The following is a 69,399-nucleotide window of genomic DNA, read 5'->3' on the forward strand; positions in this document are numbered from 1 at the left end:
TGCAGAGCACAGGGGAAAGGCAGGCAGAGAATTCCCTGCTAGCACCTTCTCTGTGCCTGGGAAGCAGAAGTGTTCACATTGCTTCGCAGAATCGCTTTTGTGCAGAAAACAGTAACACTGGTTCAGAACGAAAGAAAGCACAGAGTCCCAGATTTTATGTTGTCCTGGAGAGCTTGCAGAGCACTGGGGAAAGGCAGGCAGAGAATTCCCTGCTAGCACCTTCTCTGTGCCTGTTCACATTGCTTCGCAGAATCGCTTTTGTGCAGAAAACAGTAAAACTTGTTCAGAACGAAAGAAAGCACAGAGCCCCAGATTTGCTGTTGTCCTGGAGAGCTTGCAGAGCACTGGGGAAAGGCAGGCAGAGAATTCCCTGCTAGCACCTTCTCTGTGCCTGGGAAGCAGAAGTGTTCACATTGCTTCGCAGAATCGCTTTTGTGCAGAAAACAGTAAAACTTGTTCAGAACGAAAGAAAGCACAGAGCCCCAGATTTGCTGTTGTCCTGGAGAGCTTGCAGAGCACTGGGGAAAGGCAGGCAGAGAATTCCCTGCTAGCACCTTCTCTGTGCCTGTTCACATTGCTTCGCAGAATCGCTTTTGTGCAGAAAACAGTAAGACTGGTTCAGAATGAGAGAGAGCACAAAGCCCCAGATTTGCTGTTGTCCTGGAGAGCTTGCAGAGCACTGGGGAAAGGCAGGCAGAGAATTCCCTGCTAGCACCTTCTCTGGGCCTGTTCACATTGCTTCGCAGAATCGCTTGTGTGCAGAAAACATTAACACTGGTTCAGAACGAAAGAAAGCACAGAGCCCCAGATTTTATGTTGTCCTGGAGAGCTTGCAGAGCACTGGGGAAAGGCAGGCAGAGAATTCCCTGCTAGCACCTTCTCTGTGCCTGGGAAGCAGAAGTGTTCACATTGCTTCGCAGAATCGCTTTTGTGCAGAAAACAATAACAGTTGTTTACAACGAAAGAAAGCACAGAGCCCCAGATTTGCTGTTGTCCTGGAGAGCTTGCAGAGCACTGGGGAAAGGCAGGCAGAGAATTCCCTGCTAGCACCTTCTCTGTGCCTGGGAAGCAGAAGTGTTCACATTGCTTCGCAGAATCGCTTTTGTGCAGAAAACAGTAATACTGGTTCAGAACGAAAGAAAGCACAGAGCCCCAGATTTTATGTTGTCCTGGAGAGCTTGCAGAGCACTGGGGAAAGGCAGGCAGAGAATTCCCTGCTAGCACCTTCTCTGTGCCTGGGAAGCAGAAGTGTTCACATTGCTTCGCAGAATCGCTTTTGTGCAGAAAACAGTAAAACTTGTTCAGAACGAAAGAAAGCACAGAGCCCCAGATTTGCTGTTGTCCTGGAGAGCTTGCAGAGCACTGGGGAAAGGCAGGCAGAGAATTCCCTGCTAGCACCTTCTCTGTGCCTGTTCACATTGCTTCGCAGAATCGCTTTTGTGCAGAAAACAGTAAGACTGGTTCAGAATGAGAGAGAGCACAAAGCCCCAGATTTGCTGTTGTCCTGGAGAGCTTGCAGAGCACTGGGGAAAGGCAGGCAGAGAATTCCCTGCTAGCACCTTCTCTGTGCCTGTTCACATTGTTTCGCAGAATCGCTTTTGTGCAGAAAACAGTAATACTGGTTCAGAACGAAAGAAAGCACAGAGCCCCAGATTTTATGTTGTCCTGGAGAGCTTGCAGAGCACTGGGGAAAGGCAGGCAGAGAATTCCCTGCTAGCACCTTCTCTGTGCCTGGGAAGCAGAAGTGTTCACATTGCTTCGCAGAATCGCTTTTGTGCAGAAAACAGTAAAACTTGTTCAGAACGAAAGAAAGCACAGAGCCCCAGATTTGCTGTTGTCCTGGAGAGCTTGCAGAGCACTGGGGAAAGGCAGGCAGAGAATTCCCTGCTAGCACCTTCTCTGTGCCTGTTCACATTGCTTCGCAGAATCGCTTTTGTGCAGAAAACAGTAAGACTGGTTCAGAATGAGAGAGAGCACAAAGCCCCAGATTTGCTGTTGTCCTGGAGAGCTTGCAGAGCACTGGGGAAAGGCAGGCAGAGAATTCCCTGCTAGCACCTTCTCTGTGCCTGGGAAGCAGAAGTGTTCACATTGCTTCACAGAATCGCTTTTGTGCAGAAAACAGTAACACTTGTTCAGAACGAAAGAAAGCACAGAGCCCCAGATTTGCTGTTGTCCTGGAGAGCTTGCAGAGCACTGGGGAAAGGCAGGCAGAGAATTCCCTGCCAGCACCTTCTCTGTGCCTGTTCACATTGCTTCGCAGAATCGCTTTTGTGCAGAAAACATTAACACTGGTTCAGAACGAGAGAAAGCACAGAGCCCCAGATTTGCTGTTGTCCTGGAGAGCTTGCAGAGCACTGGGGAAAGGCAGGCAGAGAATTCCCTGCTAGCACCTTCTCTGGGCCTGTTCACATTGCTTCGCAGAATCGCTTTTGTGCAGAAAACAGTAACACTGGTTCAGAACGAAAGAAAGCACAGAGCCCCAGATTTTATGTTGTCCTGGAGAGCTTGCAGAGCACTGGGGAAAGGCAGGCAGAGAATTCCCTGCTAGCACCTTCTCTGTGCCTGGGAAGCAGAAGTGTTCACATTGCTTCGCAGAATCGCTTTTGTGCAGAAAACAGTAACAGTTGTTTGCAACGAAAGAAAGCACAGAGCCCCAGATTTTATGTTGTCCTGGAGAGCTTGCAGAGCACTGGGGAAAGGCAGGCAGAGAATTCCCTGCTAGCACCTTCTCTGTGCCTGTTCACATTGCTTCGCAGAATCGCTTTTTTGCAGAAAACAGTAAGACTGGTTCAGAACGAGAGAAAGCACAGAGCCCCAGATTTGCTGTTGTCCTGGAGAGCTTGCAGAGCACTGGGGAAAGGCAGGCAGAGAATTCCATGCTAGCACCTCCTCTGTGCCTGGGAAGCAGAAGTGTTCACATTGCTTCGCAGAATCGCTTTTGTGCTGAAAACAGTAATACTGGTTCAGAACGAAAGAAAGCACAGAGCCCCAGATTTTATGTTGTCCTGGAGAGCTTGCAGAGCACTGGGGAAAGGCAGGCAGAGAATTCCCTGCTAGCACCTTCTCTGTGCCTGTTCACATTGGTTCGCAGAATTGCTTTTGTGCAGAAAACAGTAACACTGGCTCAGAACGAAAGAAAGCACAGAGCCCCAGATTTTATGTTGTCCTGGAGAGCTTGCAGAGCACTGGGGAAAGGCAGGCAGAGAATTCCCTGCTAGCACCTTCTCTGTGCCTGTTCACATTGGTTCGCAGAATTGCTTTTGTGCAGAAAACAGTAACACTGGTTCAGAACGAAAGAAAGCACAGAGCCCCAGATTTTATGTTGTCCTGGAGAGCTTGCAGAGCACTGGGGAAAGGCAGGCAGAGAATTCCCTGCTAGCACCTTCTCTGTGCCTGTTCACATTGCTTCGCAGAATCGCTTTTTTGCAAAAAACAGTAAGACTGGTTCAGAACGAGAGAAAGCACAGAGCCCCAGATTTGCTGTTGTCCTGGAGAGCTTGCAGAGCACTGGGGAAAGGCAGGCAGAGAATTCCCTGCTAGCACCTTCTCTGTGCCTGGGAAGCAGAAGTGTTCACATTGCTTCGCAGAATCGCTTTTGTGCAGAAAACAGTAATACTGGTTCAGAACGAAAGAAAGCACAGAGCCCCAGATTTTATGTTGTCCTGGAGAGCTTGCAGAGCACAGGGGAAAGGCAGGCAGAGAATTCCCTGCTAGCACCTTCTCTGTGCCTGTTCACATTGGTTCGCAGAATCGCTTTTGTGCAGAAAACATTAATACTGGTTCGGAACGAAAGAAAGCACAGAGCCCCAGATTTGCTGTTGTCCTGGAGAGCTTGCAGAGCACTGGGGAAAGGCAGGCAGAGAATTCCCTGCTAGCACCTTCTCTGTGCCTGGGAAGCAGAAGTGTTCACATTGCTTCGCAGAATCGCTTTTGTGCAGAAAACAGTAACACTTGTTCAGAACGAAAGAAAGCACAGAGCCCCAGATTTGCTGTTGTCCTGGAGAGCTTGCAGAGCACTGGGGAAAGGCAGGCAGAGAATTCCCTGCTAGCACCTTCTCTGTGCCTGTTCACATTGTTTCGCAGAATCGCTTTTGTGCAGAAAACAGTAATACTGGTTCAGAACGAAAGAAAGCACAGAGCCCCAGATTTTATGTTGTCCTGGAGAGCTTGCAGAGCACAGGGGAAAGGCAGGCAGAGAATTCCCTGCTAGCACCTTCTCTGTGCCTGGGAAGCAGAAGTGTTCACATTGCTTCGCAGAATCGCTTTTGTGCAGAAAACAGTAACACTGGTTCAGAACGAAAGAAAGCACAGAGTCCCAGATTTTATGTTGTCCTGGAGAGCTTGCAGAGCACTGGGGAAAGGCAGGCAGAGAATTCCCTGCTAGCACCTTCTCTGTGCCTGTTCACATTGCTTCGCAGAATCGCTTTTGTGCAGAAAACAGTAAAACTTGTTCAGAACGAAAGAAAGCACAGAGCCCCAGATTTGCTGTTGTCCTGGAGAGCTTGCAGAGCACTGGGGAAAGGCAGGCAGAGAATTCCCTGCTAGCACCTTCTCTGTGCCTGGGAAGCAGAAGTGTTCACATTGCTTCGCAGAATCGCTTTTGTGCAGAAAACAGTAACACTTGTTCAGAACGAAAGAAAGCACAGAGCCCCAGATTTGCTGTTGTCCTGGAGAGCTTGCAGAGCACTGGGGAAAGGCAGGCAGAGAATTCCCTGCTAGCACCTTCTCTGTGCCTGTTCACATTGCTTCGCAGAATCGCTTTTGTGCAGAAAACAGTAAGACTGGTTCAGAATGAGAGAGAGCACAAAGCCCCAGATTTGCTGTTGTCCTGGAGAGCTTGCAGAGCACTGGGGAAAGGCAGGCAGAGAATTCCCTGCTAGCACCTTCTCTGTGCCTGTTCACATTGTTTCGCAGAATCGCTTTTGTGCAGAAAACAGTAATACTGGTTCAGAACGAAAGAAAGCACAGAGCCCCAGATTTTATGTTGTCCTGGAGAGCTTGCAGAGCACTGGGGAAAGGCAGGCAGAGAATTCCCTGCTAGCACCTTCTCTGTGCCTGGGAAGCAGAAGTGTTCACATTGCTTCGCAGAATCGCTTTTGTGCAGAAAACAGTAACACTTGTTCAGAACGAAAGAAAGCACAGAGCCCCAGATTTTATGTTGTCCTGGAGAGCTTGCAGAGCACTGGGGAAAGGCAGGCAGAGAATTCCCTGCTAGCACCTTCTCTGTGCCTGTTCACATTGGTTCGCAGAATCGCTTTTGTGCAGAAAACAGTAACACTGGTTCAGAACGAAAGAAAGCACAGAGCCCCAGATTTGCTGTTGTCCTGGAGAGCTTGCAGAGCACTGGGGAAAGGCAGGCAGAGAATTCCCTGCTAGCACCTTCTCTGTGCCTGGGAAGCAGAAGTGTTCACCTTGCTTCGTAGAATCGCTTTTGTGCAGAAAACAGTAACACTTGTTCAGAACGAAAGAAAGCACAGAGCCCCAGATTTGCTGTTGTCCTGGAGAGCTTGCAGAGCACTGGGGAAAGGCAGGCAGAGAATTCCCTGCTAGCACCTTCTCTGTGCCTGTTCACATTGTTTCGCAGAATCGCTTTTGTGCAGAAAACAGTAATACTGGTTCAGAACGAAAGAAAGCACAGAGCCCCAGATTTTATGTTGTCCTGGAGAGCTTGCAGAGCACAGGGGAAAGGCAGGCAGAGAATTCCCTGCTAGCACCTTCTCTGTGCCTGGGAAGCAGAAGTGTTCACATTGCTTCGCAGAATCACTTTTGTGCAGAAAACAGTAACCCTTGTTCAGAACGAAAGAAAGCACAGAGCCCCAGATTTTATGTTGTCCTGGAGAGCTTGCAGAGCACTGGGGAAAGGCAGGCAGAGAATTCCCTGCTAGCACCTTCTCTGTGCCTGGGAAGCAGAAGTGTTCACCTTGCTTCGCAGAATCGCTTTTGTGCAGAAAACAGTAACACTTGTTCAGAACGAAAGAAAGCACAGAGCCCCAGATTTGCTGTTGTCCTGGAGAGCTTGCAGAGCACTGGGGAAAGGCAGGCAGAGAATTCCCTGCTAGCACCTTCTCTGTGCCTGGGAAGCAGAAGTGTTCACATTGCTTCGCAGAATCGCTTTTGTGCAGAAAACAATAACAGTTGTTTACAACGAAAGAAAGCACAGAGCCCCAGATTTGCTGTTGTCCTGGAGAGCTTGCAGAGCACTGGGGAAAGGCAGGCAGAGAATTCCCTGCTAGCACCTTCTCTGTGCCTGGGAAGCAGAAGTGTTCACATTGCTTCGCAGAATCGCTTTTGTGCAGAAAACAGTAATACTGGTTCAGAACGAAAGAAAGCACAGAGCCCCAGATTTTATGTTGTCCTGGAGAGCTTGCAGAGCACTGGGGAAAGGCAGGCAGAGAATTCCCTGCTAGCACCTTCTCTGTGCCTGGGAAGCAGAAGTGTTCACATTGCTTCGCAGAATCGCTTTTGTGCAGAAAACAGTAAAACTTGTTCAGAACGAAAGAAAGCACAGAGCCCCAGATTTGCTGTTGTCCTGGAGAGCTTGCAGAGCACTGGGGAAAGGCAGGCAGAGAATTCCCTGCTAGCACCTTCTCTGTGCCTGTTCACATTGCTTCGCAGAATCGCTTTTGTGCAGAAAACAGTAAGACTGGTTCAGAATGAGAGAGAGCACAAAGCCCCAGATTTGCTGTTGTCCTGGAGAGCTTGCAGAGCACTGGGGAAAGGCAGGCAGAGAATTCCCTGCTAGCACCTTCTCTGTGCCTGTTCACATTGTTTCGCAGAATCGCTTTTGTGCAGAAAACAGTAATACTGGTTCAGAACGAAAGAAAGCACAGAGCCCCAGATTTTATGTTGTCCTGGAGAGCTTGCAGAGCACTGGGGAAAGGCAGGCAGAGAATTCCCTGCTAGCACCTTCTCTGTGCCTGGGAAGCAGAAGTGTTCACATTGCTTCGCAGAATCGCTTTTGTGCAGAAAACAGTAAAACTTGTTCAGAACGAAAGAAAGCACAGAGCCCCAGATTTGCTGTTGTCCTGGAGAGCTTGCAGAGCACTGGGGAAAGGCAGGCAGAGAATTCCCTGCTAGCACCTTCTCTGTGCCTGTTCACATTGCTTCGCAGAATCGCTTTTGTGCAGAAAACAGTAAGACTGGTTCAGAATGAGAGAGAGCACAAAGCCCCAGATTTGCTGTTGTCCTGGAGAGCTTGCAGAGCACTGGGGAAAGGCAGGCAGAGAATTCCCTGCTAGCACCTTCTCTGTGCCTGGGAAGCAGAAGTGTTCACATTGCTTCACAGAATCGCTTTTGTGCAGAAAACAGTAACACTTGTTCAGAACGAAAGAAAGCACAGAGCCCCAGATTTGCTGTTGTCCTGGAGAGCTTGCAGAGCACTGGGGAAAGGCAGGCAGAGAATTCCCTGCCAGCACCTTCTCTGTGCCTGTTCACATTGCTTCGCAGAATCGCTTTTGTGCAGAAAACATTAACACTGGTTCAGAACGAGAGAAAGCACAGAGCCCCAGATTTGCTGTTGTCCTGGAGAGCTTGCAGAGCACTGGGGAAAGGCAGGCAGAGAATTCCCTGCTAGCACCTTCTCTGGGCCTGTTCACATTGCTTCGCAGAATCGCTTTTGTGCAGAAAACAGTAACACTGGTTCAGAACGAAAGAAAGCACAGAGCCCCAGATTTTATGTTGTCCTGGAGAGCTTGCAGAGCACTGGGGAAAGGCAGGCAGAGAATTCCCTGCTAGCACCTTCTCTGTGCCTGGGAAGCAGAAGTGTTCACATTGCTTCGCAGAATCGCTTTTGTGCAGAAAACAGTAACAGTTGTTTGCAACGAAAGAAAGCACAGAGCCCCAGATTTTATGTTGTCCTGGAGAGCTTGCAGAGCACTGGGGAAAGGCAGGCAGAGAATTCCCTGCTAGCACCTTCTCTGTGCCTGTTCACATTGCTTCGCAGAATCGCTTTTTTGCAGAAAACAGTAAGACTGGTTCAGAACGAGAGAAAGCACAGAGCCCCAGATTTGCTGTTGTCCTGGAGAGCTTGCAGAGCACTGGGGAAAGGCAGGCAGAGAATTCCATGCTAGCACCTCCTCTGTGCCTGGGAAGCAGAAGTGTTCACATTGCTTCGCAGAATCGCTTTTGTGCTGAAAACAGTAATACTGGTTCAGAACGAAAGAAAGCACAGAGCCCCAGATTTTATGTTGTCCTGGAGAGCTTGCAGAGCACTGGGGAAAGGCAGGCAGAGAATTCCCTGCTAGCACCTTCTCTGTGCCTGTTCACATTGGTTCGCAGAATTGCTTTTGTGCAGAAAACAGTAACACTGGCTCAGAACGAAAGAAAGCACAGAGCCCCAGATTTTATGTTGTCCTGGAGAGCTTGCAGAGCACTGGGGAAAGGCAGGCAGAGAATTCCCTGCTAGCACCTTCTCTGTGCCTGTTCACATTGGTTCGCAGAATTGCTTTTGTGCAGAAAACAGTAACACTGGTTCAGAACGAAAGAAAGCACAGAGCCCCAGATTTTATGTTGTCCTGGAGAGCTTGCAGAGCACTGGGGAAAGGCAGGCAGAGAATTCCCTGCTAGCACCTTCTCTGTGCCTGGGAAGCAGAAGTGTTCACATTGCTTCGCAGAATCGCTTTTGTGCAGAAAACAGTAACACTGGTTCAGAACGGAAGAAAGCACAGAGCCCCAGATTTTATGTTGTCCTGGAGAGCTTGCAGAGCACTGGGGAAAGGCAGGCAGAGAATTCCCTGCTAGCACCTTCTCTGTGCCTGTTCACATTGCTTCGCAGAATCGCTTTTGTGCAGAAAACATTAAGACTGGTTCAGAATGAGAGAGAGCACAAAGCCCCAGATTTGCTGTTGTCCTGGAGAGCTTGCAGAGCACTGGGGAAAGGCAGGCAGAGAATTCCCTGCTAGCACCTTCTCTGTGCCTGGGAAGCAGAAGTGTTCACATTGCTTCGCAGAATCGCTTTTGTGCAGAAAACAGTAACACTGGTTCAGAACGAAAGAAAGCACAGAGCCCCAGATTTTATGTTGTCCTGGAGAGCTTGCAGAGCACTGGGGAAAGGCAGGCAGAGAATTCCCTGCTAGCACCTTCTCTGTGCCTGGGAAGCAGAAGTGTTCACATTGCTTCGCAGAATCGCTTTTCTGCAGAAAACAGTAACACTTGTTCAGAACGAAAGAAAGCACAGAGCCCCAGATTTTATGTTGTCCTGGAGAGCTTGCAGAGCACTGGGGAAAGGCAGGCAGAGAATTCCCTGCTAGCACCTTCTCTGTGCCTGGGAAGCAGAAGTGTTCACATTGCTTCGCAGAATCGCTTTTCTGCAGAAAACAGTAACACTTGTTCAGAACGAAAGAAAGCACAGAGCCCCAGATTTTATGTTGTCCTGGAGAGCTTGCAGAGCACTGGGGAAAGGCAGGCAGAGAATTCCCTGCTAGCACCTTCTCTGTGCCTGGGAAGCAGAAGTGTTCACATTGCTTCGCAGAATCGCTTTTGTGCAGAAAACAGTAACCCTTGTTCAGAAAGAAAGAAAGCACAGAGCCCCAGATTTTATGTTGTCCTGGAGAGCTTGCAGAGCACTGGGGAAAGGCAGGCAGAGAATTCCCTGCTAGCACCTTCTCTGTGCCTGGGAAGCAGAAGTGTTCACCTTGCTTCGCAGAATCGCTTTTGTGCAGAAAACAGTAACACTTGTTCAGAACGAAAGAAAGCACAGAGCCCCAGATTTGCTGTTGTCCTGGAGAGCTTGCAGAGCACTGGGGAAAGGCAGGCAGAGAATTCCCTGCTAGCACCTTCTCTGTGCCTGGGAAGCAGAAGTGTTCACATTGCTTCGCAGAATCGCTTTTGTGCAGAAAACAGTAACACTTGTTCAGAACGAAAGAAAGCACAGAGCCCCAGATTTGCTGTTGTCCTGGAGAGCTTGCAGAGCACTGGGGAAAGGCAGGCAGAGAATTCCCTGCTAGCACCTTCTCTGTGCCTGTTCACATTGTTTCGCAGAATCGCTTTTGTGCAGAAAACAGTAATACTGGTTCAGAACGAAAGAAAGCACAGAGCCCCAGATTTTATGTTGTCCTCGAGAGCTTGCAGAGCACAGGGGAAAGGCAGGCAGAGAATTCCCTGCTAGCACCTTCTCTGTGCCTGGGAAGCAGAAGTGTTCACATTGCTTCGCAGAATCGCTTTTGTGCAGAAAACAGTAACACTGGTTCAGAACGAAAGAAAGCACAGAGTCCCAGATTTTATGTTGTCCTGGAGAGCTTGCAGAGCACTGGGGAAAGGCAGGCAGAGAATTCCCTGCTAGCACCTTCTCTGTGCCTGTTCACATTGCTTCGCAGAATCGCTTTTGTGCAGAAAACAGTAAAACTTGTTCAGAACGAAAGAAAGCACAGAGCCCCAGATTTGCTGTTGTCCTGGAGAGCTTGCAGAGCACTGGGGAAAGGCAGGCAGAGAATTCCCTGCTAGCACCTTCTCTGTGCCTGGGAAGCAGAAGTGTTCACATTGCTTCGCAGAATCGCTTTTGTGCTGAAAACAGTAATACTGGTTCAGAACGAAAGAAAGCACAGAGCCCCAGATTTTATGTTGTCCTGGAGAGCTTGCAGAGCACTGGGGAAAGGCAGGCAGAGAATTCCCTGCTAGCACCTTCTCTGTGCCTGGGAAGCAGAAGTGTTCACATTGCTTCGCAGAATCGCTTTTGTGCAGAAAACAGTAAAACTTGTTCAGAACGAAAGAAAGCACAGAGCCCCAGATTTGCTGTTGTCCTGGAGAGCTTGCAGAGCACTGGGGAAAGGCAGGCAGAGAATTCCCTGCTAGCACCTTCTCTGTGCCTGTTCACATTGGTTCGCAGAATCGCTTTTGTGCAGAAAACAGTAAGACTGGTTCAGAATGAGAGAGAGCACAAAGCCCCAGATTTGCTGTTGTCCTGGAGAGCTTGCAGAGCACTGGGGAAAGGCAGGCAGAGAATTCCCTGCTAGCACCTTCTCTGTGCCTGTTCACATTGTTTCGCAGAATCGCTTTTGTGCAGAAAACAGTAATACTGGTTCAGAACGAAAGAAAGCACAGAGCCCCAGATTTTATGTTGTCCTGGAGAGCTTGCAGAGCACTGGGGAAAGGCAGGCAGAGAATTCCCTGCTAGCACCTTCTCTGTGCCTGGGAAGCAGAAGTGTTCACATTGCTTCGCAGAATCGCTTTTGTGCAGAAAACAGTAAAACTTGTTCAGAACGAAAGAAAGCACAGAGCCCCAGATTTGCTGTTGTCCTGGAGAGCTTGCAGAGCACTGGGGAAAGGCAGGCAGAGAATTCCCTGCTAGCACCTTCTCTGTGCCTGTTCACATTGGTTCGCAGAATCGCTTTTGTGCAGAAAACAGTAACACTGGTTCAGAACGAAAGAAAGCACAGAGCCCCAGATTTGCTGTTGTCCTGGAGAGCTTGCAGAGCACTGGGGAAAGGCAGGCAGAGAATTCCCTGCTAGCACCTTCTCTGTGCCTGGGAAGCAGAAGTGTTCACATTGCTTCGCAGAATCGCTTTTGTGCAGAAAACAGTAACACTTGTTCAGAACGAAAGAAAGCACAGAGCCCCAGATTTGCTGTTGTCCTGGAGAGCTTGCAGAGCACTGGGGAAAGGCAGGCAGAGAATTCCCTGCTAGCACCTTCTCTGTGCCTGTTCACATTGTTTCGCAGAATCGCTTTTGTGCAGAAAACAGTAATACTGGTTCAGAACGAAAGAAAGCACAGAGCCCCAGATTTTATGTTGTCCTGGAGAGCTTGCAGAGCACAGGGGAAAGGCAGGCAGAGAATTCCCTGCTAGCACCTTCTCTGTGCCTGGGAAGCAGAAGTGTTCACATTGCTTCGCAGAATCACTTTTGTGCAGAAAACAGTAACCCTTGTTCAGAACGAAAGAAAGCACAGAGCCCCAGATTTTATGTTGTCCTGGAGAGCTTGCAGAGCACTGGGGAAAGGCAGGCAGAGAATTCCCTGCTAGCACCTTCTCTGTGCCTGGGAAGCAGAAGTGTTCACCTTGCTTCGCAGAATCGCTTTTGTGCAGAAAACAGTAACACTTGTTCAGAACGAAAGAAAGCACAGAGCCCCAGATTTGCTGTTGTCCTGGAGAGCTTGCAGAGCACTGGGGAAAGGCAGGCAGAGAATTCCCTGCTAGCACCTTCTCTGTGCCTGGGAAGCAGAAGTGTTCACATTGCTTCGCAGAATCGCTTTTGTGCAGAAAACAATAACAGTTGTTTACAACGAAAGAAAGCACAGAGCCCCAGATTTGCTGTTGTCCTGGAGAGCTTGCAGAGCACTGGGGAAAGGCAGGCAGAGAATTCCCTGCTAGCACCTTCTCTGTGCCTGGGAAGCAGAAGTGTTCACATTGCTTCACAGAATCGCTTTTGTGCAGAAAACAGTAATACTGGTTCAGAACGAAAGAAAGCACAGAGCCCCAGATTTTATGTTGTCCTGGAGAGCTTGCAGAGCACTGGGGAAAGGCAGGCAGAGAATTCCCTGCTAGCACCTTCTCTGTGCCTGGGAAGCAGAAGTGTTCACATTGCTTCGCAGAATCGCTTTTGTGCAGAAAACAGTAAAACTTGTTCAGAACGAAAGAAAGCACAGAGCCCCAGATTTGCTGTTGTCCTGGAGAGCTTGCAGAGCACTGGGGAAAGGCAGGCAGAGAATTCCCTGCTAGCACCTTCTCTGTGCCTGTTCACATTGCTTCGCAGAATCGCTTTTGTGCAGAAAACAGTAAGACTGGTTCAGAATGAGAGAGAGCACAAAGCCCCAGATTTGCTGTTGTCCTGGAGAGCTTGCAGAGCACTGGGGAAAGGCAGGCAGAGAATTCCCTGCTAGCACCTTCTCTGTGCCTGTTCACATTGTTTCGCAGAATCGCTTTTGTGCAGAAAACAGTAATACTGGTTCAGAACGAAAGAAAGCACAGAGCCCCAGATTTTATGTTGTCCTGGAGAGCTTGCAGAGCACTGGGGAAAGGCAGGCAGAGAATTCCCTGCTAGCACCTTCTCTGTGCCTGGGAAGCAGAAGTGTTCACATTGCTTCGCAGAATCGCTTTTGTGCAGAAAACAGTAAAACTTGTTCAGAACGAAAGAAAGCACAGAGCCCCAGATTTGCTGTTGTCCTGGAGAGCTTGCAGAGCACTGGGGAAAGGCAGGCAGAGAATTCCCTGCTAGCACCTTCTCTGTGCCTGTTCACATTGCTTCGCAGAATCGCTTTTGTGCAGAAAACAGTAAGACTGGTTCAGAATGAGAGAGAGCACAAAGCCCCAGATTTGCTGTTGTCCTGGAGAGCTTGCAGAGCACTGGGGAAAGGCAGGCAGAGAATTCCCTGCTAGCACCTTCTCTGTGCCTGGGAAGCAGAAGTGTTCACATTGCTTCACAGAATCGCTTTTGTGCAGAAAACAGTAACACTTGTTCAGAACGAAAGAAAGCACAGAGCCCCAGATTTGCTGTTGTCCTGGAGAGCTTGCAGAGCACTGGGGAAAGGCAGGCAGAGAATTCCCTGCTAGAACCTTCTCTGTGCCTGTTCACATTGGTTCGCAGAATCGCTTTTGTGCAGAAAACAGTAACACTGGTTCAGAACGAAAGAAAGCACAGAGCCCCAGATTTGCTGTTGTCCTGGAGAGCTTGCAGAGCACTGGGGAAAGGCAGGCAGAGAATTCCCTGCTAGCACCTTCTCTGTGCCTGGGAAGCAGAAGTGTTCACATTGCTTCGCAGAATCGCTTTTGTGCAGAAAACAGTAACACTTGTTCAGAACGAAAGAAAGCACAGAGCCCCAGATTTGCTGTTGTCCTGGAGAGCTTGCAGAGCACTGGGGAAAGGCAGGCAGAGAATTCCCTGCTAGCACCTTCTCTGTGCCTGTTCACATTGTTTCGCAGAATCGCTTTTGTGCAGAAAACAGTAATACTGGTTCAGAACGAAAGAAAGCACAGAGCCCCAGATTTTATGTTGTCCTGGAGAGCTTGCAGAGCACTGGGGAAAGGCAGGCAGAGAATTCCCTGCTAGCACCTTCTCTGTGCCTGGGAAGCAGAAGTGTTCACATTGCTTCGCAGAATCACTTTTGTGCAGAAAACAGTAATACTGGTTCAGAACGAAAGAAAGCACAGAGCCCCAGATTTTATGTTGTCCTGGAGAGCTTGCAGAGCACAGGGGAAAGGCAGGCAGAGAATTCCCTGCTAGCACCTTCTCTGTGCCTGGGAAGCAGAAGTGTTCACATTGCTTCGCAGAATCGCTTTTGTGCAGAAAACAGTAACACTGGTTCAGAACGAAAGAAAGCACAGAGTCCCAGATTTTATGTTGTCCTGGAGAGCTTGCAGAGCACTGGGGAAAGGCAGGCAGAGAATTCCCTGCTAGCACCTTCTCTGTGCCTGTTCACATTGCTTCGCAGAATCGCTTTTGTGCAGAAAACAGTAAAACTTGTTCAGAACGAAAGAAAGCACAGAGCCCCAGATTTGCTGTTGTCCTGGAGAGCTTGCAGAGCACTGGGGAAAGGCAGGCAGAGAATTCCCTGCTAGCACCTTCTCTGTGCCTGGGAAGCAGAAGTGTTCACATTGCTTCGCAGAATCGCTTTTGTGCTGAAAACAGTAATACTGGTTCAGAACGAAAGAAAGCACAGAGCCCCAGATTTTATGTTGTCCTGGAGAGCTTGCAGAGCACTGGGGAAAGGCAGGCAGAGAATTCCCTGCTAGCACCTTCTCTGTGCCTGGGAAGCAGAAGTGTTCACATTGCTTCGCAGAATCGCTTTTGTGCAGAAAACAGTAAAACTTGTTCAGAACGAAAGAAAGCACAGAGCCCCAGATTTGCTGTTGTCCTGGAGAGCTTGCAGAGCACTGGGGAAAGGCAGGCAGAGAATTCCCTGCTAGCACCTTCTCTGTGCCTGTTCACATTGGTTCGCAGAATCGCTTTTGTGCAGAAAACAGTAAGACTGGTTCAGAATGAGAGAGAGCACAAAGCCCCAGATTTGCTGTTGTCCTGGAGAGCTTGCAGAGCACTGGGGAAAGGCAGGCAGAGAATTCCCTGCTAGCACCTTCTCTGTGCCTGTTCAAATTGTTTCGCAGAATCGCTTTTGTGCAGAAAACAGTAATACTGGTTCAGAACGAAAGAAAGCACAGAGCCCCAGATTTTATGTTGTCCTGGAGAGCTTGCAGAGCACTGGGGAAAGGCAGGCAGAGAATTCCCTGCTAGCACCTTCTCTGTGCCTGGGAAGCAGAAGTGTTCACATTGCTTCGCAGAATCGCTTTTGTGCAGAAAACAGTAAAACTTGTTCAGAACGAAAGAAAGCACAGAGCCCCAGATTTGCTGTTGTCCTGGAGAGCTTGCAGAGCACTGGGGAAAGGCAGGCAGAGAATTCCCTGCTAGCACCTTCTCTGTGCCTGTTCACATTGGTTCGCAGAATCGCTTTTGTGCAGAAAACAGTAACACTGGTTCAGAACGAAAGAAAGCACAGAGCCCCAGATTTGCTGTTGTCCTGGAGAGCTTGCAGAGCACTGGGGAAAGGCAGGCAGAGAATTCCCTGCTAGCACCTTCTCTGTGCCTGGGAAGCAGAAGTGTTCACATTGCTTCGCAGAATCGCTTTTGTGCAGAAAACAGTAACACTTGTTCAGAACGAAAGAAAGCACAGAGCCCCAGATTTGCTGTTGTCCTGGAGAGCTTGCAGAGCACTGGGGAAAGGCAGGCAGAGAATTCCCTGCTAGCACCTTCTCTGTGCCTGGGAAGCAGAAGTGTTCACCTTGCTTCGCAGAATCGCTTTTGTGCAGAAAACAGTAACACTTGTTCAGAACGAAAGAAAGCACAGAGCCCCAGATTTGCTGTTGTCCTGGAGAGCTTGCAGAGCACTGGGGAAAGGCAGGCAGAGAATTCCCTGCTAGCACCTTCTCTGTGCCTGGGAAGCAGAAGTGTTCACATTGCTTCGCAGAATCGCTTTTGTGCAGAAAACAATAACAGTTGTTTACAACGAAAGAAAGCACAGAGCCCCAGATTTGCTGTTGTCCTGGAGAGCTTGCAGAGCACTGGGGAAAGGCAGGCAGAGAATTCCCTGCTAGCACCTTCTCTGTGCCTGGGAAGCAGAAGTGTTCACATTGCTTCACAGAATCGCTTTTGTGCAGAAAACAGTAATACTGGTTCAGAACGAAAGAAAGCACAGAGCCCCAGATTTTATGTTGTCCTGGAGAGCTTGCAGAGCACTGGGGAAAGGCAGGCAGAGAATTCCCTGCTAGCACCTTCTCTGTGCCTGGGAAGCAGAAGTGTTCACATTGCTTCGCAGAATCGCTTTTGTGCAGAAAACAGTAAAACTTGTTCAGAACGAAAGAAAGCACAGAGCCCCAGATTTGCTGTTGTCCTGGAGAGCTTGCAGAGCACTGGGGAAAGGCAGGCAGAGAATTCCCTGCTAGCACCTTCTCTGTGCCTGTTCACATTGCTTCGCAGAATCGCTTTTGTGCAGAAAACAGTAAGACTGGTTCAGAATGAGAGAGAGCACAAAGCCCCAGATTTGCTGTTGTCCTGGAGAGCTTGCAGAGCACTGGGGAAAGGCAGGCAGAGAATTCCCTGCTAGCACCTTCTCTGTGCCTGTTCACATTGTTTCGCAGAATCGCTTTTGTGCAGAAAACAGTAATACTGGTTCAGAACGAAAGAAAGCACAGAGCCCCAGATTTTATGTTGTCCTGGAGAGCTTGCAGAGCACTGGGGAAAGGCAGGCAGAGAATTCCCTGCTAGCACCTTCTCTGTGCCTGGGAAGCAGAAGTGTTCACATTGCTTCGCAGAATCGCTTTTGTGCAGAAAACAGTAAAACTTGTTCAGAACGAAAGAAAGCACAGAGCCCCAGATTTGCTGTTGTCCTGGAGAGCTTGCAGAGCACTGGGGAAAGGCAGGCAGAGAATTCCCTGCTAGCACCTTCTCTGTGCCTGTTCACATTGCTTCGCAGAATCGCTTTTGTGCAGAAAACAGTAAGACTGGTTCAGAATGAGAGAGAGCACAAAGCCCCAGATTTGCTGTTGTCCTGGAGAGCTTGCAGAGCACTGGGGAAAGGCAGGCAGAGAATTCCCTGCTAGCACCTTCTCTGTGCCTGGGAAGCAGAAGTGTTCACATTGCTTCACAGAATCGCTTTTGTGCAGAAAACAGTAACACTTGTTCAGAACGAAAGAAAGCACAGAGCCCCAGATTTGCTGTTGTCCTGGAGAGCTTGCAGAGCACTGGGGAAAGGCAGGCAGAGAATTCCCTGCTAGAACCTTCTCTGTGCCTGTTCACATTGGTTCGCAGAATCGCTTTTGTGCAGAAAACAGTAACACTGGTTCAGAACGAAAGAAAGCACAGAGCCCCAGATTTGCTGTTGTCCTGGAGAGCTTGCAGAGCACTGGGGAAAGGCAGGCAGAGAATTCCCTGCTAGCACCTTCTCTGTGCCTGGGAAGCAGAAGTGTTCACATTGCTTCGCAGAATCGCTTTTGTGCAGAAAACAGTAACACTTGTTCAGAACGAAAGAAAGCACAGAGCCCCAGATTTGCTGTTGTCCTGGAGAGCTTGCAGAGCACTGGGGAAAGGCAGGCAGAGAATTCCCTGCTAGCACCTTCTCTGTGCCTGTTCACATTGTTTCGCAGAATCGCTTTTGTGCAGAAAACAGTAATACTGGTTCAGAACGAAAGAAAGCACAGAGCCCCAGATTTTATGTTGTCCTGGAGAGCTTGCAGAGCACTGGGGAAAGGCAGGCAGAGAATTCCCTGCTAGCACCTTCTCTGTGCCTGGGAAGCAGAAGTGTTCACATTGCTTCGCAGAATCACTTTTGTGCAGAAAACAGTAACCCTTGTTCAGAACGAAAGAAAGCACAGAGCCCCAGATTTTATGTTGTCCTGGAGAGCTTGCAGAGCACTGGGGAAAGGCAGGCAGAGAATTCCCTGCTAGCACCTTCTCTGTGCCTGGGAAGCAGAAGTGTTCACCTTGCTTCGCAGAATCGCTTTTGTGCAGAAAACAGTAACACTTGTTCAGAATGAAAGAAAGCACAGAGCCCCAGATTTGCTGTTGTCCTGGAGAGCTTGCAGAGCACTGGGGAAAGGCAGGCAGAGAATTCCCTGCTAGCACCTTCTCTGTGCCTGGGAAGCAGAAGTGTTCACATTGCTTCGCAGAATCGCTTTTGTGCAGAAAACAGTAACAGTTGTTTACAACGAAAGAAAGCACAGAGCCCCAGATTTGCTGTTGTCCTGGAGAGCTTGCAGAGCACTGGGGAAAGGCAGGCAGAGAATTCCCTGCTAGCACCTTCTCTGTGCCTGTTCACATTGCTTCGCAGAATCGCTTTTTTGCAGAAAACAGTAAGACTGGTTCAGAACGAGAGAAAGCACAGAGCCCCAGATTTGCTGTTGTCCTGGAGAGCTTGCAGAGCACTGGGGAAAGGCAGGCAGAGAATTCCCTGCTAGCACCTTCTCTGTGCCTGGGAAGCAGAAGTGTTCACATTGCTTCGCAGAATCGCTTTTGTGCAGAAAACAGTAATACTGGTTCAGAACGAAAGAAAGCACAGAGCCCCAGATTTTATGTTGTCCTGGAGAGCTTGCAGAGCACTGGGGAAAGGCAGGCAGAGAATTCCCTGCTAGCACCTTCTCTGTGCCTGGGAAGCAGAAGTGTTCACATTGCTTCGCAGAATCGCTTTTGTGCAGAAAACAGTAAAACTTGTTCAGAACGAAAGAAAGCACAGAGCCCCAGATTTGCTGTTGTCCTGGAGAGCTTGCAGAGCACTGGGGAAAGGCAGGCAGAGAATTCCCTGCTAGCACCTTCTCTGTGCCTGTTCACATTGCTTCGCAGAATCGCTTTTGTGCAGAAAACAGTAAGACTGGTTCAGAATGAGAGAGAGCACAAAGCCCCAGATTTGCTGTTGTCCTGGAGAGCTTGCAGAGCACTGGGGAAAGGCAGGCAGAGAATTCCCTGCTAGCACCTTCTCTGTGCCTGGGAAGCAGAAGTGTTCACATTGCTTCGCAGAATCGCTTTTGTGCAGAAAACAGTAACACTGGTTCAGAACGAAAGAAAGCACAGAGCCCCAGATTTGCTGTTGTCCTGGAGAGCTTGCAGAGCACTGGGGAAAGGCAGGCAGAGAATTCCCTGCTAGCACCTTCTCTGTGCCTGTTCACATTGCTTCGCAGAATCGCTTTTGTGCAGAAAACAGTAAGACTGGTTCAGAATGAGAGAGAGCACAAAGCCCCAGATTTGCTGTTGTCCTGGAGAGCTTGCAGAGCACTGGGGAAAGGCAGGCAGAGAATTCCCTGCTAGCACCTTCTCTGTGCCTGGGAAGCAGAAGTGTTCACATTGCTTCGCAGAATCGCTTTTGTGCAGAAAACAGTAACACTGGTTCAGAACGAAAGAAAGCACAGAGCCCCAGATTTTATGTTGTCCTGGAGAGCTTGCAGAGCACTGGGGAAAGGCAGGCAGAGAATTCCCTGCTAGCACCTTCTCTGTGCCTGGGAAGCAGAAGTGTTCACATTGCTTCGCAGAATCGCTTTTCTGCAGAAAACAGTAACACTTGTTCAGAACGAAAGAAAGCACAGAGCCCCAGATTTTATGTTGTCCTGGAGAGCTTGCAGAGCACTGGGGAAAGGCAGGCAGAGAATTCCCTGCTAGCACCTTCTCTGTGCCTGGGAAGCAGAAGTGTTCACATTGCTTCGCAGAATCGCTTTTGTGCAGAAAACAGTAAAACTTGTTCAGAACGAAAGAAAGCACAGAGCCCCAGATTTGCTGTTGTCCTGGAGAGCTTGCAGAGCACTGGGGAAAGGCAGGCAGAGAATTCCCTGCTAGCACCTTCTCTGTGCCTGGGAAGCAGAAGTGTTCACATTGCTTCGCAGAATCGCTTTTGTGCAGAAAACAGTAACCCTTGTTCAGAAAGAAAGAAAGCACAGAGCCCCAGATTTTATGTTGTCCTGGAGAGCTTGCAGAGCACTGGGGAAAGGCAGGCAGAGAATTCCCTGCTAGCACCTTCTCTGTGCCTGGGAAGCAGAAGTGTTCACCTTGCTTCGCAGAATCGCTTTTGTGCAGAAAACAGTAACACTTGTTCAGAACGAAAGAAAGCACAGAGCCCCAGATTTGCTGTTGTCCTGGAGAGCTTGCAGAGCACTGGGGAAAGGCAGGCAGAGAATTCCCTGCTAGCACCTTCTCTGTGCCTGGGAAGCAGAAGTGTTCACATTGCTTCGCAGAATCGCTTTTGTGCAGAAAACAATAACAGTTGTTTACAACGAAAGAAAGCACAGAGCCCCAGATTTGCTGTTGTCCTGGAGAGCTTGCAGAGCACTGGGGAAAGGCAGGCAGAGAATTCCCTGCTAGCACCTTCTCTGTGCCTGGGAAGCAGAAGTGTTCACATTGCTTCACAGAATCGCTTTTGTGCAGAAAACAGTAATACTGGTTCAGAACGAAAGAAAGCACAGAGCCCCAGATTTTATGTTGTCCTGGAGAGCTTGCAGAGCACTGGGGAAAGGCAGGCAGAGAATTCCCTGCTAGCACCTTCTCTGTGCCTGGGAAGCAGAAGTGTTCACATTGCTTCGCAGAATCGCTTTTGTGCAGAAAACAGTAAAACTTGTTCAGAACGAAAGAAAGCACAGAGCCCCAGATTTGCTGTTGTCCTGGAGAGCTTGCAGAGCACTGGGGAAAGGCAGGCAGAGAATTCCCTGCTAGCACCTTCTCTGTGCCTGTTCACATTGCTTCGCAGAATCGCTTTTGTGCAGAAAACAGTAAGACTGGTTCAGAATGAGAGAGAGCACAAAGCCCCAGATTTGCTGTTGTCCTGGAGAGCTTGCAGAGCACTGGGGAAAGGCAGGCAGAGAATTCCCTGCTAGCACCTTCTCTGTGCCTGTTCACATTGTTTCGCAGAATCGCTTTTGTGCAGAAAACAGTAATACTGGTTCAGAACGAAAGAAAGCACAGAGCCCCAGATTTTATGTTGTCCTGGAGAGCTTGCAGAGCACTGGGGAAAGGCAGGCAGAGAATTCCCTGCTAGCACCTTCTCTGTGCCTGGGAAGCAGAAGTGTTCACATTGCTTCGCAGAATCGCTTTTGTGCAGAAAACAGTAAAACTTGTTCAGAACGAAAGAAAGCACAGAGCCCCAGATTTGCTGTTGTCCTGGAGAGCTTGCAGAGCACTGGGGAAAGGCAGGCAGAGAATTCCCTGCTAGCACCTTCTCTGTGCCTGTTCACATTGCTTCGCAGAATCGCTTTTGTGCAGAAAACAGTAAGACTGGTTCAGAATGAGAGAGAGCACAAAGCCCCAGATTTGCTGTTGTCCTGGAGAGCTTGCAGAGCACTGGGGAAAGGCAGGCAGAGAATTCCCTGCTAGCACCTTCTCTGTGCCTGGGAAGCAGAAGTGTTCACATTGCTTCACAGAATCGCTTTTGTGCAGAAAACAGTAACACTTGTTCAGAACGAAAGAAAGCACAGAGCCCCAGATTTGCTGTTGTCCTGGAGAGCTTGCAGAGCACTGGGGAAAGGCAGGCAGAGAATTCCCTGCTAGAACCTTCTCTGTGCCTGTTCACATTGGTTCGCAGAATCGCTTTTGTGCAGAAAACAGTAACACTGGTTCAGAACGAAAGAAAGCACAGAGCCCCAGATTTGCTGTTGTCCTGGAGAGCTTGCAGAGCACTGGGGAAAGGCAGGCAGAGAATTCCCTGCTAGCACCTTCTCTGTGCCTGGGAAGCAGAAGTGTTCACATTGCTTCGCAGAATCGCTTTTGTGCAGAAAACAGTAACACTTGTTCAGAACGAAAGAAAGCACAGAGCCCCAGATTTGCTGTTGTCCTGGAGAGCTTGCAGAGCACTGGGGAAAGGCAGGCAGAGAATTCCCTGCTAGCACCTTCTCTGTGCCTGTTCACATTGTTTCGCAGAATCGCTTTTGTGCAGAAAACAGTAATACTGGTTCAGAACGAAAGAAAGCACAGAGCCCCAGATTTTATGTTGTCCTGGAGAGCTTGCAGAGCACTGGGGAAAGGCAGGCAGAGAATTCCCTGCTAGCACCTTCTCTGTGCCTGGGAAGCAGAAGTGTTCACATTGCTTCGCAGAATCACTTTTGTGCAGAAAACAGTAACCCTTGTTCAGAACGAAAGAAAGCACAGAGCCCCAGATTTTATGTTGTCCTGGAGAGCTTGCAGAGCACTGGGGAAAGGCAGGCAGAGAATTCCCTGCTAGCACCTTCTCTGTGCCTGGGAAGCAGAAGTGTTCACCTTGCTTCGCAGAATCGCTTTTGTGCAGAAAACAGTAACACTTGTTCAGAATGAAAGAAAGCACAGAGCCCCAGATTTGCTGTTGTCCTGGAGAGCTTGCAGAGCACTGGGGAAAGGCAGGCAGAGAATTCCCTGCTAGCACCTTCTCTGTGCCTGGGAAGCAGAAGTGTTCACATTGCTTCGCAGAATCGCTTTTGTGCAGAAAACAGTAACAGTTGTTTACAACGAAAGAAAGCACAGAGCCCCAGATTTGCTGTTGTCCTGGAGAGCTTGCAGAGCACTGGGGAAAGGCAGGCAGAGAATTCCCTGCTAGCACCTTCTCTGTGCCTGTTCACATTGCTTCGCAGAATCGCTTTTTTGCAGAAAACAGTAAGACTGGTTCAGAACGAGAGAAAGCACAGAGCCCCAGATTTGCTGTTGTCCTGGAGAGCTTGCAGAGCACTGGGGAAAGGCAGGCAGAGAATTCCCTGCTAGCACCTTCTCTGTGCCTGGGAAGCAGAAGTGTTCACATTGCTTCGCAGAATCGCTTTTGTGCAGAAAACAGTAATACTGGTTCAGAACGAAAGAAAGCACAGAGCCCCAGATTTTATGTTGTCCTGGAGAGCTTGCAGAGCACTGGGGAAAGGCAGGCAGAGAATTCCCTGCTAGCACCTTCTCTGTGCCTGGGAAGCAGAAGTGTTCACATTGCTTCGCAGAATCGCTTTTGTGCAGAAAACAGTAAAACTTGTTCAGAACGAAAGAAAGCACAGAGCCCCAGATTTGCTGTTGTCCTGGAGAGCTTGCAGAGCACTGGGGAAAGGCAGGCAGAGAATTCCCTGCTAGCACCTTCTCTGTGCCTGTTCACATTGCTTCGCAGAATCGCTTTTGTGCAGAAAACAGTAAGACTGGTTCAGAATGAGAGAGAGCACAAAGCCCCAGATTTGCTGTTGTCCTGGAGAGCTTGCAGAGCACTGGGGAAAGGCAGGCAGAGAATTCCCTGCTAGCACCTTCTCTGTGCCTGGGAAGCAGAAGTGTTCACATTGCTTCGCAGAATCGCTTTTGTGCAGAAAACAGTAACACTGGTTCAGAACGAAAGAAAGCACAGAGCCCCAGATTTGCTGTTGTCCTGGAGAGCTTGCAGAGCACTGGGGAAAGGCAGGCAGAGAATTCCCTGCTAGCACCTTCTCTGTGCCTGTTCACATTGCTTCGCAGAATCGCTTTTGTGCAGAAAACAGTAAGACTGGTTCAGAATGAGAGAGAGCACAAAGCCCCAGATTTGCTGTTGTCCTGGAGAGCTTGCAGAGCACTGGGGAAAGGCAGGCAGAGAATTCCCTGCTAGCACCTTCTCTGTGCCTGGGAAGCAGAAGTGTTCACATTGCTTCGCAGAATCGCTTTTGTGCAGAAAACAGTAACACTGGTTCAGAACGAAAGAAAGCACAGAGCCCCAGATTTTATGTTGTCCTGGAGAGCTTGCAGAGCACTGGGGAAAGGCAGGCAGAGAATTCCCTGCTAGCACCTTCTCTGTGCCTGGGAAGCAGAAGTGTTCACATTGCTTCGCAGAATCGCTTTTCTGCAGAAAACAGTAACACTTGTTCAGAACGAAAGAAAGCACAGAGCCCCAGATTTTATGTTGTCCTGGAGAGCTTGCAGAGCACTGGGGAAAGGCAGGCAGAGAATTCCCTGCTAGCACCTTCTCTGTGCCTGGGAAGCAGAAGTGTTCACATTGCTTCGCAGAATCGCTTTTGTGCAGAAAACAGTAAAACTTGTTCAGAACGAAAGAAAGCACAGAGCCCCAGATTTGCTGTTGTCCTGGAGAGCTTGCAGAGCACTGGGGAAAGGCAGGCAGAGAATTCCCTGCTAGCACCTTCTCTGTGCCTGGGAAGCAGAAGTGTTCACATTGCTTCGCAGAATCGCTTTTGTGCAGAAAACAGTAACCCTTGTTCAGAAAGAAAGAAAGCACAGAGCCCCAGATTTTATGTTGTCCTGGAGAGCTTGCAGAGCACTGGGGAAAGGCAGGCAGAGAATTCCCTGCTAGCACCTTCTCTGTGCCTGGGAAGCAGAAGTGTTCACCTTGCTTCGCAGAATCGCTTTTGTGCAGAAAACAGTAACACTTGTTCAGAACGAAAGAAAGCACAGAGCCCCAGATTTGCTGTTGTCCTGGAGAGCTTGCAGAGCACTGGGGAAAGGCAGGCAGAGAATTCCCTGCTAGCACCTTCTCTGTGCCTGGGAAGCAGAAGTGTTCACATTGCTTCGCAGAATCGCTTTTGTGCAGAAAACAGTAACAGTTGTTTACAACGAAAGAAAGCACAGAGCCCCAGATTTGCTGTTGTCCTGGAGAGCTTGCAGAGCACTGGGGAAAGGCAGGCAGAGAATTCCCTGCTAGCACCTTCTCTGTGCCTGTTCACATTGCTTCGCAGAATCGCTTTTTTGCAGAAAACAGTAAGACTGGTTCAGAACGAGAGAAAGCACAGAGCCCCAGATTTGCTGTTGTCCTGGAGAGCTTGCAGAGCACTGGGGAAAGGCAGGCAGAGAATTCCCTGCTAGCACCTTCTCTGTGCCTGGGAAGCAGAAGTGTTCACATTGCTTCGCAGAATCGCTTTTGTGCAGAAAACAGTAATACTGGTTCAGAACGAAAGAAAGCACAGAGCCCCAGATTTTATGTTGTCCTGGAGAGCTTGCAGAGCACAGGGGAAAGGCAGGCAGAGAATTCCCTGCTAGCACCTTCTCTGTGCCTGTTCACATTGGTTCGCAGAATCGCTTTTGTGCAGAAAACATTAATACTGGTTCGGAACGAAAGAAAGCACAGAGCCCCAGATTTGCTGTTGTCCTGGAGAGCTTGCAGAGCACTGGGGAAAGGCAGGCAGAGAATTCCCTGCTAGCACCTTCTCTGTGCCTGGGAAGCAGAAGTGTTCACATTGCTTCGCAGAATCGCTTTTGTGCAGAAAACAGTAAAACTTGTTCAGAACGAAAGAAAGCACAGAGCCCCAGATTTGCTGTTGTCCTGGAGAGCTTGCAGAGCACTGGGGAAAGGCAGGCAGAGAATTCCCTGCTAGCACCTTCTCTGTGCCTGTTCACATTGGTTCGCAGAATCGCTTTTGTGCAGAAAACAGTAAGACTGGTTCAGAATGAGAGAGAGCACAAAGCCCCAGATTTGCTGTTGTCCTGGAGAGCTTGCAGAGCACTGGGGAAAGGCAGGCAGAGAATTCCCTGCTAGCACCTTCTCTGTGCCTGTTCACATTGTTTCGCAGAATCGCTTTTGTGCAGAAAACAGTAATACTGGTTCAGAACGAAAGAAAGCACAGAGCCCCAGATTTTATGTTGTCCTGGAGAGCTTGCAGAGCACTGGGGAAAGGCAGGCAGAGAATTCCCTGCTAGCACCTTCTCTGTGCCTGGGAAGCAGAAGTGTTCACATTGCTTCGCAGAATCGCTTTTGTGCAGAAAACAGTAAAACTTGTTCAGAACGAAAGAAAGCACAGAGCCCCAGATTTGCTGTTGTCCTGGAGAGCTTGCAGAGCACTGGGGAAAGGCAGGCAGAGAATTCCCTGCTAGCACCTTCTCTGTGCCTGTTCACATTGCTTCGCAGAATCGCTTTTGTGCAGAAAACAGTAACACTGGTTCAGAACGAAAGAAAGCACAGAGCCCCAGATTTGCTGTTGTCCTGGAGAGCTTGCAGAGCACTGGGGAAAGGCAGGCAGAGAATTCCCTGCTAGCACCTTCTCTGTGCCTGGGAAGCAGAAGTGTTCACATTGCTTCGCAGAATCGCTTTTGTGCAGAAAACAGTAACACTTGTTCAGAACGAAAGAAAGCACAGAGCCCCAGATTTGCTGTTGTCCTGGAGAGCTTGCAGAGCACTGGGGAAAGGCAGGCAGAGAATTCCCTGCTAGCACCTTCTCTGTGCCTGTTCACATTGTTTCGCAGAATCGCTTTTGTGCAGAAAACAGTAATACTGGTTCAGAACGAAAGAAAGCACAGAGCCCCAGATTTTATGTTGTCCTGGAGAGCTTGCAGAGCACAGGGGAAAGGCAGGCAGAGAATTCCCTGCTAGCACCTTCTCTGTGCCTGGGAAGCAGAAGTGTTCACATTGCTTCGCAGAATCACTTTTGTGCAGAAAACAGTAACCCTTGTTCAGAACGAAAGAAAGCACAGAGCCCCAGATTTTATGTTGTCCTGGAGAGCTTGCAGAGCACTGGGGAAAGGCAGGCAGAGAATTCCCTGCTAGCACCTTCTCTGTGCCTGGGAAGCAGAAGTGTTCACCTTGCTTCGCAGAATCGCTTTTGTGCAGAAAACAGTAACACTTGTTCAGAACGAAAGAAAGCACAGAGCCCCAGATTTGCTGTTGTCCTGGAGAGCTTGCAGAGCACTGGGGAAAGGCAGGCAGAGAATTCCCTGCTAGCACCTTCTCTGTGCCTGGGAAGCAGAAGTGTTCACATTGCTTCGCAGAATCGCTTTTGTGCAGAAAACAATAACAGTTGTTTACAACGAAAGAAAGCACAGAGCCCCAGATTTGCTGTTGTCCTGGAGAGCTTGCAGAGCACTGGGGAAAGGCAGGCAGAGAATTCCCTGCTAGCACCTTCTCTGTGCCTGGGAAGCAGAAGTGTTCACATTGCTTCACAGAATCGCTTTTGTGCAGAAAACAGTAATACTGGTTCAGAACGAAAGAAAGCACAGAGCCCCAGATTTTATGTTGTCCTGGAGAGCTTGCAGAGCACTGGGGAAAGGCAGGCAGAGAATTCCCTGCTAGCACCTTCTCTGTGCCTGGGAAGCAGAAGTGTTCACATTGCTTCGCAGAATCGCTTTTGTGCAGAAAACAGTAAAACTTGTTCAGAACGAAAGAAAGCACAGAGCCCCAGATTTGCTGTTGTCCTGGAGAGCTTGCAGAGCACTGGGGAAAGGCAGGCAGAGAATTCCCTGCTAGCACCTTCTCTGTGCCTGTTCACATTGCTTCGCAGAATCGCTTTTGTGCAGAAAACAGTAAGACTGGTTCAGAATGAGAGAGAGCACAAAGCCCCAGATTTGCTGTTGTCCTGGAGAGCTTGCAGAGCACTGGGGAAAGGCAGGCAGAGAATTCCCTGCTAGCACCTTCTCTGTGCCTGTTCACATTGTTTCGCAGAATCGCTTTTGTGCAGAAAACAGTAATACTGGTTCAGAACGAAAGAAAGCACAGAGCCCCAGATTTTATGTTGTCCTGGAGAGCTTGCAGAGCACTGGGGAAAGGCAGGCAGAGAATTCCCTGCTAGCACCTTCTCTGTGCCTGGGAAGCAGAAGTGTTCACATTGCTTCGCAGAATCGCTTTTGTGCAGAAAACAGTAAAACTTGTTCAGAACGAAAGAAAGCACAGAGCCCCAGATTTGCTGTTGTCCTGGAGAGCTTGCAGAGCACTGGGGAAAGGCAGGCAGAGAATTCCCTGCTAGCACCTTCTCTGTGCCTGTTCACATTGCTTCGCAGAATCGCTTTTGTGCAGAAAACAGTAAGACTGGTTCAGAATGAGAGAGAGCACAAAGCCCCAGATTTGCTGTTGTCCTGGAGAGCTTGCAGAGCACTGGGGAAAGGCAGGCAGAGAATTCCCTGCTAGCACCTTCTCTGTGCCTGGGAAGCAGAAGTGTTCACATTGCTTCACAGAATCGCTTTTGTGCAGAAAACAGTAACACTTGTTCAGAACGAAAGAAAGCACAGAGCCCCAGATTTGCTGTTGTCCTGGAGAGCTTGCAGAGCACTGGGGAAAGGCAGGCAGAGAATTCCCTGCTAGAACCTTCTCTGTGCCTGTTCACATTGGTTCGCAGAATCGCTTTTGTGCAGAAAACAGTAACACTGGTTCAGAACGAAAGAAAGCACAGAGCCCCAGATTTGCTGTTGTCCTGGAGAGCTTGCAGAGCACTGGGGAAAGGCAGGCAGAGAATTCCCTGCTAGCACCTTCTCTGTGCCTGGGAAGCAGAAGTGTTCACATTGCTTCGCAGAATCGCTTTTGTGCAGAAAACAGTAACACTTGTTCAGAACGAAAGAAAGCACAGAGCCCCAGATTTGCTGTTGTCCTGGAGAGCTTGCAGAGCACTGGGGAAAGGCAGGCAGAGAATTCCCTGCTAGCACCTTCTCTGTGCCTGTTCACATTGTTTCGCAGAATCGCTTTTGTGCAGAAAACAGTAATACTGGTTCAGAACGAAAGAAAGCACAGAGCCCCAGATTTTATGTTGTCCTGGAGAGCTTGCAGAGCACTGGGGAAAGGCAGGCAGAGAATTCCCTGCTAGCACCTTCTCTGTGCCTGGGAAGCAGAAGTGTTCACATTGCTTCGCAGAATCACTTTTGTGCAGAAAACAGTAACCCTTGTTCAGAACGAAAGAAAGCACAGAGCCCCAGATTTTATGTTGTCCTGGAGAGCTTGCAGAGCACTGGGGAAAGGCAGGCAGAGAATTCCCTGCTAGCACCTTCTCTGTGCCTGGGAAGCAGAAGTGTTCACCTTGCTTCGCAGAATCGCTTTTGTGCAGAAAACAGTAACACTTGTTCAGAATGAAAGAAAGCACAGAGCCCCAGATTTGCTGTTGTCCTGGAGAGCTTGCAGAGCACTGGGGAAAGGCAGGCAGAGAATTCCCTGCTAGCACCTTCTCTGTGCCTGGGAAGCAGAAGTGTTCACATTGCTTCGCAGAATCGCTTTTGTGCAGAAAACAGTAACAGTTGTTTACAACGAAAGAAAGCACAGAGCCCCAGATTTGCTGTTGTCCTGGAGAGCTTGCAGAGCACTGGGGAAAGGCAGGCAGAGAATTCCCTGCTAGCACCTTCTCTGTGCCTGTTCACATTGCTTCGCAGAATCGCTTTTTTGCAGAAAACAGTAAGACTGGTTCAGAACGAGAGAAAGCACAGAGCCCCAGATTTGCTGTTGTCCTGGAGAGCTTGCAGAGCACTGGGGAAAGGCAGGCAGAGAATTCCCTGCTAGCACCTTCTCTGTGCCTGGGAAGCAGAAGTGTTCACATTGCTTCGCAGAATCGCTTTTGTGCAGAAAACAGTAATACTGGTTCAGAACGAAAGAAAGCACAGAGCCCCAGATTTTATGTTGTCCTGGAGAGCTTGCAGAGCACTGGGGAAAGGCAGGCAGAGAATTCCCTGCTAGCACCTTCTCTGTGCCTGGGAAGCAGAAGTGTTCACATTGCTTCGCAGAATCGCTTTTGTGCAGAAAACAGTAAAACTTGTTCAGAACGAAAGAAAGCACAGAGCCCCAGATTTGCTGTTGTCCTGGAGAGCTTGCAGAGCACTGGGGAAAGGCAGGCAGAGAATTCCCTGCTAGCACCTTCTCTGTGCCTGTTCACATTGCTTCGCAGAATCGCTTTTGTGCAGAAAACAGTAAGACTGGTTCAGAATGAGAGAGAGCACAAAGCCCCAGATTTGCTGTTGTCCTGGAGAGCTTGCAGAGCACTGGGGAAAGGCAGGCAGAGAATTCCCTGCTAGCACCTTCTCTGTGCCTGGGAAGCAGAAGTGTTCACATTGCTTCGCAGAATCGCTTTTGTGCAGAAAACAGTAACACTGGTTCAGAACGAAAGAAAGCACAGAGCCCCAGATTTGCTGTTGTCCTGGAGAGCTTGCAGAGCACTGGGGAAAGGCAGGCAGAGAATTCCCTGCTAGCACCTTCTCTGTGCCTGTTCACATTGCTTCGCAGAATCGCTTTTGTGCAGAAAACAGTAAGACTGGTTCAGAATGAGAGAGAGCACAAAGCCCCAGATTTGCTGTTGTCCTGGAGAGCTTGCAGAGCACTGGGGAAAGGCAGGCAGAGAATTCCCTGCTAGCACCTTCTCTGTGCCTGGGAAGCAGAAGTGTTCACATTGCTTCGCAGAATCGCTTTTTTGCAGAAAACAGTAACACTGGTTCAGAACGAAAGAAAGCACAGAGCCCCAGATTTTATGTTGTCCTGGAGAGCTTGCAGAGCACTGGGGAAAGGCAGGCAGAGAATTCCCTGCTAGCACCTTCTCTGTGCCTGGGAAGCAGAAGTGTTCACATTGCTTCGCAGAATCGCTTTTCTGCAGAAAACAGTAACACTTGTTCAGAACGAAAGAAAGCACAGAGCCCCAGATTTTATGTTGTCCTGGAGAGCTTGCAGAGCACTGGGGAAAGGCAGGCAGAGAATTCCCTGCTAGCACCTTCTCTGTGCCTGGGAAGCAGAAGTGTTCACATTGCTTCGCAGAATCGCTTTTCTGCAGAAAACAGTAACACTTGTTCAGAACGAAAGAAAGCACAGAGCCCCAGATTTTATGTTGTCCTGGAGAGCTTGCAGAGCACTGGGGAAAGGCAGGCAGAGAATTCCCTGCTAGCACCTTCTCTGTGCCTGGGAAGCAGAAGTGTTCACATTGCTTCGCAGAATCGCTTTTGTGCAGAAAACAGTAACCCTTGTTCAGAAAGAAAGAAAGCACAGAGCCCCAGATTTTATGTTGTCCTGGAGAGCTTGCAGAGCACTGGGGAAAGGCAGGCAGAGAATTCCCTGCTAGCACCTTCTCTGTGCCTGGGAAGCAGAAGTGTTCACCTTGCTTCGTAGAATCGCTTTTGTGCAGAAAACAGTAACACTTGTTCAGAACGAAAGAAAGCACAGAGCCCCAGATTTGCTGTTGTCCTGGAGAGCTTGCAGAGCACTGGGGAAAGGCAGGCAGAGAATTCCCTGCTAGCACCTTCTCTGTGCCTGGGAAGCAGAAGTGTTCACATTGCTTCGCAGAATCGCTTTTGTGCAGAAAACAGTAACAGTTGTTTACAACGAAAGAAAGCACAGAGCCCCAGATTTGCTGTTGTCCTGGAGAGCTTGCAGAGCACTGGGGAAAGGCAGGCAGAGAATTCCCTGCTAGCACCTTCTCTGTGCCTGTTCACATTGCTTCGCAGAATCGCTTTTTTGCAGAAAACAGTAAGACTGGTTCAGAACGAGAGAAAGCACAGAGCCCCAGATTTGCTGTTGTCCTGGAGAGCTTGCAGAGCACTGGGGAAAGGCAGGCAGAGAATTCCCTGCTAGCACCTTCTCTGTGCCTGGGAAGCAGAAGTGTTCACATTGCTTCGCAGAATCGCTTTTGTGCAGAAAACAGTAATACTGGTTCAGAACGAAAGAAAGCACAGAGCCCCAGATTTTATGTTGTCCTGGAGAGCTTGCAGAGCACAGGGGAAAGGCAGGCAGAGAATTCCCTGCTAGCACCTTCTCTGTGCCTGTTCACATTGGTTCGCAGAATCGCTTTTGTGCAGAAAACATTAATACTGGTTCGGAACGAAAGAAAGCACAGAGCCCCAGATTTGCTGTTGTCCTGGAGAGCTTGCAGAGCACTGGGGAAAGGCAGGCAGAGAATTCCCTGCTAGCACCTTCTCTGTGCCTGGGAAGCAGAAGTGTTCACATTGCTTCGCAGAATCGCTTTTGTGCAGAAAACAGTAACACTTGTTCAGAACGAAAGAAAGCACAGAGCCCCAGATTTGCTGTTGTCCTGGAGAGCTTGCAGAGCACTGGGGAAAGGCAGGCAGAGAATTCCCTGCTAGCACCTTCTCTGTGCCTGTTCACATTGTTTCGCAGAATCGCTTTTGTGCAGAAAACAGTAATACTGGTTCAGAACGAAAGAAAGCACAGAGCCCCAGATTTTATGTTGTCCTGGAGAGCTTGCAGAGCACAGGGGAAAGGCAGGCAGAGAATTCCCTGCTAGCACCTTCTCTGTGCCTGGGAAGCAGAAGTGTTCACATTGCTTCGCAGAATCGCTTTTGTGCAGAAAACAGTAACACTGGTTCAGAACGAAAGAAAGCACAGAGTCCCAGATTTTATGTTGTCCTGGAGAGCTTGCAGAGCACTGGGGAAAGGCAGGCAGAGAATTCCCTGCTAGCACCTTCTCTGTGCCTGTTCACATTGCTTCGCAGAATCGCTTTTGTGCAGAAAACAGTAAAACTTGTTCAGAACGAAAGAAAGCACAGAGCCCCAGATTTGCTGTTGTCCTGGAGAGCTTGCAGAGCACTGGGGAAAGGCAGGCAGAGAATTCCCTGCTAGCACCTTCTCTGTGCCTGGGAAGCAGAAGTGTTCACATTGCTTCGCAGAATCGCTTTTGTGCTGAAAACAGTAATACTGGTTCAGAACGAAAGAAAGCACAGAGCCCCAGATTTTATGTTGTCCTGGAGAGCTTGCAGAGCACTGGGGAAAGGCAGGCAGAGAATTCCCTGCTAGCACCTTCTCTGTGCCTGGGAAGCAGAAGTGTTCACATTGCTTCGCAGAATCGCTTTTGTGCAGAAAACAGTAACACTGGTTCAGAACGAAAGAAAGCACAGAGCCCCAGATTTGCTGTTGTCCTGGAGAGCTTGCAGAGCACTGGGGAAAGGCAGGCAGAGAATTCCCTGCTAGCACCTTCTCTGTGCCTGTTCACATTGCTTCGCAGAATCGCTTTTGTGCAGAAAACAGTAAGACTGGTTCAGAATGAGAGAGAGCACAAAGCCCCAGATTTGCTGTTGTCCTGGAGAGCTTGCAGAGCACTGGGGAAAGGCAGGCAGAGAATTCCCTGCTAGCACCTTCTCTGTGCCTGTTCACATTGTTTCGCAGAATCGCTTTTGTGCAGAAAACAGTAATACTGGTTCAGAACGAAAGAAAGCACAGAGCCCCAGATTTTATGTTGTCCTGGAGAGCTTGCAGAGCACTGGGGAAAGGCAGGCAGAGAATTCCCTGCTAGCACCTTCTCTGTGCCTGGGAAGCAGAAGTGTTCACATTGCTTCGCAGAATCGCTTTTGTGCAGAAAACAGTAAAACTTGTTCAGAACGAAAGAAAGCACAGAGCCCCAGATTTGCTGTTGTCCTGGAGAGCTTGCAGAGCACTGGGGAAAGGCAGGCAGAGAATTCCCTGCTAGCACCTTCTCTGTGCCTGTTCACATTGGTTCGCAGAATCGCTTTTGTGCAGAAAACAGTAACACTGGTTCAGAACGAAAGAAAGCACAGAGCCCCAGATTTGCTGTTGTCCTGGAGAGCTTGCAGAGCACTGGGGAAAGGCAGGCAGAGAATTCCCTGCTAGCACCTTCTCTGTGCCTGGGAAGCAGAAGTGTTCACATTGCTTCGCAGAATCGCTTTTGTGCAGAAAACAGTAACACTTGTTCAGAACGAAAGAAAGCACAGAGCCCCAGATTTGCTGTTGTCCTGGAGAGCTTGCAGAGCACTGGGGAAAGGCAGGCAGAGAATTCCCTGCTAGCACCTTCTCTGTGCCTGTTCACATTGTTTCGCAGAATCGCTTTTGTGCAGAAAACAGTAATACTGGTTCAGAACGAAAGAAAGCACAGAGCCCCAGATTTTATGTTGTCCTGGAGAGCTTGCAGAGCACAGGGGAAAGGCAGGCAGAGAATTCCCTGCTAGCACCTTCTCTGTGCCTGGGAAGCAGAAGTGTTCACATTGCTTCGCAGAATCACTTTTGTGCAGAAAACAGTAACCCTTGTTCAGAACGAAAGAAAGCACAGAGCCCCAGATTTTATGTTGTCCTGGAGAGCTTGCAGAGCACTGGGGAAAGGCAGGCAGAGAATTCCCTGCTAGCACCTTCTCTGTGCCTGGGAAGCAGAAGTGTTCACCTTGCTTCGCAGAATCGCTTTTGTGCAGAAAACAGTAACACTTGTTCAGAACGAAAGAAAGCACAGAGCCCCAGATTTGCTGTTGTCCTGGAGAGCTTGCAGAGCACTGGGGAAAGGCAGGCAGAGAATTCCCTGCTAGCACCTTCTCTGTGCCTGTTCACATTGCTTCGCAGAATCGCTTTTGTGCAGAAAACAATAACAGTTGTTTACAACGAAAGAAAGCACAGAGCCCCAGATTTGCTGTTGTCCTGGAGAGCTTGCAGAGCACTGGGGAAAGGCAGGCAGAGAATTCCCTGCTAGCACCTTCTCTGTGCCTGGGAAGCAGAAGTGTTCACATTGCTTCGCAGAATCGCTTTTGTGCAGAAAACAGTAATACTGGTTCAGAACGAAAGAAAGCACAGAGCCCCAGATTTTATGTTGTCCTGGAGAGCTTGCAGAGCACTGGGGAAAGGCAGGCAGAGAATTCCCTGCTAGCACCTTCTCTGTGCCTGGGAAGCAGAAGTGTTCACATTGCTTCGCAGAATCGCTTTTGTGCAGAAAACAGTAAAACTTGTTCAGAACGAAAGAAAGCACAGAGCCCCAGATTTGCTGTTGTCCTGGAGAGCTTGCAGAGCACTGGGGAAAGGCAGGCAGAGAATTCCCTGCTAGCACCTTCTCTGTGCCTGTTCACATTGCTTCGCAGAATCGCTTTTGTGCAGAAAACAGTAAGACTGGTTCAGAATGAGAGAGAGCACAAAGCCCCAGATTTGCTGTTGTCCTGGAGAGCTTGCAGAGCACTGGGGAAAGGCAGGCAGAGAATTCCCTGCTAGCACCTTCTCTGTGCCTGTTCACATTGTTTCGCAGAATCGCTTTTGTGCAGAAAACAGTAATACTGGTTCAGAACGAAAGAAAGCACAGAGCCCCAGATTTTATGTTGTCCTGGAGAGCTTGCAGAGCACTGGGGAAAGGCAGGCAGAGAATTCCCTGCTAGCACCTTCTCTGTGCCTGGGAAGCAGAAGTGTTCACATTGCTTCGCAGAATCGCTTTTGTGCAGAAAACAGTAAAACTTGTTCAGAACGAAAGAAAGCACAGAGCCCCAGATTTGCTGTTGTCCTGGAGAGCTTGCAGAGCACTGGGGAAAGGCAGGCAGAGAATTCCCTGCTAGCACCTTCTCTGTGCCTGTTCACATTGCTTCGCAGAATCGCTTTTGTGCAGAAAACAGTAAGACTGGTTCAGAATGAGAGAGAGCACAAAGCCCCAGATTTGCTGTTGTCCTGGAGAGCTTGCAGAGCACTGGGGAAAGGCAGGCAGAGAATTCCCTGCTAGCACCTTCTCTGTGCCTGGGAAGCAGAAGTGTTCACATTGCTTCGCAGAATCGCTTTTGTGCAGAAAACAGTAACACTTGTTCAGAACGAAAGAAAGCACAGAGCCCCAGATTTGCTGTTGTCCTGGAGAGCTTGCAGAGCACTGGGGAAAGGCAGGCAGAGAATTCCCTGCTAGCACCTTCTCTGTGCCTGTTCACATTGTTTCGCAGAATCGCTTTTGTGCAGAAAACAGTAATACTGGTTCAGAACGAAAGAAAGCACAGAGCCCCAGATTTTATGTTGTCCTGGAGAGCTTGCAGAGCACAGGGGAAAGGCAGGCAGAGAATTCCCTGCTAGCACCTTCTCTGTGCCTGGGAAGCAGAAGTGTTCACATTGCTTCGCAGAATCACTTTTGTGCAGAAAACAGTAACCCTTGTTCAGAACGAAAGAAAGCACAGAGCCCCAGATTTTATGTTGTCCTGGAGAGCTTGCAGAGCACTGGGGAAAGGCAGGCAGAGAATTCCCTGCTAGCACCTTCTCTGTGCCTGGGAAGCAGAAGTGTTCACCTTGCTTCGCAGAATCGCTTTTGTGCAGAAAACAGTAACACTTGTTCAGAACGAAAGAAAGCACAGAGCCCCAGATTTGCTGTTGTCCTGGAGAGCTTGCAGAGCACTGGGGAAAGGCAGGCAGAGAATTCCCTGCTAGCACCTTCTCTGTGCCTGTTCACATTGCTTCGCAGAATCGCTTTTGTGCAGAAAACAGTAAAACTTGTTCAGAACGAAAGAAAGCACAGAGCCCCAGATTTGCTGTTGTCCTGGAGAGCTTGCAGAGCACTGGGGAAAGGCAGGCAGAGAATTCCCTGCTAGCACCTTCTCTGTGCCTGGGAAGCAGAAGTGTTCACATTGCTTCGCAGAATCGCTTTTGTGCTGAAAACAGTAATACTGGTTCAGAACGAAAGAAAGCACAGAGCCCCAGATTTTATGTTGTCCTGGAGAGCTTGCAGAGCACTGGGGAAAGGCAGGCAGAGAATTCCCTGCTAGCACCTTCTCTGTGCCTGGGAAGCAGAAGTGTTCACATTGCTTCGCAGAATCGCTTTTGTGCAGAAAACAGTAAAACTTGTTCAGAACGAAAGAAAGCACAGAGCCCCAGATTTGCTGTTGTCCTGGAGAGCTTGCAGAGCACTGGGGAAAGGCAGGCAGAGAATTCCCTGCTAGCACCTTCTCTGTGCCTGTTCACATTGCTTCGCAGAATCGCTTTTGTGCAGAAAACAGTAAGACTGGTTCAGAATGAGAGAGAGCACAAAGCCCCAGATTTGCTGTTGTCCTGGAGAGCTTGCAGAGCACTGGGGAAAGGCAGGCAGAGAATTCCCTGCTAGCACCTTCTCTGTGCCTGTTCACATTGTTTCGCAGAATCGCTTTTGTGCAGAAAACAGTAATACTGGTTCAGAACGAAAGAAAGCACAGAGCCCCAGATTTTATGTTGTCCTGGAGAGCTTGCAGAGCACTGGGGAAAGGCAGGCAGAGAATTCCCTGCTAGCACCTTCTCTGTGCCTGGGAAGCAGAAGTGTTCACATTGCTTCGCAGAATCGCTTTTGTGCAGAAAACAGTAAAACTTGTTCAGAACGAAAGAAAGCACAGAGCCCCAGATTTGCTGTTGTCCTGGAGAGCTTGCAGAGCACTGGGGAAAGGCAGGCAGAGAATTCCCTGCTAGCACCTTCTCTGTGCCTGTTCACATTGGTTCGCAGAATCGCTTTTGTGCAGAAAACAGTAACACTGGTTCAGAACGAAAGAAAGCACAGAGCCCCAGATTTGCTGTTGTCCTGGAGAGCTTGCAGAGCACTGGGGAAAGGCAGGCAGAGAATTCCCTGCTAGCACCTTCTCTGTGCCTGGGAAGCAGAAGTGTTCACATTGCTTCGCAGAATCGCTTTTGTGCAGAAAACAGTAACACTTGTTCAGAACGAAAGAAAGCACAGAGCCCCAGATTTGCTGTTGTCCTGGAGAGCTTGCAGAGCACTGGGGAAAGGCAGGCAGAGAATTCCCTGCTAGCACCTTCTCTGTGCCTGTTCACATTGTTTCGCAGAATCGCTTTTGTGCAGAAAACAGTAATACTGGTTCAGAACGAAAGAAAGCACAGAGCCCCAGATTTTATGTTGTCCTGGAGAGCTTGCAGAGCACAGGGGAAAGGCAGGCAGAGAATTCCCTGCTAGCACCTTCTCTGTGCCTGGGAAGCAGAAGTGTTCACATTGCTTCGCAGAATCACTTTTGTGCAGAAAACAGTAACCCTTGTTCAGAACGAAAGAAAGCACAGAGCCCCAGATTTTATGTTGTCCTGGAGAGCTTGCAGAGCACTGGGGAAAGGCAGGCAGAGAATTCCCTGCTAGCACCTTCTCTGTGCCTGGGAAGCAGAAGTGTTCACCTTGCTTCGCAGAATCGCTTTTGTGCAGAAAACAGTAACACTTGTTCAGAACGAAAGAAAGCACAGAGCCCCAGATTTGCTGTTGTCCTGGAGAGCTTGCAGAGCACTGGGGAAAGGCAGGCAGAGAATTCCCTGCTAGCACCTTCTCTGTGCCTGGGAAGCAGAAGTGTTCACATTGCTTCGCAGAATCGCTTTTGTGCAGAAAACAATAACAGTTGTTTACAACGAAAGAAAGCACAGAGCCCCAGATTTGCTGTTGTCCTGGAGAGCTTGCAGAGCACTGGGGAAAGGCAGGCAGAGAATTCCCTGCTAGCACCTTCTCTGTGCCTGGGAAGCAGAAGTGTTCACATTGCTTCGCAGAATCGCTTTTGTGCAGAAAACAGTAATACTGGTTCAGAACGAAAGAAAGCACAGAGCCCCAGATTTTATGTTGTCCTGGAGAGCTTGCAGAGCACTGGGGAAAGGCAGGCAGAGAATTCCCTGCTAGCACCTTCTCTGTGCCTGGGAAGCAGAAGTGTTCACATTGCTTCGCAGAATCGCTTTTGTGCAGAAAACAGTAAAACTTGTTCAGAACGAAAGAAAGCACAGAGCCCCAGATTTGCTGTTGTCCTGGAGAGCTTGCAGAGCACTGGGGAAAGGCAGGCAGAGAATTCCCTGCTAGCACCTTCTCTGTGCCTGTTCACATTGCTTCGCAGAATCGCTTTTGTGCAGAAAACAGTAAGACTGGTTCAGAATGAGAGAGAGCACAAAGCCCCAGATTTGCTGTTGTCCTGGAGAGCTTGCAGAGCACTGGGGAAAGGCAGGCAGAGAATTCCCTGCTAGCACCTTCTCTGTGCCTGTTCACATTGTTTCGCAGAATCGCTTTTGTGCAGAAAACAGTAATACTGGTTCAGAACGAAAGAAAGCACAGAGCCCCAGATTTTATGTTGTCCTGGAGAGCTTGCAGAGCACTGGGGAAAGGCAGGCAGAGAATTCCCTGCTAGCACCTTCTCTGTGCCTGGGAAGCAGAAGTGTTCACCTTGCTTCGCAGAATCGCTTTTGTGCAGAAAACAATAACAGTTGTTTACAACGAAAGAAAGCACAGAGCCCCAGATTTGCTGTTGTCCTGGAGAGCTTGCAGAGCACTGGGGAAAGGCAGGCAGAGAATTCCCTGCTAGCACCTTCTCTGTGCCTGGGAAGCAGAAGTGTTCACATTGCTTCGCAGAATCGCTTTTGTGCAGAAAACAGTAATACTGGTTCAGAACGAAAGAAAGCACAGAGCCCCAGATTTTATGTTGTCCTGGAGAGCTTGCAGAGCACTGGGGAAAGGCAGGCAGAGAATTCCCTGCTAGCACCTTCTCTGTGCCTGGGAAGCAGAAGTGTTCACATTGCTTCGCAGAATCGCTTTTGTGCAGAAAACAGTAAAACTTGTTCAGAACGAAAGAAAGCACAGAGCCCCAGATTTGCTGTTGTCCTGGAGAGCTTGCAGAGCACTGGGGAAAGGCAGGCAGAGAATTCCCTGCTAGCACCTTCTCTGTGCCTGTTCACATTGCTTCGCAGAATCGCTTTTGTGCAGAAAACAGTAAGACTGGTTCAGAATGAGAGAGAGCACAAAGCCCCAGATTTGCTGTTGTCCTGGAGAGCTTGCAGAGCACTGGGGAAAGGCAGGCAGAGAATTCCCTGCTAGCACCTTCTCTGTGCCTGTTCACATTGTTTCGCAGAATCGCTTTTGTGCAGAAAACAGTAATACTGGTTCAGAACGAAAGAAAGCACAGAGCCCCAGATTTTATGTTGTCCTGGAGAGCTTGCAGAGCACTGGGGAAAGGCAGGCAGAGAATTCCCTGCTAGCACCTTCTCTGTGCCTGGGAAGCAGAAGCGTTCACATTGCTTCGCAGAATCGCTTTTGTGCAGAAAACAGTAACACTTGTTCAGAACGAAAGAAAGCACAGAGCCCCAGATTTGCTGTTGTCCTGGAGAGCTTGCAGAGCACTGGGGAAAGGCAGGCAGAGAATTCCCTGCTAGCACCTTCTCTGTGCCTGTTCACATTGTTTCGCAGAATCGCTTTTGTGCAGAAAACAGTAATACTGGTTCAGAACGAAAGAAAGCACAGAGCCCCAGATTTGCTGTTGTCCTGGAGAGCTTGCAGAGCACTGGGGAAAGGCAGGCAGAGAATTCCCTGCTAGCACCTTCTCTGTGCCTGGGAAGCAGAAGTGTTCACATTGCTTCGCAGAATCACTTTTGTGCAGAAAACAGTAACCCTTGTTCAGAACGAAAGAAAGCACAGAGCCCCAGATTTTATGTTGTCCTGGAGAGCTTGCAGAGCACTGGGGAAAGGCAGGCAGAGAATTCCCTGCTAGCACCTTCTCTGTGCCTGGGAAGCAGAAGTGTTCACCTTGCTTCGCAGAATCGCTTTTGTGCAGAAAACAGTAACACTTGTTCAGAACGAAAGAAAGCACAGAGCCCCAGATTTGCTGTTGTCCTGGAGAGCTTGCAGAGCACTGGGGAAAGGCAGGCAGAGAATTCCCTGCTAGCACCTTCTCTGTGCCTGTTCACATTGCTTCGCAGAATCGCTTTTGTGCAGAAAACAGTAAAACTTGTTCAGAACGAAAGAAAGCACAGAGCCCCAGATTTGCTGTTGTCCTGGAGAGCTTGCAGAGCACTGGGGAAAGGCAGGCAGAGAATTCCCTGCTAGCACCTTCTCTGTGCCTGGGAAGCAGAAGTGTTCACATTGCTTCGCAGAATCGCTTTTGTGCTGAAAACAGTAATACTGGTTCAGAACGAAAGAAAGCACAGAGCCCCAGATTTTATGTTGTCCTGGAGAGCTTGCAGAGCACTGGGGAAAGGCAGGCAGAGAATTCCCTGCTAGCACCTTCTCTGTGCCTGGGAAGCAGAAGTGTTCACATTGCTTCGCAGAATCGCTTTTGTGCAGAAAACAGTAAAACTTGTTCAGAACGAAAGAAAGCACAGAGCCCCAGATTTGCTGTTGTCCTGGAGAGCTTGCAGAGCACTGGGGAAAGGCAGGCAGAGAATTCCCTGCTAGCACCTTCTCTGTGCCTGTTCACATTGCTTCGCAGAATCGCTTTTGTGCAGAAAACAGTAAGACTGGTTCAGAATGAGAGAGAGCACAAAGCCCCAGATTTGCTGTTGTCCTGGAGAGCTTGCAGAGCACTGGGGAAAGGCAGGCAGAGAATTCCCTGCTAGCACCTTCTCTGTGCCTGTTCACATTGTTTCGCAGAATCGCTTTTGTGCAGAAAACAGTAACACTGGTTCAGAACGAAAGAAAGCACAGAGCCCCAGATTTGCTGTTGTCCTGGAGAGCTTGCAGAGCACTGGGGAAAGGCAGGCAGAGAATTCCCTGCTAGCACCTTCTCTGTGCCTGGGAAGCAGAAGTGTTCACATTGCTTCGCAGAATCGCTTTTGTGCAGAAAACAGTAACACTTGTTCAGAACGAAAGAAAGCACAGAGCCCCAGATTTGCTGTTGTCCTGGAGAGCTTGCAGAGCACTGGGGAAAGGCAGGCAGAGAATTCCCTGCTAGCACCTTCTCTGTGCCTGTTCACATTTTTTCGCAGAATCGCTTTTGTGCAGAAAACAGTAATACTGGTTCAGAACGAAAGAAAGCACAGAGCCCCAGATTTTATGTTGTCCTGGAGAGCTTGCAGAGCACTGGGGAAAGGCAGGCAGAGAATTCCCTGCTAGCACCTTCTCTGTGCCTGGGAAGCAGAAGTGTTCACATTGCTTCGCAGAATCACTTTTGTGCAGAAAACAGTAACCCTTGTTCAGAACGAAAGAAAGCACAGAGCCCCAGATTTTATGTTGTCCTGGAGAGCTTGCAGAGCACTGGGGAAAGGCAGGCAGAGAATTCCCTGCTAGCACCTTCTCTGTGCCTGGGAAGCAGAAGTGTTCACCTTGCTTCGCAGAATCGCTTTTGTGCAGAAAACAGTAACACTTGTTCAGAACGAAAGAAAGCACAGAGCCCCAGATTTGCTGTTGTCCTGGAGAGCTTGCAGAGCACTGGGGAAAGGCAGGCAGAGAATTCCCTGCTAGCACCTTCTCTGTGCCTGGGAAGCAGAAGTGTTCACATTGCTTCGCAGAATCGCTTTTGTGCAGAAAACAATAACAGTTGTTTACAACGAAAGAAAGCACAGAGCCCCAGATTTGCTGTTGTCCTGGAGAGCTTGCAGAGCACTGGGGAAAGGCAGGCAGAGAATTCCCTGCTAGCACCTTCTCTGTGCCTGGGAAGCAGAAGTGTTCACATTGCTTCGCAGAATCGCTTTTGTGCAGAAAACAGTAATACTGGTTCAGAACGAAAGAAAGCACAGAGCCCCAGATTTTATGTTGTCCTGGAGAGCTTGCAGAGCACTGGGGAAAGGCAGGCAGAGAATTCCCTGCTAGCACCTTCTCTGTGCCTGGGAAGCAGAAGTGTTCACATTGCTTCGCAGAATCGCTTTTGTGCAGAAAACAGTAAAACTTGTTCAGAACGAAAGAAAGCACAGAGCCCCAGATTTGCTGTTGTCCTGGAGAGCTTGCAGAGCACTGGGGAAAGGCAGGCAGAGAATTCCCTGCTAGCACCTTCTCTGTGCCTGTTCACATTGCTTCGCAGAATCGCTTTTGTGCAGAAAACAGTAAGACTGGTTCAGAATGAGAGAGAGCACAAAGCCCCAGATTTGCTGTTGTCCTGGAGAGCTTGCAGAGCACTGGGGAAAGGCAGGCAGAGAATTCCCTGCTAGCACCTTCTCTGTGCCTGTTCACATTGTTTCGCAGAATCGCTTTTGTGCAGAAAACAGTAATACTGGTTCAGAACGAAAGAAGGCACAGAGCCCCAGATTTTATGTTGTCCTGGAGAGCTTGCAGAGCACTGGGGAAAGGCAGGCAGAGAATTCCCTGCTAGCACCTTCTCTGTGCCTGGGAAGCAGAAGTGTTCACATTGCTTCGCAGAATCGCTTTTGTGCAGAAAACAGTAAAACTTGTTCAGAACGAAAGAAAGCACAGAGCCCCAGATTTTCTGTTGTCCTGGAGAGCTTGCAGAGCACTGGGGAAAGGCAGGCAGAGAATTCCCTGCTAGCACCTTCTCTGTGCCTGTTCACATTGCTTCGCAGAATCGCTTTTGTGCAGAAAACAGTAAGACTGGTTCAGAATGAGAGAGAGCACAAAGCCCCAGATTTGCTGTTGTCCTGGAGAGCTTGCAGAGCACTGGGGAAAGGCAGGCAGAGAATTCCCTGCTAGCACCTTCTCTGTGCCTGGGAAGCAGAAGTGTTCACATTGCTTCGCAGAATCGCTTTTGTGCAGAAAACAGTAACACTTGTTCAGAACGAAAGAAAGCACAGAGCCCCAGATTTGCTGTTGTCCTGGAGAGCTTGCAGAGCACTGGGGAAAGGCAGGCAGAGAATTCCCTGCTAGCACCTTCTCTGTGCCTGTTCACATTGTTTCGCAGAATCGCTTTTGTGCAGAAAACAGTAATACTGGTTCAGAACGAAAGAAAGCACAGAGCCCCAGATTTTATGTTGTCCTGGAGAGCTTGCAGAGCACAGGGGAAAGGCAGGCAGAGAATTCCCTGCTAGCACCTTCTCTGTGCCTGGGAAGCAGAAGTGTTCACATTGCTTCGCAGAATCACTTTTGTGCAGAAAACAGTAACCCTTGTTCAGAACGAAAGAAAGCACAGAGCCCCAGATTTTATGTTGTCCTGGAGAGCTTGCAGAGCACTGGGGAAAGGCAGGCAGAGAATTCCCTGCTAGCACCTTCTCTGTGCCTGGGAAGCAGAAGTGTTCACCTTGCTTCGCAGAATCGCTTTTGTGCAGAAAACAGTAACACTTGTTCAGAACGAAAGAAAGCACAGAGCCCCAGATTTGCTGTTGTCCTGGAGAGCTTGCAGAGCACTGGGGAAAGGCAGGCAGAGAATTCCCTGCTAGCACCTTCTCTGTGCCTGGGAAGCAGAAGTGTTCACATTGCTTCGCAGAATCGCTTTTGTGCAGAAAACAATAACAGTTGTTTACAACGAAAGAAAGCACAGAGCCCCAGATTTGCTGTTGTCCTGGAGAGCTTGCAGAGCACTGGGGAAAGGCAGGCAGAGAATTCCCTGCTAGCACCTTCTCTGTGCCTGGGAAGCAGAAGTGTTCACATTGCTTCGCAGAATCGCTTTTGTGCAGAAAACAGTAATACTGGTTCAGAACGAAAGAAAGCACAGAGCCCCAGATTTTATGTTGTCCTGGAGAGCTTGCAGAGCACTGGGGAAAGGCAGGCAGAGAATTCCCTGCTAGCACCTTCTCTGTGCCTGGGAAGCAGAAGTGTTCACATTGCTTCGCAGAATCGCTTTTGTGCAGAAAACAGTAAAACTTGTTCAGAACGAAAGAAAGCACAGAGCCCCAGATTTGCTGTTGTCCTGGAGAGCTTGCAGAGCACTGGGGAAAGGCAGGCAGAGAATTCCCTGCTAGCACCTTCTCTGTGCCTGTTCACATTGCTTCGCAGAATCGCTTTTGTGCAGAAAACAGTAAGACTGGTTCAGAATGAGAGAGAGCACAAAGCCCCAGATTTGCTGTTGTCCTGGAGAGCTTGCAGAGCACTGGGGAAAGGCAGGCAGAGAATTCCCTGCTAGCACCTTCTCTGTGCCTGTTCACATTGTTTCGCAGAATCGCTTTTGTGCAGAAAACAGTAATACTGGTTCAGAACGAAAGAAGGCACAGAGCCCCAGATTTTATGTTGTCCTGGAGAGCTTGCAGAGCACTGGGGAAAGGCAGGCAGAGAATTCCCTGCTAGCACCTTCTCTGTGCCTGGGAAGCAGAAGTGTTCACATTGCTTCGCAGAATCGCTTTTGTGCAGAAAACAGTAAAACTTGTTCAGAACGAAAGAAAGCACAGAGCCCCAGATTTTCTGTTGTCCTGGAGAGCTTGCAGAGCACTGGGGAAAGGCAGGCAGAGAATTCCCTGCTAGCACCTTCTCTGTGCCTGTTCACATTGCTTCGCAGAATCGCTTTTGTGCAGAAAACAGTAAGACTGGTTCAGAATGAGAGAGAGCACAAAGCCCCAGATTTGCTGTTGTCCTGGAGAGCTTGCAGAGCACTGGGGAAAGGCAGGCAGAGAATTCCCTGCTAGCACCTTCTCTGTGCCTGGGAAGCAGAAGTGTTCACATTGCTTCGCAGAATCGCTTTTGTGCAGAAAACAGTAACACTTGTTCAGAACGAAAGAAAGCACAGAGCCCCAGATTTGCTGTTGTCCTGGAGAGCTTGCAGAGCACTGGGGAAAGGCAGGCAGAGAATTCCCTGCTAGCACCTTCTCTGTGCCTGTTCACATTGTTTCGCAGAATCGCTTTTGTGCAGAAAACAGTAATACTGGTTCAGAACGAAAGAAAGCACAGAGCCCCAGATTTTATGTTGTCCTGGAGAGCTTGCAGAGCACAGGGGAAAGGCAGGCAGAGAATTCCCTGCTAGCACCTTCTCTGTGCCTGGGAAGCAGAAGTGTTCACATTGCTTCGCAGAATCACTTTTGTGCAGAAAACAGTAACCCTTGTTCAGAACGAAAGAAAGCACAGAGCCCCAGATTTTATGTTGTCCTGGAGAGCTTGCAGAGCACTGGGGAAAGGCAGGCAGAGAATTCCCTGCTAGCACCTTCTCTGTGCCTGGGAAGCAGAAGTGTTCACCTTGCTTCGCAGAATCGCTTTTGTGCAGAAAACAGTAACACTTGTTCAGAACGAAAGAAAGCACAGAGCCCCAGATTTGCTGTTGTCCTGGAGAGCTTGCAGAGCACTGGGGAAAGGCAGGCAGAGAATTCCCTGCTAGCACCTTCTCTGTGCCTGGGAAGCAGAAGTGTTCACATTGCTTCGCAGAATCGCTTTTGTGCAGAAAACAATAACAGTTGTTTACAACGAAAGAAAGCACAGAGCCCCAGATTTGCTGTTGTCCTGGAGAGCTTGCAGAGCACTGGGGAAAGGCAGGCAGAGAATTCCCTGCTAGCACCTTCTCTGTGCCTGGGAAGCAGAAGTGTTCACATTGCTTCGCAGAATCGCTTTTGTGCAGAAAACAGTAATACTGGTTCAGAACGAAAGAAAGCACAGAGCCCCAGATTTTATGTTGTCCTGGAGAGCTTGCAGAGCACTGGGGAAAGGCAGGCAGAGAATTCCCTGCTAGCACCTTCTCTGTGCCTGGGAAGCAGAAGTGTTCACATTGCTTCGCAGAATCGCTTTTGTGCAGAAAACAGTAAAACTTGTTCAGAACGAAAGAAAGCACAGAGCCCCAGATTTGCTGTTGTCCTGGAGAGCTTGCAGAGCACTGGGGAAAGGCAGGCAGAGAATTCCCTGCTAGCACCTTCTCTGTGCCTGTTCACATTGCTTCGCAGAATCGCTTTTGTGCAGAAAACAGTAAGACTGGTTCAGAATGAGAGAGAGCACAAAGCCCCAGATTTGCTGTTGTCCTGGAGAGCTTGCAGAGCACTGGGGAAAGGCAGGCAGAGAATTCCCTGCTAGCACCTTCTCTGTGCCTGTTCACATTGTTTCGCAGAATCGCTTTTGTGCAGAAAACAGTAATACTGGTTCAGAACGAAAGAAAGCACAGAGCCCCAGATTTTATGTTGTCCTGGAGAGCTTGCAGAGCACTGGGGAAAGGCAGGCAGAGAATTCCCTGCTAGCACCTTCTCTGTGCCTGGGAAGCAGAAGTGTTCACATTGCTTCGCAGAATCGCTTTTGTGCAGAAAACAGTAAAACTTGTTCAGAACGAAAGAAAGCACAGAGCCCCAGATTTGCTGTTGTCCTGGAGAGCTTGCAGAGCACTGGGGAAAGGCAGGCAGAGAATTCCCTGCTAGCACCTTCTCTGTGCCTGTTCACATTGCTTCGCAGAATCGCTTTTGTGCAGAAAACAGTAAGACTGGTTCAGAATGAGAGAGAGCACAAAGCCCCAGATTTGCTGTTGTCCTGGAGAGCTTGCAGAGCACTGGGGAAAGGCAGGCAGAGAATTCCCTGCTAGCACCTTCTCTGTGCCTGGGAAGCAGAAGTGTTCACATTGCTTCACAGAATCGCTTTTGTGCAGAAAACAGTAACACTTGTTCAGAACGAAAGAAAGCACAGAGCCCCAGATTTGCTGTTGTCCTGGAGAGCTTGCAGAGCACTGGGGAAAGGCAGGCAGAGAATTCCCTGCTAGAACCTTCTCTGTGCCTGTTCACATTGGTTCGCAGAATCGCTTTTGTGCAGAAAACAGTAACACTGGTTCAGAACGAAAGAAAGCACAGAGCCCCAGATTTGCTGTTGTCCTGGAGAGCTTGCAGAGCACTGGGGAAAGGCAGGCAGAGAATTCCCTGCTAGCACCTTCTCTGTGCCTGGGAAGCAGAAGTGTTCACATTGCTTCGCAGAATCGCTTTTGTGCAGAAAACAGTAACACTTGTTCAGAACGAAAGAAAGCACAGAGCCCCAGATTTGCTGTTGTCCTGGAGAGCTTGCAGAGCACTGGGGAAAGGCAGGCAGAGAATTCCCTGCTAGAACCTTCTCTGTGCCTGTTCACATTGTTTCGCAGAATCGCTTTTGTGCAGAAAACAGTAATACTGGTTCAGAACGAAAGAAAGCACAGAGCCCCAGATTTTATGTTGTCCTGGAGAGCTTGCAGAGCACTGGGGAAAGGCAGGCAGAGAATTCCCTGCTAGCACCTTCTCTGTGCCTGGGAAGCAGAAGTGTTCACATTGCTTCGCAGAATCACTTTTGTGCAGAAAACAGTAACCCTTGTTCAGAACGAAAGAAAGCACAGAGCCCCAGATTTTATGTTGTCCTGGAGAGCTTGCAGAGCACTGGGGAAAGGCAGGCAGAGAATTCCCTGCTAGCACCTTCTCTGTGCCTGGGAAGCAGAAGTGTTCACCTTGCTTCGCAGAATCGCTTTTGTGCAGAAAACAGTAACACTTGTTCAGAATGAAAGAAAGCACAGAGCCCCAGATTTGCTGTTGTCCTGGAGAGCTTGCAGAGCACTGGGGAAAGGCAGGCAGAGAATTCCCTGCTAGCACCTTCTCTGTGCCTGGGAAGCAGAAGTGTTCACATTGCTTCGCAGAATCGCTTTTGTGCAGAAAACAGTAACAGTTGTTTACAACGAAAGAAAGCACAGAGCCCCAGATTTGCTGTTGTCCTGGAGAGCTTGCAGAGCACTGGGGAAAGGCAGGCAGAGAATTCCCTGCTAGCACCTTCTCTGTGCCTGTTCACATTGCTTCGCAGAATCGCTTTTTTGCAGAAAACAGTAAGACTGGTTCAGAACGAGAGAAAGCACAGAGCCCCAGATTTGCTGTTGTCCTGGAGAGCTTGCAGAGCACTGGGGAAAGGCAGGCAGAGAATTCCCTGCTAGCACCTTCTCTGTGCCTGGGAAGCAGAAGTGTTCACATTGCTTCGCAGAATCGCTTTTGTGCAGAAAACAGTAATACTGGTTCAGAACGAAAGAAAGCACAGAGCCCCAGATTTTATGTTGTCCTGGAGAGCTTGCAGAGCACTGGGGAAAGGCAGGCAGAGAATTCCCTGCTAGCACCTTCTCTGTGCCTGGGAAGCAGAAGTGTTCACATTGCTTCGCAGAATCGCTTTTGTGCAGAAAACAGTAAAACTTGTTCAGAACGAAAGAAAGCACAGAGCCCCAGATTTGCTGTTGTCCTGGAGAGCTTGCAGAGCACTGGGGAAAGGCAGGCAGAGAATTCCCTGCTAGCACCTTCTCTGTGCCTGTTCACATTGCTTCGCAGAATCGCTTTTGTGCAGAAAACAGTAAGACTGGTTCAGAATGAGAGAGAGCACAAAGCCCCAGATTTGCTGTTGTCCTGGAGAGCTTGCAGAGCACTGGGGAAAGGCAGGCAGAGAATTCCCTGCTAGCACCTTCTCTGTGCCTGTTCACATTGTTTCGCAGAATCGCTTTTGTGCAGAAAACAGTAATACTGGTTCAGAACGAAAGAAAGCACAGAGCCCCAGATTTTATGTTGTCCTGGAGAGCTTGCAGAGCACTGGGGAAAGGCAGGCAGAGAATTCCCTGCTAGCACCTTCTCTGTGCCTGGGAAGCAGAAGTGTTCACATTGCTTCGCAGAATCGCTTTTGTGCAGAAAACAATAACAGTTGTTCAGAACGAAAGAAAGCACAGAGCCCCAGATTTGCTGTTGTCCTGGAGAGCTTGCAGAGCACTGGGGAAAGGCAGGCAGAGAATTCCCTGCTAGCACCTTCTCTGTGCCTGGGAAGCAGAAGTGTTCACATTGCTTCGCAGAATCGCTTTTGTGCAGAAAACAGTAACACTTGTTCAGAACGAAAGAAAGCACAGAGCCCCAGATTTTATGTTGTCCTGGAGAGCTTGCAGAGCACTGGGGAAAGGCAGGCAGAGAATTCCCTGCTAGCACCTTCTCTGTGCCTGGGAAGCAGAAGTGTTCACATTGCTTCGCAGAATCGCTTTTGTGCAGAAAACAGTAAAACTTGTTCAGAACGAAAGAAAGCACAGAGCCCCAGATTTGCTGTTGTCCTGGAGAGCTTGCAGAGCACTGGGGAAAGGCAGGCAGAGAATTCCCTGCTAGCACCTTCTCTGTGCCTGTTCACATTGCTTCGCAGAATCGCTTTTGTGCAGAAAACAGTAAGACTGGTTCAGAATGAGAGAGAGCACAAAGCCCCAGATTTGCTGTTGTCCTGGAGAGCTTGCAGAGCACTGGGGAAAGGCAGGCAGAGAATTCCCTGCTAGCACCTTCTCTGTGCCTGTTCACATTGTTTCGCAGAATCGCTTTTGTGCAGAAAACAGTAATACTGGTTCGGAACGAAAGAAAGCACAGAGCCCCAGATTTGCTGTTGTCCTGGAGAGCTTGCAGAGCACTGGGGAAAGGCAGGCAGAGAATTCCCTGCTAGCACCTTCTCTGTGCCTGGGAAGCAGAAGTGTTCACATTGCTTCGCAGAATCGCTTTTGTGCAGAAAACAGTAAAACTTGTTCAGAACGAAAGAAAGCACAGAGCCCCAGATTTGCTGTTGTCCTGGAGAGCTTGCAGAGCACTGGGGAAAGGCAGGCAGAGAATTCCCTGCTAGCACCTTCTCTGTGCCTGTTCACATTGCTTCGCAGAATCGCTTTTGTGCAGAAAACAGTAAGACTGGTTCAGAATGAGAGAGAGCACAAAGCCCCAGATTTGCTGTTGTCCTGGAGAGCTTGCAGAGCACTGGGGAAAGGCAGGCAGAGAATTCCCTGCTAGCACCTTCTCTGTGCCTGGGAAGCAGAAGTGTTCACATTGCTTCACAGAATCGCTTTTGTGCAGAAAACAGTAACACTTGTTCAGAACGAAAGAAAGCACAGAGCCCCAGATTTGCTGTTGTCCTGGAGAGCTTGCAGAGCACTGGGGAAAGGCAGGCAGAGAATTCCCTGCTAGAACCTTCTCTGTGCCTGTTCACATTGGTTCGCAGAATCGCTTTTGTGCAGAAAACAGTAACACTGGTTCAGAACGAAAGAAAGCACAGAGCCCCAGATTTTATGTTGTCCTGGAGAGCTTGCAGAGCACTGGGGAAAGGCAGGCAGAGAATTCCCTGCTAGCACCTTCTCTGTGCCTGGGAAGCAGAAGTGTTCACATTGCTTCGCAGAATCGCTTTTGTGCAGAAAACAGTAACACTGGTTCAGAACGAAAGAAAGCACAGAGCCCCAGATTTGCTGTTGTCCTGGAGAGCTTGCAGAGCACTGGGGAAAGGCAGGCAGAGAATTCCCTGCTAGCACCTTCTCTGTGCCTGTTCACATTGTTTCGCAGAATCGCTTTTGTGCAGAAAACAGTAATACTGGTTCAGAACGAAAGAAAGCACAGAGCCCCAGATTTTATGTTGTCCTGGAGAGCTTGCAGAGCACTGGGGAAAGGCAGGCAGAGAATTCCCTGCTAGCACCTTCTCTGTGCCTGGGAAGCAGAAGTGTTCACATTGCTTCGCAGAATCACTTTTGTGCAGAAAACAGTAACCCTTGTTCAGAACGAAAGAAAGCACAGAGCCCCAGATTTTATGTTGTCCTGGAGAGCTTGCAGAGCACTGGGGAAAGGCAGGCAGAGAATTCCCTGCTAGCACCTTCTCTGTGCCTGGGAAGCAGAAGTGTTCACCTTGCTTCGCAGAATCGCTTTTGTGCAGAAAACAGTAACAGTTGTTTACAACGAAAGAAAGCACAGAGCCCCAGATTTGCTGTTGTCCTGGAGAGCTTGCAGAGCACTGGGGAAAGGCAGGCAGAGAATTCCCTGCTAGCACCTTCTCTGTGCCTGTTCACATTGCTTCGCAGAATCGCTTTTTTGCAGAAAACAGTAAGACTGGTTCAGAACGAGAGAAAGCACAGAGCCCCAGATTTGCTGTTGTCCTGGAGAGCTTGCAGAGCACTGGGGAAAGGCAGGCAGAGAATTCCCTGCTAGCACCTTCTCTGTGCCTGGGAAGCAGAAGTGTTCACATTGCTTCGCAGAATCGCTTTTGTGCAGAAAACAGTAATACTGGTTCAGAACGAAAGAAAGCACAGAGCCCCAGATTTTATGTTGTCCTGGAGAGCTTGCAGAGCACTGGGGAAAGGCAGGCAGAGAATTCCCTGCTAGCACCTTCTCTGTGCCTGTTCACATTGGTTCGCAGAATCGCTTTTGTGCAGAAAACAGTAACACTGGCTCAGAACGAAAGAAAGCACAGAGCCCCAGATTTGCTGTTGTCCTGGAGAGCTTGCAGAGCACTGGGGAAAGGCAGGCAGAGAATTCCCTGCTAGCACCTTCTCTGTGCCTGGGAAGCAGAAGTGTTCACATTGCTTCGCAGAATCGCTTTTGTGCAGAAAACAGTAACAGTTCTTTGCAACGAAAGAAAGCACAGAGCCCCAGATTTTATGTTGTCCTGGAGAGCTTGCAGAGCACTGGGGAAAGGCAGGCAGAGAATTCCCTGCTAGCACCTTCTCTGTGCCTGTTCACATTGCTTCGCAGAATCGCTTTTGTGCAGAAAACAGTAATACTGGTTCGGAACGAAAGAAAGCACAGAGCCCCAGATTTGCTGTTGTCCTGGAGAGCTTGCAGAGCACTGGGGAAAGGCAGGCAGAGAATTCCCTGCTAGCACCTTCTCTGTGCCTGGGAAGCAGAAGTGTTCACATTGCTTCGCAGAATCGCTTTTGTGCAGAAAACAGTAACACTTGTTCAGAACGAAAGAAAGCACAGAGCCCCAGATTTGCTGTTGTCCTGGAGAGCTTGCAGAGCACTGGGGAAAGGCAGGCAGAGAATTCCCTGCTAGCACCTTCTCTGTGCCTGTTCACATTGTTTCGCAGAATCGCTTTTGTGCAGAAAACAGTAATACTGGTTCAGAACGAAAGAAAGCACAGAGCCCCAGATTTTATGTTGTCCTGGAGAGCTTGCAGAGCACAGGGGAAAGGCAGGCAGAGAATTCCCTGCTAGCACCTTCTCTGTGCCTGGGAAGCAGAAGTGTTCACATTGCTTCGCAGAATCGCTTTTGTGCAGAAAACAGTAACACTGGTTCAGAACGAAAGAAAGCACAGAGTCCCAGATTTTATGTTGTCCTGGAGAGCTTGCAGAGCACTGGGGAAAGGCAGGCAGAGAATTCCCTGCTAGCACCTTCTCTGTGCCTGTTCACATTGCTTCGCAGAATCGCTTTTGTGCAGAAAACAGTAAAACTTGTTCAGAACGAAAGAAAGCACAGAGCCCCAGATTTGCTGTTGTCCTGGAGAGCTTGCAGAGCACTGGGGAAAGGCAGGCAGAGAATTCCCTGCTAGCACCTTCTCTGTGCCTGTTCACATTGCTTCGCAGAGTCGCTTTTGTGCAGAAAACAGTAATACTGGTTCAGAACGAAAGAAAGCACAGAGCCCCAGATTTTATGTTGTCCTGGAGAGCTTGCAGAGCACTGGGGAAAGGCAGGCAGAGAATTCCCTGCTAGCACCTTCTCTGTGCCTGTTCACATTGCTTCGCAGAATCGCTTTTGTGCAGAAAACAGTAAGACTGGTTCAGAATGAGAGAAAGCACAGAGCCCCAGATTTGCTGTTGTCCTGGAGAGCTTGCAGAGCACTGGGGAAAGGCAGGCAGAGAATTCCCTGCTAGCACCTTCTCTGTGCCTGGGAAGCAGAAGTGTTCACATTGCTTCGCAGAATCGCTTTTGTGCAGAAAACAGTAATACTGGTTCAGAACGAAAGAAAGCACAGAGCCCCAGATTTTATGTTGTCCTGGAGAGCTTGCAGAGCACTGGGGAAAGGCAGGCAGAGAATTCCCTGCTAGAACCTTCTCTGTGCCTGTTCACATTGCTTCGCAGAATTGCTTTTGTGCAGAAAACAGTAACACTGGTTCAGAACGAAAGAAAGCACAGAGCCCCAGATTTGCTGTTGTCCTGGAGAGCTTGCAGAGCACTGGGGAAAGGCAGGCAGAGAATTCCCTGCTAGCACCTTCTCTGTGCCTGGGAAGCAGAAGTGTTCACATTGCTTCACAGAATCGCTTTTGTGCAGAAAACAGTAAAACTTGTTCAGAACGAAAGAAAGCACAGAGCGCCAGATTTTATGTTGTCCTGGAGAGCTTGCAGAGCACTGGGGAAAGGCAGGCAGAGAATTCCCTGCTAGCACCTTCTCTGTGCCTGTTCACATTGTTTCGCAGAATCGCTTTTGTGCAGAAAACAGTAATACTGGTTCAGAATGAAAGAAAGCACAGAGCCCCAGATTTTATGTTGTCCTGGAGAGCTTGCAGAGCACAGGGGAAAGGCAGGCAGAGAATTCCCTGCTAGCACCTTCTCTGTGCCTGGGAAGCAGAAGTGTTCACATTGCTTCGCAGAATCACTTTTGTGCAGAAAACAGTAACCCTTGTTCAGAACGAAAGAAAGCACAGAGCCCCAGATTTTATGTTGTCCTGGAGAGCTTGCAGAGCACTGGGGAAAGGCAGGCAGAGAATTCCCTGCTAGCACCTTCTCTGTGCCTGTTCACATTGGTACGCAGAATCGCTTTTGTGCAGAAAACATTAACACTGGTTCAGAACGAAAGAAAGCACAGAGCCCCAGATTTTATGTTGTCCTGGAGAGCTTGCAGAGCACTGGGGAAAGGCAGGCAGAGAATTCCCTGCTAGAACCTTCTCTGTGCCTGTTCACATTGCTTTGCAGAATTGCTTTTGTGCAGAAAACAGTAACACTGGTTCAGAACGAAAGAAAGCACAGAGCCCCAGATTTGCTGTTGTCCTGGAGAGCTTGCAGAGCACTGGGGAAAGGCAGGCAGAGAATTCCCTGCTAGCACCTTCTCTGTGCCTGGGAAGCAGAAGTGTTCACATTGCTTCGCAGAATCGCTTTTGTGCAGAAAACAGTAAAACTTGTTCAGAACGAAAGAAAGCACAGAGCCCCAGATTTGCTGTTGTCCTGGAGAGCTTGCAGAGCACTGGGGAAAGGCAGGCAGAGAATTCCCTGCTAGCACCTTCTCTGTGCCTGTTCACATTGCTTCGCAGAATCGCTTTTGTGCAGAAAACAGTAAGACTGGTTCAGAATGAGAGAGAGCACAAAGCCCCAGATTTGCTGTTGTCCTGGAGAGCTTGCAGAGCACTGGGGAAAGGCAGGCAGAGAATTCCCTGCTAGCACCTTCTCTGTGCCTGTTCACATTGTTTCGCAGAATCGCTTTTGTGCAGAAAACAGTAATACTGGTTCAGAACGAAAGAAAGCACAGAGCCCCAGATTTTATGTTGTCCTGGAGAGCTTGCAGAGCACTGGGGAAAGGCAGGCAGAGAATTCCCTGCTAGCACCTTCTCTGTGCCTGGGAAGCAGAAGTGTTCACATTGCTTCGCAGAATCGCTTTTGTGCAGAAAACAGTAAAACTGGTTCAGAACGAAAGAAAGCACAGAGCCCCAGATTTGCTGTTGTCCTGGAGAGCTTGCAGAGCACTGGGGAAAGGCAGGCAGAGAATTCCCTGCTAGCACCTTCTCTGTGCCTGTTCACATTGGTTCGCAGAATCGCTTTTGTGCAGAAAACAGTAACACTGGTTCAGAACGAAAGAAAGCACAGAGCCCCAGATTTGCTGTTGTCCTGGAGAGCTTGCAGAGCACTGGGGAAAGGCAGGCAGAGAATTCCCTGCTAGCACCTTCTCTGTGCCTGGGAAGCAGAAGTGTTCACATTGCTTCGCAGAATCGCTTTTGTGCAGAAAACAGTAACACTTGTTCAGAACGAAAGAAAGCACAGAGCCCCAGATTTGCTGTTGTCCTGGAGAGCTTGCAGAGCACTGGGGAAAGGCAGGCAGAGAATTCCCTGCTAGCACCTTCTCTGTGCCTGTTCACATTGTTTCGCAGAATCGCTTTTGTGCAGAAAACAGTAAGACTGGTTCAGAACGAAAGAAAGCACAGAGCCCCAGATTTTATGTTGTCCTGGAGAGCTTGCAGAGCACAGGGGAAAGGCAGGCAGAGAATTCCCTGCTAGCACCTTCTCTGTGCCTGGGAAGCAGAAGTGTTCACATTGCTTCGCAGAATCACTTTTGTGCAGAAAACAGTAACCCTTGTTCAGAACGAAAGAAAGCACAGAGCCCCAGATTTTATGTTGTCCTGGAGAGCTTGCAGAGCACTGGGGAAAGGCAGGCAGAGAATTCCCTGCTAGCACCTTCTCTGTGCCTGGGAAGCAGAAGTGTTCACCTTGCTTCGCAGAATCGCTTTTGTGCAGAAAACAGTAACACTTGTTCAGAACGAAAGAAAGCACAGAGCCCCAGATTTGCTGTTGTCCTGGAGAGCTTGCAGAGCACTGGGGAAAGGCAGGCAGAGAATTCCCTGCTAGCACCTTCTCTGTGCCTGGGAAGCAGAAGTGTTCACATTGCTTCGCAGAATCGCTTTTGTGCAGAAAACAATAACAGTTGTTTACAACGAAAGAAAGCACAGAGCCCCAGATTTGCTGTTGTCCTGGAGAGCTTGCAGAGCACTGGGGAAAGGCAGGCAGAGAATTCCCTGCTAGCACCTTCTCTGTGCCTGGGAAGCAGAAGTGTTCACATTGCTTCGCAGAATCGCTTTTGTGCAGAAAACAGTAATACTGGTTCAGAACGAAAGAAAGCACAGAGCCCCAGATTTTATGTTGTCCTGGAGAGCTTGCAGAGCACTGGGGAAAGGCAGGCAGAGAATTCCCTGCTAGCACCTTCTCTGTGCCTGGGAAGCAGAAGTGTTCACATTGCTTCGCAGAATCGCTTTTGTGCAGAAAACAGTAAAACTTGTTCAGAACGAAAGAAAGCACAGAGCCCCAGATTTGCTGTTGTCCTGGAGAGCTTGCAGAGCACTGGGGAAAGGCAGGCAGAGAATTCCCTGCTAGCACCTTCTCTGTGCCTGTTCACATTGCTTCGCAGAATCGCTTTTGTGCAGAAAACAGTAAGACTGGTTCAGAATGAGAGAGAGCACAAAGCCCCAGATTTGCTGTTGTCCTGGAGAGCTTGCAGAGCACTGGGGAAAGGCAGGCAGAGAATTCCCTGCTAGCACCTTCTCTGTGCCTGTTCACATTGTTTCGCAGAATCGCTTTTGTGCAGAAAACAGTAATACTGGTTCAGAACGAAAGAAAGCACAGAGCCCCAGATTTTATGTTGTCCTGGAGAGCTTGCAGAGCACTGGGGAAAGGCAGGCAGAGAATTCCCTGCTAGCACCTTCTCTGTGCCTGGGAAGCAGAAGTGTTCACATTGCTTCGCAGAATCGCTTTTGTGCAGAAAACAGTAAAACTTGTTCAGAACGAAAGAAAGCACAGAGCCCCAGATTTGCTGTTGTCCTGGAGAGCTTGCAGAGCACTGGGGAAAGGCAGGCAGAGAATTCCCTGCTAGCACCTTCTCTGTGCCTGTTCACATTGCTTCGCAGAATCGCTTTTGTGCAGAAAACAGTAAGACTGGTTCAGAATGAGAGAGAGCACAAAGCCCCAGATTTGCTGTTGTCCTGGAGAGCTTGCAGAGCACTGGGGAAAGGCAGGCAGAGAATTCCCTGCTAGCACCTTCTCTGTGCCTGGGAAGCAGAAGTGTTCACATTGCTTCGCAGAATCGCTTTTGTGCAGAAAACAGTAACACTTGTTCAGAACGAAAGAAAGCACAGAGCCCCAGATTTGCTGTTGTCCTGGAGAGCTTGCAGAGCACTGGGGAAAGGCAGGCAGAGAATTCCCTGCTAGCACCTTCTCTGTGCCTGTTCACATTGTTTCGCAGAATCGCTTTTGTGCAGAAAACAGTAATACTGGTTCAGAACGAAAGAAAGCACAGAGCCCCAGATTTTATGTTGTCCTGGAGAGCTTGCAGAGCACAGGGGAAAGGCAGGCAGAGAATTCCCTGCTAGCACCTTCTCTGTGCCTGGGAAGCAGAAGTGTTCACATTGCTTCGCAGAATCACTTTTGTGCAGAAAACAGTAACCCTTGTTCAGAACGAAAGAAAGCACAGAGCCCCAGATTTTATGTTGTCCTGGAGAGCTTGCAGAGCACTGGGGAAAGGCAGGCAGAGAATTCCCTGCTAGCACCTTCTCTGTGCCTGGGAAGCAGAAGTGTTCACCTTGCTTCGCAGAATCGCTTTTGTGCAGAAAACAGTAACACTTGTTCAGAACGAAAGAAAGCACAGAGCCCCAGATTTGCTGTTGTCCTGGAGAGCTTGCAGAGCACTGGGGAAAGGCAGGCAGAGAATTCCCTGCTAGCACCTTCTCTGTGCCTGGGAAGCAGAAGTGTTCACATTGCTTCGCAGAATCGCTTTTGTGCAGAAAACAATAACAGTTGTTTACAACGAAAGAAAGCACAGAGCCCCAGATTTGCTGTTGTCCTGGAGAGCTTGCAGAGCACTGGGGAAAGGCAGGCAGAGAATTCCCTGCTAGCACCTTCTCTGTGCCTGGGAAGCAGAAGTGTTCACATTGCTTCGCAGAATCGCTTTTGTGCAGAAAACAGTAATACTGGTTCAGAACGAAAGAAAGCACAGAGCCCCAGATTTTATGTTGTCCTGGAGAGCTTGCAGAGCACTGGGGAAAGGCAGGCAGAGAATTCCCTGCTAGCACCTTCTCTGTGCCTGGGAAGCAGAAGTGTTCACATTGCTTCGCAGAATCGCTTTTGTGCAGAAAACAGTAAAACTTGTTCAGAACGAAAGAAAGCACAGAGCCCCAGATTTGCTGTTGTCCTGGAGAGCTTGCAGAGCACTGGGGAAAGGCAGGCAGAGAATTCCCTGCTAGCACCTTCTCTGTGCCTGTTCACATTGCTTCGCAGAATCGCTTTTGTGCAGAAAACAGTAAGACTGGTTCAGAATGAGAGAGAGCACAAAGCCCCAGATTTGCTGTTGTCCTGGAGAGCTTGCAGAGCACTGGGGAAAGGCAGGCAGAGAATTCCCTGCTAGCACCTTCTCTGTGCCTGTTCACATTGTTTCGCAGAATCGCTTTTGTGCAGAAAACAGTAATACTGGTTCAGAACGAAAGAAAGCACAGAGCCCCAGATTTTATGTTGTCCTGGAGAGCTTGCAGAGCACTGGGGAAAGGCAGGCAGAGAATTCCCTGCTAGCACCTTCTCTGTGCCTGGGAAGCAGAAGTGTTCACATTGCTTCGCAGAATCGCTTTTGTGCAGAAAACAGTAAAACTTGTTCAGAACGAAAGAAAGCACAGAGCCCCAGATTTGCTGTTGTCCTGGAGAGCTTGCAGAGCACTGGGGAAAGGCAGGCAGAGAATTCCCTGCTAGCACCTTCTCTGTGCCTGTTCACATTGCTTCGCAGAATCGCTTTTGTGCAGAAAACAGTAAGACTGGTTCAGAATGAGAGAGAGCACAAAGCCCCAGATTTGCTGTTGTCCTGGAGAGCTTGCAGAGCACTGGGGAAAGGCAGGCAGAGAATTCCCTGCTAGCACCTTCTCTGTGCCTGGGAAGCAGAAGTGTTCACATTGCTTCACAGAATCGCTTTTGTGCAGAAAACAGTAACACTTGTTCAGAACGAAAGAAAGCACAGAGCCCCAGATTTGCTGTTGTCCTGGAGAGCTTGCAGAGCACTGGGGAAAGGCAGGCAGAGAATTCCCTGCTAGAACCTTCTCTGTGCCTGTTCACATTGGTTCGCAGAATCGCTTTTGTGCAGAAAACAGTAACACTGGTTCAGAACGAAAGAAAGCACAGAGCCCCAGATTTGCTGTTGTCCTGGAGAGCTTGCAGAGCACTGGGGAAAGGCAGGCAGAGAATTCCCTGCTAGCACCTTCTCTGTGCCTGGGAAGCAGAAGTGTTCACATTGCTTCGCAGAATCGCTTTTGTGCAGAAAACAGTAACACTTGTTCAGAACGAAAGAAAGCACAGAGCCCCAGATTTGCTGTTGTCCTGGAGAGCTTGCAGAGCACTGGGGAAAGGCAGGCAGAGAATTCCCTGCTAGCACCTTCTCTGTGCCTGTTCACATTGTTTCGCAGAATCGCTTTTGTGCAGAAAACAGTAATACTGGTTCAGAACGAAAGAAAGCACAGAGCCCCAGATTTTATGTTGTCCTGGAGAGCTTGCAGAGCACTGGGGAAAGGCAGGCAGAGAATTCCCTGCTAGCACCTTCTCTGTGCCTGGGAAGCAGAAGTGTTCACATTGCTTCGCAGAATCACTTTTGTGCAGAAAACAGTAACCCTTGTTCAGAACGAAAGAAAGCACAGAGCCCCAGATTTTATGTTGTCCTGGAGAGCTTGCAGAGCACTGGGGAAAGGCAGGCAGAGAATTCCCTGCTAGCACCTTCTCTGTGCCTGGGAAGCAGAAGTGTTCACCTTGCTTCGCAGAATCGCTTTTGTGCAGAAAACAGTAACACTTGTTCAGAATGAAAGAAAGCACAGAGCCCCAGATTTGCTGTTGTCCTGGAGAGCTTGCAGAGCACTGGGGAAAGGCAGGCAGAGAATTCCCTGCTAGCACCTTCTCTGTGCCTGGGAAGCAGAAGTGTTCACATTGCTTCGCAGAATCGCTTTTGTGCAGAAAACAGTAACAGTTGTTTACAACGAAAGAAAGCACAGAGCCCCAGATTTGCTGTTGTCCTGGAGAGCTTGCAGAGCACTGGGGAAAGGCAGGCAGAGAATTCCCTGCTAGCACCTTCTCTGTGCCTGTTCACATTGCTTCGCAGAATCGCTTTTTTGCAGAAAACAATAAGACTGGTTCAGAACGAGAGAAAGCACAGAGCCCCAGATTTGCTGTTGTCCTGGAGAGCTTGCAGAGCACTGGGGAAAGGCAGGCAGAGAATTCCCTGCTAGCACCTTCTCTGTGCCTGGGAAGCAGAAGTGTTCACATTGCTTCGCAGAATCGCTTTTGTGCAGAAAACAGTAATACTGGTTCAGAACGAAAGAAAGCACAGAGCCCCAGATTTTATGTTGTCCTGGAGAGCTTGCAGAGCACTGGGGAAAGGCAGGCAGAGAATTCCCTGCTAGCACCTTCTCTGTGCCTGGGAAGCAGAAGTGTTCACATTGCTTCGCAGAATCGCTTTTGTGCAGAAAACAGTAAAACTTGTTCAGAACGAAAGAAAGCACAGAGCCCCAGATTTGCTGTTGTCCTGGAGAGCTTGCAGAGCACTGGGGAAAGGCAGGCAGAGAATTCCCTGCTAGCACCTTCTCTGTGCCTGTTCACATTGCTTCGCAGAATCGCTTTTGTGCAGAAAACAGTAAGACTGGTTCAGAATGAGAGAGAGCACAAAGCCCCAGATTTGCTGTTGTCCTGGAGAGCTTGCAGAGCACTGGGGAAAGGCAGGCAGAGAATTCCCTGCTAGCACCTTCTCTGTGCCTGTTCACATTGTTTCGCAGAATCGCTTTTGTGCAGAAAACAGTAATACTGGTTCAGAACGAAAGAAAGCACAGAGCCCCAGATTTTATGTTGTCCTGGAGAGCTTGCAGAGCACTGGGGAAAGGCAGGCAGAGAATTCCCTGCTAGCACCTTCTCTGTGCCTGGGAAGCAGAAGTGTTCACATTGCTTCGCAGAATCGCTTTTGTGCAGAAAACAATAACAGTTGTTCAGAACGAAAGAAAGCACAGAGCCCCAGATTTGCTGTTGTCCTGGAGAGCTTGCAGAGCACTGGGGAAAGGCAGGCAGAGAATTCCCTGCTAGCACCTTCTCTGTGCCTGTTCACATTGCTTCGCAGAATCGCTTTTTTGCAGAAAACAATAAGACTGGTTCAGAACGAGAGAAAGCACAGAGCCCCAGATTTGCTGTTGTCCTGGAGAGCTTGCAGAGCACTGGGGAAAGGCAGGCAGAGAATTCCCTGCTAGCACCTTCTCTGTGCCTGGGAAGCAGAAGTGTTCACATTGCTTCGCAGAATCGCTTTTGTGCAGAAAACAGTAATACTGGTTCAGAACGAAAGAAAGCACAGAGCCCCAGATTTTATGTTGTCCTGGAGAGCTTGCAGAGCACTGGGGAAAGGCAGGCAGAGAATTCCCTGCTAGCACCTTCTCTGTGCCTGGGAAGCAGAAGTGTTCACATTGCTTCGCAGAATCGCTTTTGTGCAGAAAACAGTAAAACTTGTTCAGAACGAAAGAAAGCACAGAGCCCCAGATTTGCTGTTGTCCTGGAGAGCTTGCAGAGCACTGGGGAAAGGCAGGCAGAGAATTCCCTGCTAGCACCTTCTCTGTGCCTGTTCACATTGCTTCGCAGAATCGCTTTTGTGCAGAAAACAGTAAGACTGGTTCAGAATGAGAGAGAGCACAAAGCCCCAGATTTGCTGTTGTCCTGGAGAGCTTGCAGAGCACTGGGGAAAGGCAGGCAGAGAATTCCCTGCTAGCACCTTCTCTGTGCCTGTTCACATTGTTTCGCAGAATCGCTTTTGTGCAGAAAACAGTAATACTGGTTCAGAACGAAAGAAAGCACAGAGCCCCAGATTTTATGTTGTCCTGGAGAGCTTGCAGAGCACTGGGGAAAGGCAGGCAGAGAATTCCCTGCTAGCACCTTCTCTGTGCCTGGGAAGCAGAAGTGTTCACATTGCTTCGCAGAATCGCTTTTGTGCAGAAAACAATAACAGTTGTTCAGAACGAAAGAAAGCACAGAGCCCCAGATTTGCTGTTGTCCTGGAGAGCTTGCAGAGCACTGGGGAAAGGCAGGCAGAGAATTCCCTGCTAGCACCTTCTCTGTGCCTGGGAAGCAGAAGTGTTCACATTGCTTCGCAGAATCGCTTTTGTGCTGAAAACAGTAATACTGGTTCAGAACGAAAGAAAGCACAGAGCCCCAGATTTTATGTTGTCCTGGAGAGCTTGCAGAGCACTGGGGAAAGGCAGGCAGAGAATTCCCTGCTAGCACCTTCTCTGTGCCTGGGAAGCAGAAGTGTTCACATTGCTTCGCAGAATCGCTTTTGTGCAGAAAACAGTAAAACTTGTTCAGAACGAAAGAAAGCACAGAGCCCCAGATTTGCTGTTGTCCTGGAGAGCTTGCAGAGCACTGGGGAAAGGCAGGCAGAGAATTCCCTGCTAGCACCTTCTCTGTGCCTGTTCACATTGCTTCGCAGAATCGCTTTTGTGCAGAAAACAGTAAGACTGGTTCAGAATGAGAGAGAGCACAAAGCCCCAGATTTGCTGTTGTCCTGGAGAGCTTGCAGAGCACTGGGGAAAGGCAGGCAGAGAATTCCCTGCTAGCACCTTCTCTGTGCCTGTTCACATTGTTTCGCAGAATCGCTTTTGTGCAGAAAACAGTAATACTGGTTCGGAACGAAAGAAAGCACAGAGCCCCAGATTTGCTGTTGTCCTGGAGAGCTTGCAGAGCACTGGGGAAAGGCAGGCAGAGAATTCCCTGCTAGCACCTTCTCTGTGCCTGGGAAGCAGAAGTGTTCACATTGCTTCGCAGAATCGCTTTTGTGCAGAAAACAGTAAAACTTGTTCAGAACGAAAGAAAGCACAGAGCCCCAGATTTGCTGTTGTCCTGGAGAGCTTGCAGAGCACTGGGGAAAGGCAGGCAGAGAATTCCCTGCTAGCACCTTCTCTGTGCCTGTTCACATTGCTTCGCAGAATCGCTTTTGTGCAGAAAACAGTAAGACTGGTTCAGAATGAGAGAGAGCACAAAGCCCCAGATTTGCTGTTGTCCTGGAGAGCTTGCAGAGCACTGGGGAAAGGCAGGCAGAGAATTCCCTGCTAGCACCTTCTCTGTGCCTGGGAAGCAGAAGTGTTCACATTGCTTCACAGAATCGCTTTTGTGCAGAAAACAGTAACACTTGTTCAGAACGAAAGAAAGCACAGAGCCCCAGATTTGCTGTTGTCCTGGAGAGCTTGCAGAGCACTGGGGAAAGGCAGGCAGAGAATTCCCTGCTAGAACCTTCTCTGTGCCTGTTCACATTGGTTCGCAGAATCGCTTTTGTGCAGAAAACAGTAACACTGGTTCAGAACGAAAGAAAGCACAGAGCCCCAGATTTGCTGTTGTCCTGGAGAGCTTGCAGAGCACTGGGGAAAGGCAGGCAGAGAATTCCCTGCTAGCACCTTCTCTGTGCCTGGGAAGCAGAAGTGTTCACATTGCTTCGCAGAATCGCTTTTGTGCAGAAAACAGTAACACTGGTTCAGAACGAAAGAAAGCACAGAGCCCCAGATTTTATGTTGTCCTGGAGAGCTTGCAGAGCACTGGGGAAAGGCAGGCAGAGAATTCCCTGCTAGCACCTTCTCTGTGCCTGTTCACATTGTTTCGCAGAATCGCTTTTGTGCAGAAAACAGTAATACTGGTTCAGAACGAAAGAAAGCACAGAGCCCCAGATTTTATGTTGTCCTGGAGAGCTTGCAGAGCACTGGGGAAAGGCAGGCAGAGAATTCCCTGCTAGCACCTTCTCTGTGCCTGGGAAGCAGAAGTGTTCACATTGCTTCGCAGAATCACTTTTGTGCAGAAAACAGTAACCCTTGTTCAGAACGAAAGAAAGCACAGAGCCCCAGATTTTATGTTGTCCTGGAGAGCTTGCAGAGCACTGGGGAAAGGCAGGCAGAGAATTCCCTGCTAGCACCTTCTCTGTGCCTGGGAAGCAGAAGTGTTCACCTTGCTTCGCAGAATCGCTTTTGTGCAGAAAACAGTAACAGTTGTTTACAACGAAAGAAAGCACAGAGCCCCAGATTTGCTGTTGTCCTGGAGAGCTTGCAGAGCACTGGGGAAAGGCAGGCAGAGAATTCCCTGCTAGCACCTTCTCTGTGCCTGTTCACATTGCTTCGCAGAATCGCTTTTTTGCAGAAAACAGTAAGACTGGTTCAGAACGAGAGAAAGCACAGAGCCCCAGATTTGCTGTTGTCCTGGAGAGCTTGCAGAGCACTGGGGAAAGGCAGGCAGAGAATTCCCTGCTAGCACCTTCTCTGTGCCTGGGAAGCAGAAGTGTTCACATTGCTTCGCAGAATCGCTTTTGTGCAGAAAACAGTAATACTGGTTCAGAACGAAAGAAAGCACAGAGCCCCAGATTTTATGTTGTCCTGGAGAGCTTGCAGAGCACTGGGGAAAGGCAGGCAGAGAATTCCCTGCTAGCACCTTCTCTGTGCCTGTTCACATTGCTTCGCAGAATCGCTTTTGTGCAGAAAACAGTAACACTGGCTCAGAACGAAAGAAAGCACAGAGCCCCAGATTTGCTGTTGTCCTGGAGAGCTTGCAGAGCACTGGGGAAAGGCAGGCAGAGAATTCCCTGCTAGCACCTTCTCTGTGCCTGGGAAGCAGAAGTGTTCACATTGCTTCGCAGAATCGCTTTTTTGCAGAAAACAGTAACAGTTCTTTGCAACGAAAGAAAGCACAGAGCCCCAGATTTTATGTTGTCCTGGAGAGCTTGCAGAGCACTGGGGAAAGGCAGGCAGAGAATTCCCTGCTAGCACCTTCTCTGTGCCTGTTCACATTGCTTCGCAGAATCGCTTTTGTGCAGAAAACAGTAATACTGGTTCGGAACGAAAGAAAGCACAGAGCCCCAGATTTGCTGTTGTCCTGGAGAGCTTGCAGAGCACTGGGGAAAGGCAGGCAGAGAATTCCCTGCTAGCACCTTCTCTGTGCCTGGGAAGCAGAAGTGTTCACATTGCTTCGCAGAATCGCTTTTGTGCAGAAAACAGTAACACTTGTTCAGAACGAAAGAAAGCACAGAGCCCCAGATTTGCTGTTGTCCTGGAGAGCTTGCAGAGCACTGGGGAAAGGCAGGCAGAGAATTCCCTGCTAGCACCTTCTCTGTGCCTGTTCACATTGTTTCGCAGAATCGCTTTTGTGCAGAAAACAGTAATACTGGTTCAGAACGAAAGAAAGCACAGAGCCCCAGATTTTATGTTGTCCTGGAGAGCTTGCAGAGCACAGGGGAAAGGCAGGCAGAGAATTCCCTGCTAGCACCTTCTCTGTGCCTGGGAAGCAGAAGTGTTCACATTGCTTCGCAGAATCGCTTTTGTGCAGAAAACAGTAACACTGGTTCAGAACGAAAGAAAGCACAGAGTCCCAGATTTTATGTTGTCCTGGAGAGCTTGCAGAGCACTGGGGAAAGGCAGGCAGAGAATTCCCTGCTAGCACCTTCTCTGTGCCTGTTCACATTGCTTCGCATAATCGCTTTTGTGCAGAAAACAGTAAAACTTGTTCAGAACGAAAGAAAGCACAGAGCCCCAGATTTGCTGTTGTCCTGGAGAGCTTGCAGAGCACTGGGGAAAGGCAGGCAGAGAATTCCCTGCTAGCACCTTCTCTGTGCCTGTTCACATTGCTTCGCAGAGTCGCTTTTGTGCAGAAAACAGTAATACTGGTTCAGAACGAAAGAAAGCACAGAGCCCCAGATTTTATGTTGTCCTGGAGAGCTTGCAGAGCACTGGGGAAAGGCAGGCAGAGAATTCCCTGCTAGCACCTTCTCTGTGCCTGTTCACATTGCTTCGCAGAATCGCTTTTGTGCAGAAAACAGTAAGACTGGTTCAGAATGAGAGAAAGCACAGAGCCCCAGATTTGCTGTTGTCCTGGAGAGCTTGCAGAGCACTGGGGAAAGGCAGGCAGAGAATTCCCTGCTAGCACCTTCTCTGTGCCTGGGAAGCAGAAGTGTTCACATTGCTTCGCAGAATCGCTTTTGTGCAGAAAACAGTAATACTGGTTCAGAACGAAAGAAAGCACAGAGCCCCAGATTTTATGTTGTCCTGGAGAGCTTGCAGAGCACTGGGGAAAGGCAGGCAGAGAATTCCCTGCTAGCACCTTCTCTGTGCCTGTTCACATTGCTTCGCAGAATCGCTTTTGTGCAGAAAACAGTAATACTGGTTCGGAACGAAAGAAAGCACAGAGCCCCAGATTTGCTGTTGTCCTGGAGAGCTTGCAGAGCACTGGGGAAAGGCAGGCAGAGAATTCCCTGCTAGCACCTTCTCTGTGCCTGGGAAGCAGAAGTGTTCACATTGCTTCGCAGAATCGCTTTTGTGCAGAAAACAGTAACACTTGTTCAGAACGAAAGAAAGCACAGAGCCCCAGATTTGCTGTTGTCCTGGAGAGCTTGCAGAGCACTGGGGAAAGGCAGGCAGAGAATTCCCTGCTAGCACCTTCTCTGTGCCTGTTCACATTGTTTCGCAGAATCGCTTTTGTGCAGAAAACAGTAATACTGGTTCAGAACGAAAGAAAGCACAGAGCCCCAGATTTTATGTTGTCCTGGAGAGCTTGCAGAGCACAGGGGAAAGGCAGGCAGAGAATTCCCTGCTAGCACCTTCTCTGTGCCTGGGAAGCAGAAGTGTTCACATTGCTTCGCAGAATCGCTTTTGTGCAGAAAACAGTAACACTGGTTCAGAACGAAAGAAAGCACAGAGTCCCAGATTTTATGTTGTCCTGGAGAGCTTGCAGAGCACTGGGGAAAGGCAGGCAGAGAATTCCCTGCTAGCACCTTCTCTGTGCCTGTTCACATTGCTTCGCAGAGTCGCTTTTGTGCAGAAAACAGTAATACTGGTTCAGAACGAAAGAAAGCACAGAGCCCCAGATTTTATGTTGTCCTGGAGAGCTTGCAGAGCACTGGGGAAAGGCAGGCAGAGAATTCCCTGCTAGCACCTTCTCTGTGCCTGTTCACATTGCTTCGCAGAATCGCTTTTGTGCAGAAAACAGTAAGACTGGTTCAGAATGAGAGAAAGCACAGAGCCCCAGATTTGCTGTTGTCCTGGAGAGCTTGCAGAGCACTGGGGAAAGGCAGGCAGAGAATTCCCTGCTAGCACCTTCTCTGTGCCTGGGAAGCAGAAGTGTTCACATTGCTTCGCAGAATCGCTTTTGTGCAGAAAACAGTAATACTGGTTCAGAACGAAAGAAAGCACAGAGCCCCAGATTTTATGTTGTCCTGGAGAGCTTGCAGAGCACTGGGGAAAGGCAGGCAGAGAATTCCCTGCTAGAACCTTCTCTGTGCCTGTTCACATTGCTTCGCAGAATTGCTTTTGTGCAGAAAACAGTAACACTGGTTCAGAACGAAAGAAAGCACAGAGCCCCAGATTTGCTGTTGTCCTGGAGAGCTTGCAGAGCACTGGGGAAAGGCAGGCAGAGAATTCCCTGCTAGCACCTTCTCTGTGCCTGGGAAGCAGAAGTGTTCACATTGCTTCACAGAATCGCTTTTGTGCAGAAAACAGTAAAACTTGTTCAGAACGAAAGAAAGCACAGAGCGCCAGATTTTATGTTGTCCTGGAGAGCTTGCAGAGCACTGGGGAAAGGCAGGCAGAGAATTCCCTGCTAGCACCTTCTCTGTGCCTGTTCACATTGTTTCGCAGAATCGCTTTTGTGCAGAAAACAGTAATACTGGTTCAGAACGAAAGAAAGCACAGAGCCCCAGATTTTATGTTGTCCTGGAGAGCTTGCAGAGCACAGGGGAAAGGCAGGCAGAGAATTCCCTGCTAGCACCTTCTCTGTGCCTGGGAAGCAGAAGTGTTCACATTGCTTCGCAGAATCACTTTTGTGCAGAAAACAGTAACCCTTGTTCAGAACGAAAGAAAGCACAGAGCCCCAGATTTTATGTTGTCCTGGAGAGCTTGCAGAGCACTGGGGAAAGGCAGGCAGAGAATTCCCTGCTAGCACCTTCTCTGTGCCTGTTCACATTGGTACGCAGAATCGCTTTTGTGCAGAAAACATTAACACTGGTTCAGAACGAAAGAAAGCACAGAGCCCCAGATTTTATGTTGTCCTGGAGAGCTTGCAGAGCACTGGGGAAAGGCAGGCAGAGAATTCCCTGCTAGAACCTTCTCTGTGCCTGTTCACATTGCTTTGCAGAATTGCTTTTGTGCAGAAAACAGTAACACTGGTTCAGAACGAAAGAAAGCACAGAGCCCCAGATTTGCTGTTGTCCTGGAGAGCTTGCAGAGCACTGGGGAAAGGCAGGCAGAGAATTCCCTGCTAGCACCTTCTCTGTGCCTGTTCACATTGCTTCGCAGAGTCGCTTTTGTGCAGAAAACAGTAATACTGGTTCAGAACGAAAGAAAGCACAGAGCCCCAGATTTGCTGTTGTCCTGGAGAGCTTGCAGAGCACTGGGGAAAGGCAGGCAGAGAATTCCCTGCTAGCACCTTCTCTGTGCCTGGGAAGCAGAAGTGTTCACATTGCTTCGCAGAATCGCTTTTGTGCAGAAAACAGTAATACTGGTTCAGAACGAAAGAAAGCACAGAGTCCCAGATTTTATGTTGTCCTGGAGAGCTTGCAGAGCACTGGGGAAAGGCAGGCAGAGAATTCCCTGCTAGCACCTTCTCTGTGCCTGTTCACATTGCTTCGCAGAATCGCTTTTGTGCAGAAAACAGTAAGACTGGTTCAGAACGAAAGAAAGCACAGAGCCCCAGATTTTATGTTGTCCTGGAGAGCTTGCAGAGCACTGGGGAAAGGCAGGCAGAGAATTCCCTGCTAGCACCTTCTCTGTGCCTGTTCACATTGCTTCGCAGAATCGCTTTTTTGCAGAAAACAGTAAGACTGGTTCAGAACGAGAGAAAGCACAGAGCCCCAGATTTGCTGTTGTCCTGGAGAGCTTGCAGAGCACTGGGGAAAGGCAGGCAGAGAATTCCCTGCTAGCACCTCCTCTGTGCCTGGGAAGCAGAAGTGTTCACATTGCTTCGCAGAATCGCTTTTGTGCTGAAAACAGTAATACTGGTTCAGAACGAAAGAAAGCACAGAGCCCCAGATTTTATGTTGTCCTGGAGAGCTTGCAGAGCACTGGGGAAAGGCAGGCAGAGAATTCCCTGCTAGCACCTTCTCTGTGCCTGTTCACATTGGTTCGCAGAATTGCTTTTGTGCAGAAAACAGTAACACTGGCTCAGAACGAAAGAAAGCACAGAGCCCCAGATTTTATGTTGTCCTGGAGAGCTTGCAGAGCACTGGGGAAAGGCAGGCAGAGAATTCCCTGCTAGCACCTTCTCTGTGCCTGTTCACATTGGTTCGCAGAATTGCTTTTGTGCAGAAAACAGTAACACTGGTTCAGAACGAAAGAAAGCACAGAGCCCCAGATTTTATGTTGTCCTGGAGAGCTTGCAGAGCACTGGGGAAAGGCAGGCAGAGAATTCCCTGCTAGCACCTTCTCTGTGCCTGGGAAGCAGAAGTGTTCACATTGCTTCGCAGAATCGCTTTTGTGCAGAAAACAGTAACACTGGTTCAGAACGGAAGAAAGCACAGAGCCCCAGATTTTATGTTGTCCTGGAGAGCTTGCAGAGCACTGGGGAAAGGCAGGCAGAGAATTCCCTGCTAGCACCTTCTCTGTGCCTGTTCACATTGCTTCGCAGAATCGCTTTTGTGCAGAAAACATTAAGACTGGTTCAGAATGAGAGAGAGCACAAAGCCCCAGATTTGCTGTTGTCCTGGAGAGCTTGCAGAGCACTGGGGAAAGGCAGGCAGAGAATTCCCTGCTAGCACCTTCTCTGTGCCTGGGAAGCAGAAGTGTTCACATTGCTTCGCAGAATCGCTTTTGTGCAGAAAACAGTAACACTGGTTCAGAACGAAAGAAAGCACAGAGCCCCAGATTTTATGTTGTCCTGGAGAGCTTGCAGAGCACTGGGGAAAGGCAGGCAGAGAATTCCCTGCTAGCACCTTCTCTGTGCCTGGGAAGCAGAAGTGTTCACATTGCTTCGCAGAATCGCTTTTCTGCAGAAAACAGTAACACTTGTTCAGAACGAAAGAAAGCACAGAGCCCCAGATTTTATGTTGTCCTGGAGAGCTTGCAGAGCACTGGGGAAAGGCAGGCAGAGAATTCCCTGCTAGCACCTTCTCTGTGCCTGGGAAGCAGAAGTGTTCACCTTGCTTCGTAGAATCGCTTTTGTGCAGAAAACAGTAACACTTGTTCAGAACGAAAGAAAGCACAGAGCCCCAGATTTGCTGTTGTCCTGGAGAGCTTGCAGAGCACTG

Source organism: Strix uralensis, chromosome 30 (genome assembly GCF_047716275.1).
Source record: "Strix uralensis isolate ZFMK-TIS-50842 chromosome 30, bStrUra1, whole genome shotgun sequence".
NCBI lineage: Eukaryota > Metazoa > Chordata > Aves > Strigiformes > Strigidae > Strix > Strix uralensis.